The sequence below is a fragment of the Triticum aestivum genome, chromosome 2B, assembly GCF_018294505.1.
Source record: "Triticum aestivum cultivar Chinese Spring chromosome 2B, IWGSC CS RefSeq v2.1, whole genome shotgun sequence".
Lineage (NCBI taxonomy): Eukaryota > Viridiplantae > Streptophyta > Magnoliopsida > Poales > Poaceae > Triticum > Triticum aestivum.
In genome coordinates this window covers 458,884,647-458,956,735 of record NC_057798.1, presented here as the reverse complement: position 1 = coordinate 458,956,735, position 72,089 = coordinate 458,884,647, and positions in this window count along the sequence as shown.

The following is a 72,089-nucleotide window of genomic DNA, read 5'->3' as shown; positions in this document are numbered from 1 at the left end:
GACAAGCCATGCGAGAGGAGCTAGCAAAACTACTGGAAGTCGGATTCATCAGAGATATAAAGCATCCGGACTGGCTAGCAAACCTGGTGATGGTACCAAAGAAGGACAAATCCTGGCGCCTATGCGTCGATTTTAAAGACCTAAATAAGGCCTGCCCAAAGGATCCCTCCCTCCTCCCCTGTATTGATCAAATCATCGATGCCACTGCAGGACACAATTCATTGTGTTTCCTCGATGCATACTCTGGCTACCACCAAATCAAGATGGCGGAGTCAGACCAAGCCGCGACGGCATTCATCACCCCATACGGCCCATTCTGCTTCAACATGATGCCCTTCGGGCTCAAAAACGCCGGCGCAACATATCAGCGCATGATTCAGACATGTCTGGCCAACCAGATCGGCAAAACAGTTGAAGCGTATGTAGATGACGTGGTCGTCAAAACCAAACACGTCGAAACTCTAGTAGACGACTTGAGGCTCACATTCAACAATCTCCGAGCATATGACATTAAGCTCAACCCGGAAAAATGCGTTTTCGGCGTACCAGCCGGAAAGCTCTTGGGCTTCGTTGTATCCGGTAGAGGAATTGAAGCAAACCCAGCCAAGATCCGAGCTCTGTCGCAATTGGATATCCCAAAAGACCTCAAGCAAATACAAAAATTGACTGGATGTGTGGCGGCTCTAAGCCGCTTTATCTCCCGCTTAGGAGAAAAGGCATTACCCCTTTATCGCCTCCTGCGGCGCACCGAACACTTTGAGTGGACGGATGTCGCCACGGCCGGACTCGAAGAAATCAAAGCCATATTGGCAACAAATCTGGTCCTGGCCGCGCCCAACACGGGCAAACCAATGTTATTATACATCGCGGCAACCCATCAAGTTGTAAGTGTGGTGCTCGTTGTCGAACAAGAAACCGACGGACACAAGTTCCCTCTCCAAAAACCAGTTTACTACGCGTCCACTGTCCTAACTCCATGCAAGTCACGGTACCCGCATTATCAAAAGATAGCATACGCGATGTTCATGGCATCCCGGAAGCTGCGACACTATTTCCAAGAGTGTTCGATAATAGTAGCCTCCGAAGTACCTCTTAATGACATTATAAACAACCGCGACGCAATGGGCCGGATTGCCAAATGGGCCATTGAGCTCCTCCCGTTCGACATAACTTACAAGCCACGGCGAGCTATTAAGTCACAGGTTTTGGCTGACTTCATCGCCGAATGGACTGAAGCCGAGCTCCCTAAAGAGTATGGCGCACATTCCAACTGGATCAGGCACTTCGACGGCTCTAAAATGTTGGCCGGCCTAGGGGCTGGCGTCATTCTAACGTCCCCAACCGGAGATATAGTCCAATACGTATTTCAGATAATGTACACGGACTCCAACAACGCAGCCAAATACGATGCCCTTCTACATGGTCTCCGGATGGCAGTCTCTAGGGGCATTCAGCGCCTAGAGGTCCGCGGGGATTCAAACCTCGCGATATCCCAAATAAATGGAGACTTTGATGCCAAGGATCCGAAAATGGCAGCTTATCGCAACGCCATATTAAAGATGTCAGCTCGGTTTGAGGGGCTCAAAATTCACCATATAGCCCGGGAGAACAACCAGGCAGCAGACGTGTTGGCACGCATTGGCGAAAAGCGCGATGCCGTCCCTCCCAACATCTTCCTAGAGAGGCTTTTCAAGCCATTCGTATCATGGGAGGGAGAGTTCGGAAACAACAGTCCGGACACAACCACACTACCCCTCACCGAACATTCTCACACAGTTGGTGGCCCCTCCAACGAAACAACACCGTCAGCCCACACAATAATGGCAGTCATTGCCCCGTGGACAGAACCATTCCTAGCCTACCTAACTAGGCAGGAACTTCCCGAGGACCAAAACGAGGCCCGCTACATAGTGCGGCGATCTAAAGCCTATAAAGTCCACGAGGGAGAGCTTTATAAGAAAAGCACAACTGGAGTCCTTCAAAGGTGTATATCCGAAGAAGAAGGGCGAAATCTTCTGGCTGAAATTCATGCCGGACTCGGCGGGCACCACGCCGCAGCCCGGGCCCTCGTAAGCAAGGCCTTCCGTACCGGATTTTATTGGCCGACGGCCCGGGCAGACGCCCAGGACTTAGTGTAGCGATGCGTCGGTTGCCAATTATTCGCTAATCAAAGACACATGCCGCCTACCGCCCTACAAACCATACTCATTACCTGGCCTTTTGCGGTCTGGGGGCTTGACATGGTTGGACCCCTTAAAGGAGGAACCCACAAGAAAAAATATCTCCTGGTCATGGTGGACAAATGCACCAAATGGATAGAGGCCAAGCTTGTAAAGACGGCCAAATCCGGACCGGTGATAGACTTCATATCCGGGGTTGTACACCGTTACGGCGTCCCCCACAGCATCATAACTGACAACAGCACAAACTTTACGGTCGACGAAGTTAAAATCTGGTGCAAAACATGGGCATTAAGCTCGACTACGCTTCAGTCTATCACCCACAAACCAATGGTCAAGTCGAACGAGCCAACGGTCTCATCATGAGTGGCATCAAACCCAGACTAGTGCAATCCTTCAAGGAATCTAACACGCACTGGGTAGAGGAGCTCGACTCCGTACTCTGGGGGCTGCGGACCACGCCGAATTGCACTACCGGATTCACACCATTTTCTATGGTACACGGCACAGAGGCAGTCCTGCCCTACGACATAATTCATGACTGACCTCGCGTGCGCATGTACGAAGAAAGAGAAGCCGACCTCGATCAGCAGGATAGCTTGGACGCATTGGAGGAGGAGCGCGACGCAGCAAAAGCCCGTTCCACATTCTATCAACAGCAGGCTCGAAGATATCAAAGCAGAGAAGTATGGGCCAAAACTTACAACGTTGGTGAACTAGTTCTGCGCCTGCCGGACAAGAAAAAGGACAAACTAAAGCCCAAATTGGAGGGTCCCTTCATAATTGACCAAGTCCTGACTGGTGGAGTGTACTGTCTGCGAAGCGCATCGGACAACCGACTCGAGCCGAACCCATGGAACGCAGCACGCCTACGAAGATTCTACGCCTAGCGCCGGACTCCGTGTTCGTCTCCTTCCTCTGTCCCTTTTTTATTTTATCTTTTTTCAAATTAGTTGCCTGGCATTTCTTTCCTTCTCCCTACCTCTTTCTCCCAAGCCCTTAGGGGCTTGCCTACGCGTTGTTCGCACATACTTGACGCGCCACCCGCGCTCATTATACCTGGGGGCTTCTTTATCAGAAGTTTATATAAACGGGCCTCATGCCCAAAACATGTGTGACACTTCCGCATGAACCTTTTATACACCATTATATGCATCGATATGACTTAAGTTTTGGCCAAGCTGGGTTGCCTGGCTCCTGTGCTTACCCCTACGTTCCCGTTTGTTCGGCTAGGTGGTAAAGGGAGCACCTCTGCGATTGTTACTGCCGGGTCAGCCGGACGTGTACCTCAGACTGGGTGAAGCCGAAAGCTAGCATTCTTAAGGGAATATTCGGTCGGTGAACTAAAAGATGATTTTTCTTGTTTATTATTTATCTGCCCCCAGATGCTTTTTCTGCCTTTTCTCGCAGTTCGGACATGCACTTTAGGGCATGCCTCCCAGGGAAAGGAACCCCTAACGGAACTATTCTCCCTGGAAGATGTTTCTTACTAACCATGTAATATAACATAACTAGTTGGGCACTTGTCTGCAAAAGCAATTATGACCCCTACACCTTGTCTCCATGCATGCCCCGGTTCTTACATAACCAAGAGGGTATTCGGACACACTCCGGACTATAGGGTCCAGAGGTCGAAGCGAAAAGGTCCGCAATGACAAACGATCTACAATCCGGCTAGAAGGCATTTTTCATGTCATTTTAAATTACAGAGTCAATTCGACTAGGTATATTCTTCTTCAATACCATCCAACAAGCGGTCTAATTTACAGTCCTGTTGAGAATACTTGGCAGCCAGCTCTACCTGGCCATATACTAAACTGACAGGGATCTCCTTTCCATCAGGCCCCATAGGGCCGACCTCGGCCATGTGGTTCGGGTCAGCCTTCGTGTACCGAGTCTTCACCATGGCCCAGGCCTCCCTGGCACCTTGACGGCAGGCTGATATCTTCCACAACCAGAAGCGCTGCCGCACTCCCTCCAGCTTCTTTGCAAGCTCCCCAAGGCCTTCGGGCATGGAGAGGGATGGCCACATAGCCTGGACGACGCCTTGCATCGCCTGCCGAACTCATTCGTGCAGTTGCAACAGCTCGGGAAGAAGGTCCCCCGCTGAACCGGGCATTTCCTCCGTAGGACGACCTGTCAGCATACCTACAGACATAGCTCTGTCAATCGACTTCCTCGCTGAACTCTTTTTTCGAAGATTCATTCAAGCACTTACTAAAAATGCCGCGTCGAAGTCGCCAATTCTCCTTTACGAAATCAGACAGCTGAGCGCGAACATCCTTTAGTTCCTCGCCCAGCCAGGTATTGGCATCTTGAAGCTTGTTCTTCTCTTGCCTCACCCTCGTCAGCATGCTCTCACCAGCCTTTAACTGGCGTAGGAGTTGTTGCTTGTCCGGATTTACTCCGGCCCCATCTGCACTGTTATTGTCAGAATTGCACACATGGCGCACTTCCCAGCAGAATTATCTTTCGAAGCATACATTACCTGAGGGGGTACCCTTGGCATTCTCTGAAGCGGCCAGTGCGGACTCGAGTTGGGCCTTGCACTCTTCCAGCTCCTGGGACAGTTGCGTGTTCTTCTTTGAAAGATCCTGTATAACATATGATCCTTAAATGAGTTATCTTAACTGTTTCAAGTCTCGGGGGCTACTGACATACATAACCATCAGATTTACTCGCACGTATGTCTTTCACATACTGCTCTGTGGCTTTGGATAGACCATTTTGAGCGGCACGGAGGTACGCATCCCTCGTATTAAAGCCGTTCAATGCCTCTGGGGAAAAACATGCGTCTCAAAGAACAGTCCGGCGACGCTGTGGTCCATGTCACTCTCCACCTCTGAATTGGTGGCAGAAAGCCCGTCCGCGTCCTCTGTCGGAGGAACGTCCGATGCGCGCCCCGTGTTCGCCTCCGCTTCCGGATCCGGCCTTAAAGCCTGGCCGGTGGATATAGTCCGGCGGGCTCTCTTCTTCCTAAGGAGAGCATGAGCGTTAGTATGACTTGAGGGCATAAACACTAGGCGTTAAATTCGCACACCGTACCGTTGCGCCGGAATCTCGATCTAGTCCGCACTTCTTTTTGGCCCGCCTAGCTTTAGCAGCCCTTGTTGGCTGCCCACCACGGGCTCGGCCCTCCGCCTCAAGGATTTCCCCTGCAAAATGAAACACTATTGGTTTACGGCATTCAAAATAAGGCATGGATGGATCTTCTTGAAAGTACTGGGACTTCGGTCTCGGTTACCTTTGAGGCTGGAAGTAGTCCGGGATAGTCGGCCGTAATGGCCACTAAGGTGTTGTCCTTACTCAATTGATGTAACACCCCATCAATCAACTCCACACATAAGTCTGGGTCCTCTTGGGAGTCTGGATCGAGGGACCGTTCTGGGTCCTCGGGTTGCGGAGGGGGGCTGTTTATCTCCTTCACAGTATGGCGCATCTCCTGCGTTAACATCGCCAGACTAAGTACTAAAATATGGGAATTTCGAAAGAGGGTAGGAAAGTGATAGTGTTCGCTCACCCAGCTTGGAGGACTATACATAGAGAATCTGCCCCGTGGGTTGACACGGAGGAATTCCTCTTCTTCTCCCTTGTACAAAGCGGATAAGATCTCTGTTAGAGTGGCAGCCGAATCCGGCCCCTTGCGACCGCACCGGGTGGCGTCGTCCTCCCTGTTGAAATCCCACATGGGGTGGCCTCTGTACTGAAGCGGCTGCACCCCCGTGTAATGCATGTGGCGATGACCTCGATCATGGTCAATCCGGAATGAGCCAACAATCTTATCCGGCTCATTAGGTAAAGAACGTCCCTGTCAGTTTCCCTTTGAGGGTTCCGTGGGCGCCAGCTCATGCGTTTCTTTAACGGAGCGTTATTAAACTCAGGGAGGCCGATCCGTCTAGGGTCCGGCAGGGGGACGTCATCTATATAAAACCATTCCGAAGGCCAGTCCTCGGACACCTTCTTTGGGGTACCGGATAGATATCCGGTCCCGGTGATGCGCCATAGTTCGGCTCCGCCCACTTGATAAATTGACCCGTCCTGGGAGCGGGGCACAAGGCAGAACAACCTCTTCCACAGCGCGAAATGGGCCTCGACACCCAAGAATAGCTCACAGAGGGCCACAAAGCCCGCAACATGCAGTATGGAGGCAGGCGTGAGGTTGTGTAGCTGGAGGCCGTAGAACTCCAGTAGACCTCGGAGAAACGGATGAATTGGAAATCCGAGTCCCCTTATTAAATAAGGAACTAGGCACACCCGCTCTCCTTGAGGGATTGGGGACGCTCTCCGCCTACTCTCCGCCGCTATAGGTGGCAATCCTGGATTGAAATGGGACCATATATGCAGGGGGAGTAGCCCCTTGGATTGAAGCGCTACTATCTTGCTATACGGGACAGAGCATCTCTCCCAATCCCCAGGCTTGGGGCTGGGAGCGTGAGAGAAGGAGCCGCATCGACTGTCCATGATGGAATGGATTTTTTGTCAGAGGCGCTCCGGTGAAAGCTTGCGAAGGGGAGATGGTGTGATTTGGATCCAGATCCTCGTCTCTTTTTATATAGGCAGCTTATTTGAGCGGCTAGGGGGGAAATGTAAAAATACCCTGGCTTTTCACATTCGTTCGACACATGGAAGATGGCCTTTATTGGGCGTGGAAGCCAAGGAGCGCAGCATTTATCAGAAGTCGGACACTATTCAACAAGTATATGGAGTTTGGAGAAGAACCCGCCTCGCAATGCCGAAGACAATCTACGCATCGGACTCGTCGTCATTGAAGCCTGGTTCGGGGGCTATTGAGGGAGTCCTGGATTAGGGGGTGTCCGGATGGCCGGACTATGACCTTTGGCCGGACTCCCGGACTATGAAGATACAAGATTGAAGACTTCGTCCCGTGTCCGGATGGGACTTTCCTTGGCGTGGAAGGCAAGCTTGGCGATACGATATGAAGATCTCCTCCCATTGTAACCGACTCTGTGTAACCCTAGCCCTCTCCGGTGTCTATATAAACTGGAGAGTTTCAGTCCGTAGGACGAACAACAATCAAACCATAGGCTAGCTTCTAGGGTTTAGCCTCTCTGATCTCGTGGTAGATCAACTCTTGTACTACACATATCATCACTATTAATCAAGCAGGAGTAGGGTTTTACCTCCATCGAGAGGGCTCGAACCTGGGTAAAAACATCATGTCCTTGTCTCCTGTTACCATCCGCCTAGACGCACAGTTCGGGACCCCCTACCCGAGATCCCCCGGTTTTGACACCGACAAAGTGCCTCTTTGGTGTGACAAAGAAAGTGCCATCAAGATCTCTCTCAACCCAGTGCTACACTTCAAGACGAAGCATATTGAGATTCGGTATCACTTCATCCGGGATCACATTAGGCGAGGGGAGATCTAGCTCAAGTATGTCAACACCCATGATAACCTTGCAGATATTTTCATGAAGCCCTTGGATGAAGCAAGATTTTGCGAGTTAAGGCATGAGCTAAATATCATTGATTCGAGCAATGTGGTTTGAACCCTTGCACACCCCACCATACTCAACATGCTATCTTGTCTAGGTGTAAGCATGGATATAGGGGGAGTGTTGTTCTCTCAATGAACTTTCCCTCCCCCATTATGCATAAATTGATCAAACTCTTTCACATTAACCATTTTTTATGGTACTTGTGCTTCAAAGACGAGTTATGGTCATGGGCCCAAGGATAATTCTTCACGGCGCCATACCATTTTCTCAAACATAGGTGGCCTCGGCCACCTCCCTCTCTTCTCGAGAGTGTGTTTATGCTTGTTTCTTGTTGCTTGCGCTTCTCTCTTTTGAGTAGTTGTGTTTTGGTGTGGTCGTGTTCGGTTCTTGGCGTGTCTTGTATCGTGTGGTCTTTCAGTTTTTCTCTAGTCGAGCGTAAGCCATCCTTTTCCCTTTGTCTCTGATTTGGGGCACCTGAGCGGTACTACCGCTTATAAGTGGTACTACCGCCCGGCCGACACGGTACAACTGTGGAGTGGTTCACTGGGCGCTTTGTGCGTCAGATCTGCACCATAGCGGTACTACCGTGCCCTGCACGGTACTACCGCTTAGGGCTGGGCGTGTGTGGTATGTATCGGGCAGGGGGAGTTTCTACTCCCCCATACCCGTTCAGTTTGCCCCTCCCCTCATCCTCTCCTCTCTCAGGCGACTCCCCAAGCACCGGAGGTTCACCACCGGGCCGCCGGATTCAGGCCGGCTCCCTCAATTTCGTCCGGTGGGATCTTTCCCCACCCTCTCCTTGTGACATGGATGCCGGTATTGCCCCTGTTCTTCTCTCCGTTGGTTCTCTTTTATGAATCTAGGTCTTGGGGCTATACTCGTTGCATCCCTCGATTTAGTTGTTGAATCGAGGCTTAGGAAGGACTTGGGAGACTACTAGACTAGGTTGCTTGATGATTAGGTGTAGAAATATGTGCTTTTGCATCTCCGGTGGTACCGGATCTTGCTGCGGTAGGTATCATCCCGCTGATAGCCGCTCCAGCGGTACTACCATTGTACCCTAGCACTACTACCGCTCTAGTGCGTGGTACTACCGCCCTGAGATGCCAACGCCCCTGTTTCTCTACCTAATTCTCATATTTGGTGTTTGTCTTTCCTTGGCTTATGCTCTCTTGCTTTTGTGGTCTTTGTGTGCGTGTGTTTTCAGGTGGTATTAGCTCTGGGCATCAGGCTCACCGCAAGAATCCAGACCGTGCAACAAGTTCCAAGTGCTATCGCTCGTCGGATGTTCCAGAGTCTGCTGCTGCTGGTGGTGAGGGTGGATCTTCTGAGACGCCAAAGTGCAAGGCCAAGGTACCAACGTCGAAGACCTCCGCTGGGCACAAGCCTGCTAATCAGATGTCTGCCATGGAGTTTTGCACCACGAGGAAGCACAATCCCTATCATGTGGATCAAGAGCCTACTCTTTAGAGGCGTCCATTCTGGAACAGGTTTCAACAATCCATCTACCATGATGTCTTGAAGCAAAAGAAGAACTTGTTTGTGAAGTTCAAGTCTATCGATCTCACACACATGGAGAAGGACCTGCCATACTTTGGGAATGCTCTGCAGAGGTGTGAGGAGTTGGACATCAAGAGGATCATTACCTTCAACAAAGACTTTGATGCCGAGCTCGTGGCCCAGTTCTTTGCCACCGTTCACTTTGGGCATGATCAGGCCCGTACTTTGTCTTGGATGACCAATGGTCATCCTTTGTCCGCACCATGGAAGGACTTCATGGTCAGCTTGTCGTACGATGATGAGGGTGCCCAGACAACACTTGAGTTTCGCCCTCATAAGGAGATTGCCGCTACTCACAAGGAAAAGCTTTGGCCCTATTCTACCATGAAGGTGTGTGAGACTGGAAAGGTTACTTATGAGCTATGGCCCTTTCTAGACATCATGCATCGGATCTTCCGAAACTCCCTGTTCCCTCGGATTGGCAACTTGGATTAGTTACACTCTTACCTTGTTGACATGCTTCTGTTCTGTCAAAAACATCAGGGCTCTCAGCAGGTGCTGGATGTGTCACATGTGATGTGGTTTGAGCTTCACTCTGCTGTCATGGAGTGCAAGAGCATCATCTATGGGCCCTATCTTATGCAACTTATCGAGGACACTTGGGCAGCCAAGTTTCCAGATGAGGAGCTCCTCACAGACAACATGGTGTCTCATGACACTATCGACCTGCGTTAGAAGGAGAAGTGGAGTACGTCTACTCCGGCTCCTCCAGTGCAGGAGACTGTCCTATCTGATAATGAGGAGGAGGAGGATGATGGGCCAGAGTATGTGCCCCCATCGGAGGATCCCTCTTCGGCAAAGAAACTCAAGGAGAAGATGAAGCATCTGTTTTGCTTTCAGGCCAAGGGCCAGTACAAGGCTCACAAGGAGGCCAAGATGGCTCGTCTTCGTGACAAGGCCATTATGAGACACGTTGGCCTTGAGGTTGCAGATGGCTCTGAGGAACGGATCACTGATGAGGAGACGTGGATCGGCCTGCACTGCCCGTGGTCTAACACTGGGGAGGACACCGGAGTTCACGCTTCTCCCCGTGCTGCAGAGGTCTCTGAGGAGGAGGAGGAGCATGTCGCGTGATGCCATGGAGATCTACTACCATCTTGTCGCCCCTTTCCCTTTGGTGTCTTGCTGCCAAAGGGGGAGAGTTAGGGATTTGCTTTGGGTCTTGTCTTTGCGTGTGCGTGTTCGTGTTCGTTTGTGTCTCGTGTCTGTTGTGTTCGTTCGGTTGCGTTCGCTTTTTTCGGTGCCAGACCATATGGTGTAAGACATATGTGAACTACCCTATCCTATCTACTTTAGTGTCAAGTACTTTGTTATCTTGTGACATGCTTCATTTCCAGCACTTATATTATTGCTCTAATGCTTGTCCTTGCTTAGATGTACTTGTAGTTTTTCTTATATGCAAGGATATTGCCTGTATACAAAATATAGGGGGAGTTTGATCCTAAAGATGTGCACATATCCTTTCATGCTAATTTCCTTGGTGCACACATCTATGGGGAGGCCGTCTATATTTTATTGGGAGGGGGTTTGCTTACTTTCCAGTTAATATGATTGGCAAATCCCGTGTTGTCATTAATCCTGTGACATAATTCATGACTGACCTCGCATGCGCATGTACGAAGAAAGAGAAGCCGAGCTCGATCGGCAGGACAGCTTGGACGCATTGGAGGAGGAGCGCGACATAGCAAAAGCCCGTTCCGCATTCTATCAACAGCAGGCTCGAAGATATCAAAGCAGAGAAGTATGGGCCAAAACTTACAATGTTGGCGAACTAGTTTTGCGCCTGCTGGACAAGAAAAAGGACAAACTAAAGCCCAAATGGGAGGGTCCCTTCTTAATTGACCAAGTCCTGACTGGTGGAGCGTACCGTCTGCGAAGCGCATCGGACAACCGACTCAAGCCGAACCCATGGAACGCAGCACGCCTACGAAGATTCTACGCCTAGCGCCGGACTCCGTGTTCGTCTCCTTCCTCTGTCCCTTTTTTATTTTATCTTTTTTTCAAATTAGTTGCCTGGTATTTCTTTCCTTATCCCTACCTCTTTCTCCCAAGCCCTTAGGGGCTTGCCTACGCGTTGTTCGCACATACTTGACGCGCCACCCGCGCTCATTATACCTGGGGGCTTATTTATTAGAAGTTTATATAAGCGGGCCTCATGCCCAAAACATGTGTGACACTTCCGCATGAACCTTTTATACACCATTATATGCATCGATATGACTTAAGTTTTGGCCAAGCTGGGTTGCCTGGCTCCTATGCTTACCCCTACGTTCCCGTTTGTTCGGCTAGGTAGTAAAGGGAGCACCTCTGCGATTGTTACTGCCGGGTCAGCCGGACGTGTACCTCAGACAGGGTGAAGCCGAAAGCTAGCGTTCTTAAGGGAATATTCGGTCGGTGAACTAAAAGATGATTTTTCTTGTTTATTATTTATCTGCCCCCAGATGCTTTTTCTGCCTTTTCTCGCAGTTCGGACATGCACTTTAGGGCATGCCTCCCAGGGAAAGGAACCCCTAACGGAACTATTATCCCTGGAAGATGTTTCTTACTAACCATGTAATATAACATAACTAGTTGGGCACTTGTCTGCTAAAGCAATTATGACCCCTACGCCTTGTCTACATGCATGCCCCGGTTCTTACATAACCAAGAGGGTATTCGGACACACTCTGGACTATAGGGTCCAGAGGTCGAAGCGAAAAGGTCCGCAATGACAAACGATCTACAATCCGGCTAGAAGGCATTTTTCATGTCATTTTAAATTACAGAGTCAATTCGACTCGGTATATTCTTCTTCAATACCATCCAACAGGCGGTCTAATTTACAGTCCTATTGAGAATACTTGGCAGCCAGCTCTACATGGCCATATACTAAACTGACAGGGATCTCCTTTCCGTCAGGCCCTATAGGGCCGACCTCAGCCATGTGGTTCGGGTCAGCCTTCGTGTACCGAGTCTTCACCATGGCCTGGGCCTCCCTGGCACCTTGACGGCAGGCTGATATCTTCCACAACCAGAAGCGCTGCCGCACTCCCTCCAGCTTCTTTGCAAGCTCCCCAAGGCCTTCGGGCATGGAGAGGGATGGCCACATAGCCTGGACGACGCCTTGCATCGCCTGCCGAACTCATTCGTGCAGTTGCAACAGCTCGGGAAGAAGGTCCCCCGCTGAACTGGGCATTTCCTCCGCAGGACGACCTGTCAGCATACCTAAAGATATAGCTCTGTCAATCGACTTCCTCGCCGAACTCTTTTTTCGAAGATTCGTTCAAGCACTTACTAAAAATGCCGCGTCGAAGTCGTCAATTGTCCTTTACGGAATCAGACAACTGAGCACGAACATCCTTTAGTTCCTTGCCCAGCCGGGTATTGGCGTCTTGAAGCTTGTTCTTCTCTTGCCTCACCCTCGTCAGCACGCTCTCACCAGCCTTTAACTGGCGTAGGAGTTGTTGCTTGTCTGGATTTACTCCGGCCCCATCTGCACTGTTATTGTCAGAATTGCACATATGCCGCACTTCCCAGCAGAATTATTTATCGAAGCATACATTACCTGAGGGGGTACCCTTGGCATTCTCTGAAGCGGCCAGTGCGGCCTCGAGTTGGGCCTAGCACTCTTCCAGCTCCTGGGACAGTTGCGTGTTCTTCTTTGAAAGATCCTGTATAACATATGATCCTTAAATGAGTTATCTTAACTGTTTCAAGTCTCGGGGGCTACTGACATATATAACCATCAGATTTACTCGCCCGTATGTCTTTCACATACTGCTCTATGGCTCTGGATAGACCATTTTGAGCGGCACGGAGGTACGCATCCCCCGTATTAAAGGCGTCCAATGCCTCTGGGGAAAAACATGTGTCACGAAGAACAGTCCGGCGACGCCTGTGGTTCATGGCACTCTCCACCTCTGAATTGGTGGCTGAAAGCCCGTCTGCGTCCTCTGTCGGAGGAACGTCCGATGCGTGCCCCGTGTCCGCCTCCGCTTCCGGATCCGGCCTTAAAGCCTGGCCGGTGGATATAGTCCAGTGGGCTCTCTTCTTCCTAAGGAGAGCATGAGCGTTAGTATGACTTGAGGGCATAAACCCTAGGCGTTAAATTTGCACGCCGTACCATTGCACCGGAATCTCGATCTGGTCCGCACTTCTTTTTGGCCCGCCTGGCTTCAGCGGCCCTTGTTGGCTGCCCACCGCGGGCTCGGCCCTCCGCCTCAAGGATTTCCCCTGCAAAACGAAACACTATTGGTTTACGGCATTCAAAATAAGGCATGGATGGATCTTCTTGAAAGTACTGGGACTTCGGTCTCGGTTACCTTTGAGGCTGGAAGTAGTCCGGGATAGTCGGTCGTAATGGCCACTAAGGTGTTGTCCTTACTCAATTGATGAAACACCCCATCAATTAACTCCACACATAAGTCCGGGTCCTCTTGGGAGTCTGGATCGAGGGACCGTTCTGGGTCCTCGGGTTGCGGAGGGGGGCTGTTTATCTCCTTCACAGTCTGGCGCAGCTCCTGCGTTAACATTGCCAGACTAAGTACTCAAATATGGGAATTTCGAAAGAGGGTAGGCAAGTGATAGTATTCGCTCACCCAGCTTGGAGGACTGTACATAGAGAGTCCTCCCCGTGGGTTGACATGGAGGAATTCCTCTTCTTCTCCCTTGTACAAAGCGGATAAGATCTTCGTTAGAGTGGCAGCCGAATCCGGTCCCTTGCGACCGCACCGGGTGGCGTCGTCCTCCCCGTTGAAATCCCACATGGGGTGGCCTCTGTACTGAAGCGGCTGCACCCCCCGCGTAATGCATGTGGCCATGACCTCGATCATGGTCAATCCGGAATGAGCCAACAATCTTATCCGGCTCATCAGGTAAAGAACGTCCCTGTCAGTTTCCCTTTGAGGGTTCCGTGGGCGCCAGCTCAGGCGTTTCTTTAATGGAGCGTTATTAAACTCAGGGAGGCCGATCCGTACAGGGTCCGGCAAGGGGACGTCATCCATATAAAACCATTCCGAAGGCCAGTCCTCGGACACCATCTTTGGGGTACCGGATAGATATCCGGTCCCGGTGATGCGCCATAGTTCGGCTCCGCCCACTTGATAAATTGACCCCTCCTAGGAGCGGGGCACAAGGCAGAACAACCTCTTCCACAACGTGAAATGGGCCTCGACGCCCAAGAATAGCTCGCAGAGGGCCACAAAGCCCGCAACATGCAGTATGGAGGCAGGCGTGAGGTTGTGTAGCTGGAGGCCGTAGAACTCCAGTAGACCTCGAAGAAACGGATGAATTGGAAATCCGAGTCCCCTTATTAAATAAGAAACTAGGCACTCCCGCTCTCCTTGAGAGGGATTGGGGACGCTCTCCGCCTGCTCTCCGCCGCTATAGGTGGCAATCCCGGATCGAACTGGGACCATATATGCTGGGGGGAGTAGCCCCTTGGATTGAAGCGCTACTAGCTTGCTATACGGGACGGAGCATCTCTCCCAATCCCCAGGCTTGGGTCTGGGAGCGCGAGAGGAGGAGCCGCGACGACTTTTCATGATGGAATGGATTTTTTGTCAGAGGCTCTCCGGTGAAAGCTTGCGAAGGGGAGATGGTGTGATTCGGATCCAGATCCTCGTCTCTTTTTATATAGGCAGCTTATTTGAGCGGCTAGGGGGGAAATGTAAAAATACCCTGGCTTTTCGCATTCGTTCGACACGTGGAAGATGGCCTTCATTGGGCGTGGAAGCCAAGGAGCGCAACATTTATCAGAAGCCGGGCACTATTCGACAAGTATATGGAGTTTGGAGAAGAACCCGCCTCGCAATGCCGAAGACAATCTACTACGCCGGACTCGTCGTCATTGAAGCCTGGTTCGGGGGCTACTGAGGTAGTCCTGGATTAGGGGGTGTCCGGATGGCCGGACTATGACCTTTGGCCGAACTCCCGGACTATGAACATACAAGATTGAAGACTTCGTCCCGTGTCCGGATGGGACTTTCCTTGGCGTGGAAGGCAAGCTTGGCGATACGATATGAAGATCTCCTCCCATTGTAACCAACTCTGTGTAACCCTAGCCCTCTCCGGTGTCTATATAAACCGGAGAGTTTTAGTCCGTAGGACGAACAACAATCATACCATAGGCTAGCTTCTAGGGTTTAGCCTCTCTGATCTCATGGTAGATCAACTCTTGTACTACACATATCATCAATATTAATCAAGCAGGAGTAGGGTTTTACCTCCATCGAGAGGGCCCAAACCTAGGTAAAAACATTGTGTCCCTTGTCTCCTGTTACCATCCGCCTAGACGCACAGTTCGGGACCCCCTACCCGAGATCCGCCAGTTTTGACACCGACAAAGTGCCTCTTTGGAGTGACAATGAAAGTGCCATCAAGATATCTCTCAACCCGGTGCTACACTTCAAGACGAAACATATTGAGATTTGGTATCACTTCATCCGAGATCACATTAGGCGAGGGGAGATCAAGCTCAAGTATGTCAACACCCATGATAACCTTGTAGATATTTTCATGAAGCCCTTGGATGAAGCAAGATTTCGCGAGTTAAGGCATGAGCTAAATATCATTGATTCGAGCAATGTGGTTTGAACCCTTGCACACCCCACCATACTCATCATGCTATCTTGTCTAGGTGTAGGCATGGATATAGGGGGAGTGTTGTTCTCTCAATGAACTTTCCCTCCCCCATTATGCATAAATTGATCAAACTCTGTCACATTAACCATTTTTTATGGTACTTGTGCTTCAAAGACGAGTTATGGTCATGGGCCCAAGGATAATTCTTCACAGCGCCATACCATTTTCTCAAACATAGGTGGCCTCGGCAGCTCCCTCTCTTCTCGAGAGTGTGTCTATGTGTTGTTTCTTGTTGCTTGCGCTTCTCTCTTTTGAGTAGTTGTGTTTTGGTGTGGTCGTGTTCGGCTCTTGGCGTGTCTTGTATCGTGTGGTCTTTCTATTTTTCTCTAGTCGAGCGTAAGCCATCTTTTTCCCTTTGTCTCTGCTTTGGGGCACCTGAGCGGTACTACCGCTTATAAGCGGTACTACCACCCGGCCGATACGGTACAACTGTGGAGTGGTTCACTGGGCGCTTTGTGCATCAGATCTGCACCAGAGCGGTACTACCGTGCCCTGCACGGTACTACCGCTTAGGGCTGGGCGTGTGGGGTATGTATCGGGCAGGGGGGGTTTCTACTCCCCCATACCCGTTCAGTTTGCCCCTCCCCTCATCCTCTCCTCTCTTAGGCGACTCCCCAAGCACCGGAGGTTCACCGCCGGGCCGCCGGATTCAGGCCGGCTCCCTCGATTTCATCCGGTGGGATCTTTCCCCACCCTCTCCTCGTGACATGGATGTCGGTATTGCCCCCGTTCTTCTCTCCTTTGGTTCTCTTTCTTGAATCTAGGTCTTGGGGCTATACTCGTTGCATCCCTCGATTTAGTTGTTGAATCGAGGCTTAGGAAGGACTTGGGAGACTGCTAGACTAGGTTGCTTGATGATTAGGTGTAGAAATATGTGCTTTTGCATCTCCGGTAGTACAGGATCTTGCTGCGGTAGGTATCATCCCGCTGATAGCCGCTCCAGCGGTACTACCGTTGTACCCTAGCAGTACTACCGCTCTAGTGCACGGTACTACCGCCCTGAGATGCCAACGCCCCTGTTTCTCTACCTAATTCTCATATTTGGTGTTTGTCTTTCCTTGGCTTATGCTCTCTTGCTTTTGTGGTCTTTGTGTGCGTGTGTTTTTAGGTGGTAGTAGCTCTGGGCATTAGGCTCACCGCAAGAATCCAGACCGTGCAACAAGTTCCAAACGCTATCGCTCATCGGATGTTCCAGCGTCTGCTGCTACTAGTGGTGAGGGTGGCTCTTCTGAGCCGCCAAAGCGCAAGGCCAAGGTACCAACGTCGAAGACCTCCGCTGGGCACAAGCCTGCTAATCAGATGTCTGTCATGGAGTTTTGCACCACAAGGAAGCACAATCCCTATCATGTGGATCAAGAGTTTGCTCTTCAGAGGCGTCCATTCTGGAACAGGTTTCAACAGTCCATCTACCATGATGTCTTGAAGCAAAAGAAGAACTTGTTTGTGAAGTTAAAGTCTATCGATCTCAAACACATGGAGAAGGATCTGCCATACTTTGGGAATGCTCTGCAGAGGTGTGAGGAGTTGGACATCAAGAGGATCATTACCTTCAACAAAGACTTTGATGCCGAGCTCGTGGACCAGTTCTTTGCCACCGTTCACTTTGGGCATGATCAGGCCCGTACTTTGTCTTGGATGACCAATGGTCGTCATTTGTCCGCACCATGGAAGGACTTCATGGTCAGCTTGTCGTACAATGATGAGGGTGCCCAGACCCCACTTGGGTTTCGCCCTCATAAGGAGATTGCCGCTACTCACAAGGAAAAGCTTTGGCCCTATTCTACCATGAAGGTGTCTGAGACTGGAAAAGTTACTTACGAGCTATGGCCCTTTCTAGACATCATGCATTGGATCTTCCGGAACTCCCTGTTCCCTCGGATTGGCAACTTGGATTAGTTGCACTCTTACCTTGTTGACATGCTTCTGTTCTGTCAAGAACATCAGGGCTCTCAGCAGGTGATGGATGTGTCACATGTGATGTGGTCTGAGCTTCACTCTGCTGTCATGGAGTGCAAGTGCATCATCTATGGGCCCTATCTTATGCAGCTTATCGAGGACACTTGGGCAGCCAAGTTTCCACATGAGGAGCTCGTCACAGTCAACATGGTGTCTCATGACACTATCGACCTGCGTTAGAAGGAGAAGTGGAGTACGTCTACTCCGGCTCCTCCAGTGCAGGAGACTGTCCTATCTGATGAGGAGGAGGAGGAGGATGATGGGCCAGAGTATGTGCCCCCATCGGAGGATCCCTCTTCGGCAAAGAAACTCAAGGAGAAGATGGAGCGTCTGTTTTGCTTTCAGGCCAAGGGCCAGTACAAGGCTCACAAGGAGGCCAAGATGGCTCGTCTTTGTGACAAGGCCATTATGGTACATGTTGGCCTTGAGGTTGCAGATGGCTCTGAGGAACAGATCACTGATGAGGAGACTTGGATCGGCCTGCACTGCCCGTGGTCTGACACTGAGGAGGACACCAGAATTCACGCTTCTCCCCGTGCTGCAGAGGTCTCTGAGGAGGAGGAGGAGGAGGAGCATGTCGCGTGATGCCATGGAGATCTACTAACATCTTGTCGCCCCTTTCCCTTTGGTGTCTTGCTGCCAAAGGGGGAGAGTGAGGGATTTGCTTTGGGTCTTGTCTTTGCGTGTGCGTGTTCGTGTTCGTTCGTGTCTCGTGTCCGTTGTGTTCGTTCGGTTGCATTCGCTTTTTTTCGGTGCCAGACCATATGGTGTAAGACATATGTGAACTACCCTATCCTATCTACTTTAGTATCAAGTACTTTGTTATCTTGTGATATGCTTCATTTCCAGCACTTATATTATTGCTCTAATGCTTGTCCTTGCTTAGATGTACTTGTAGTTTTTCTTATATGCAAGGATGTTGCCTGTCTACAAAATATAGGGGGAGTTTGATCCTAAATATGTGCACATATCCTTTCATGCTAATTTCCTTGGTGCACACCTCTAGGGGGAGCCCGTCTATATTTTGTTGGGAGGGGGTTTGCTTACTTTCCAGTTAATTTTTTGTGCAAATCCCGTGTTGTCATTAATCCACCAAAAAGGGGGAGATTGTAAGGGCATATTTATCCCTTAGTAGTTTTGGTGATTGATGACAATATGTTTGCGGACTAATCATGTGCATTAAGCTTTTCAGGTTATCTAATATAAGAGCACTACGTGATTGTTACCCCTCGAGGACTTCACTTTAGACGGATTATTCTCTTTCGTTTCTTTTCGGTGGAATTGAGTCGTAGGGATAACTGTACTATCAAGAGGGGATCCGTTTCGGAAGAGTATGGGTGGAATCATCACGTTCACATTCTCCTTGCACCCACGCTTTCTTCCCGCTTCGTTGGAGTTTCCACGTTGTGCAAAACAAGGGGTGCCTTGTGCTAAGCGGTAGTACTGCAGACATGGCAGTAGTACCGCCTACCGGCGGTAGTACCACTTGTTAGTGCGGCTGGTACTACCGCCCCTGCTATGGTCTCGACTTTTCGTGTTGGGTTTTCATATAGGACCAAGCAGGGGGCGTTAGTAGGGACGGCAGTAGGGTGCGCTAGTACCGCTTCTCGGCGGTAGTACCACTCCTACTTCCGCTCCACTGCCGCTCAGCTTGCTGCCTTCCCCTATTTTCCAGCGGCTGTAGAAAGCGGCAGTACCACCCTAGTGCGTGTACTTCCTCTCCCTCAGTCCTGGTTGCCCTCTTGCTTGCTTGCCACAGCGGTAGTACCGCTGTGGCAGTGGTACTACCGCTCCAGCAATGGTAGTACCGCCCAGATGCGGGTTGTGGGCTGCATAACGGTTGGATGTGTCCCCCCACTATAAAACGGGGTCTTCTTCTCCAAGAAGACCCATCTCTTCCATCCCCAAACTCCATTGTTGCTCCAAGCTCCATTTTCGCCTGATCTCTCTCCCTAGCCAATCATACTTGTTGATTTTCTAAGGATTGGTTGAGAAGGCCCAAATTTACACTTCCACCAAGAGAAATTTGATTCCCCCCACTAATCCCTTGCGGATCTTGTTACTCTTGGGTGTTTGAGCACCCTAGACGGTTGAGGTCACCGCGGATCCATAGTCCATTGTGGTGAAGCTTCATGGTGTCGTTGGTGTTGGAAATATGCCCTAGAGGCAATAATAAAATGATTATTATTATATTATCTTATTCATGATAATTGTCTATTATTCATGCAATAATTGTATTAACCGGAAACAGTGATACATGTGTGAATATATAGACCACAACATGTCCCTAGTGAGCCTCTAGTTGACTAGCTCGTTGATCAACAAATGGTCATGGTTTCCTGACTAACGACATTGGATGTCATTGATAACTAGGTCACATCATTAGGAGAATGATGTGGTGGACAAGACCCAATCCTAAGCATAGCACAAGATCGTGTAGTTCATTTGCTAAAGCTTTTCTAATGTCAAGTATCAGTTCCTTAGACCATGAGATTGTGTAACTCCCGGATACCATAGGAGTGCTTTGGGTGTGCCAAACGTCACAACGTAACTGGGTGACTATAAAGGTGCACTACAAGTATCTCCGAAAGTGTTTGTTGGGTTGGCACGAATCGAGACTGGGATTTGTCACTCCGTATGACGTAGAGGTATCTCTGGGCCCACTCGGTAATGCATCATCATAATGAGCTCAATGTGACTAAGTGGTTAGTCATGGGATCATGCGTTATATAACAAGTAAAGTGACTTGCCGGTAACGAGATTGAACGAGGTATTGGGATACCGAGGATCGGATCTCGGGCAAGTAACGTACCGATTGACAAAGGGAATTGTATACGAGATTACTTGAATCCTCGACATCGTGGTTCATCTGATGAGATCATCATGGAACATGTGGGAGCCAACATGAGTATCCAGATCATGTTGTTGGTTATTGGCCGGAGAGCTGTCTCGGTCATGTCTGCGTGATTCCCGAACCCATAGGGTCTACACACTTAAGGTTCGATGATGCTAGGGTTATTAGGAAGACTTGTATGTGATTACCGAATGTTTTTCAGAGTCCCGGATGAGATCCCGGACGTCACGAGGAGTTCCGGAATGGTCCGGAGGTGAAGATTTATATATGGGAAGTTTTTATACGGTCACCGGAAAAGTTCGAGGGCATACCGTTATTGTACCGGGGCCACCGGAGGGGTTCCGGGGGTCCACCGGGAGGGGCCACCTCTCTCGGAGGGCCTCATGGGCCGTAGTGGGAAGGGAACCAGCCCTGGGAGGGCTGGGTGCATCCCCCCTTGGGCCCATGCGCCTAGGGTTGGGGGGACCTAAAGGGGGCGCCCCCCTTGCTTGGGGTGCAAGCCCCCTCCCCTTGGCCGCCCCCCCTCTAGATCTCATCTAGAGGGGGCCGGCCCCCTTCCCCCTCCTCCTATAAATAGAGGGGCGAGGGGAGGGCTGTAGCACCACACCTAAGGCGCACCCCCTCTCCACCCCAACACCTCTCCTCCCCCGTAAGAGCTTGGCGAAGCCCTGCCGGAGTACTGCCTCTCCAGCACCACCACGCCGTCGTGCTGCTGTTGGAGCCCTCTTCCTCAACCTCTCCCTCCTCCTTGCTGGATCAAGGTGTGGGAGACGTCACCGGGCTCACGTGTGTTGAACGCGGAGGTGCCGTTGTTCGGCGCTAAGATCGGAATTGTAGGACCTTGAGAAGATGTGTCTAGAGGGGGGGTGATTAGACACTAAGTACCAAAGTTGCAGTTTTTAAGTTTCTTTAAAGTTTGAGTGGAGTTTAGGCACAAGTTTAACATTCACAGCATATAGCAAGCAAGCATGAAAAGAGTATATGAGCAGCGGAAAGTAAAGCATGCAACTTGCAAGAATGTAAAGGGAAGGGTTTTGGAGGATTCAAACGCAATTGGAGAAACGGATGTTTTTGGCGTGGTTCCGATAGGTGGTGCTATCGTACATCCACGTTGATGGAGACTTCAACCCACGAAGGGTACCGGTTGCGCGAGTCCATGGAGGGCTCCACCCACGAAGGGTCCATGAAGAAGCAACCTTGTCTATCCCACCATGGCCGTCGCCCACGAAGGACTTGCCTCACTAGCGGTAGATCTTCACGAAGTAGGCGATCTCCTTGCCCTTACAAACTCCTTGGTTCAACTCCACAATCTTGTTGGAGGCTCCCAAGTGACACCTAGCCAATCTAGGAGACACCACTCTCCAAGAAGTAACAAATGGTGCGTTGATGATGAACTCCTTGCTCTTGTGCTTCAAATGATAGTCTCCCCAACACTCAACTCTCTCTCATAGGATTTGGATCTGGTGGAAAGAGGGTTTGAGTGGAAAGCAACTTGGGGAAGGCTAGAGATCAAGATTCATATGGTAGGAATGGAATATCTTGGCCTCAACACATGAGTAGGTAGTTCTCTCTCAGAAATAGGATGCTGGAAGTGTAGGTTCAGTCTGATGGCTCTCTCCACGAATGAAGAGGAGGTGGAGGGGTATATATAGCCTCCACACAAAATCTAACCGTTACACACAATCTACCAAACTCGGTGGGACCGAATCGTTAAACTCGGTCAGACCGATTTTGCAAATAATGTGACCGTTAGGGTTTTCGGTGGGACCGAAATGCAACTCGGTAGGACCGATTCGGTTAGGGTTAGGGCATAACGTAATCTCGGTAAGACCAATTACACAAACTCGGTGGGACCGATTTTGGTAATAAGCTTTCCAGAGAGTTGGTCAGGCAAACTCGGTTTGACCGATTATCAAACTCGGTGGGACCGATTTTGATAATAAGTTAACCAGGAAGTTTGCATTGTAATCTCGGTAGTACCGATTGCTCAAACTCGGTGAGACCGATTTTGATAATGGACATACACAGAGAGATTACAATCCCATCTCGGTGAGACCGAGATCCCTATCGGTGAGACCGATTTGCCTAGGGTTTGTGGCAGTGGCTAAGACATCAAATGTAACACCCCGGATACAACTTTCCATATTCGTAACTCGACTCTTGCCTTTTCCGGAGATGCTATATGATATTTCCTCCGTGGTTGGGTTTTGTTTGCTGTTTTGCATTTTGTTCTTGTTATGCATCTCATCTCATAGCATCATGCGCATTGCATCGGCATCGTTTTCATAAAACTTGCATCCACTCGTAGTTGCCGCGTCCCCCTTGCTTTTGTTGACCGTGCCGAGACCAGCCTCGTTCTTCGTTTTCCCTCTTGCCTAAACCGGAGTCTCTCTGTACAGTGCTCAAACCTCTCGTGTGTGCGTCCGAAAATTGTCCCGTACCCGACCCGAGCTGTCGTGACCGTTGGATCCGGATCATCTCCAAACGTCTATAAAACATCTCCGTTTCTTATTTAGACTTTCCTAACCTATCTTTTCTCGACCGCCCGATTATAATCGGAGGGACCGAGATAGCCCCTAACCTAATCTGTGAGGTATATATAGTCCACCCTTAGTCATTTTGGACAAACCCTAAAATCTAGGGACTTTGTCACGTCGAACCGCCGCCGCCTACCGTATCTTCCTCGGGATCCAGATACATCCTTCCTCGTGTTCACCACCACACCAACCCAAGCCACCTTCTCCTTCCTTGTTTTCCCCATCGGGTAAACCATCTCCTCTCCCTCGATCCACTCATTCCTGGCCTCATCCTCCCGCAGCACGCCCGTCCTCAAGCCTCGACGGCTCGTCCCCGCACAGCCCGCGAGGCATCAGCCTCCTCAGCACCACCAGGCCGCTGCTTCCCTACCCAAGGGCCCCCGGTCCGCCTCCTCCGGCCACCTCCCCGTCGTGTCGCCCACCAGATCCGCGCGGCCAGCCCCTCGCCGGAGTCGCGCCGCTGTTGTCCCTTGCTTCACCCGCTACGTCCTCTGCTCCCAGCAACCCGTGCCCGCTCGTTCCCCCTCGTTGACCCGATCTGGGGCTAGCATGGACGAGCGCCAGCCCAACTCGACCCGTCGCCGCTCCCGCAAGGCCCCGCCATGGACAACGTGGCCGGCGACCACCTAGGTCATGTCGCGGTGCCCTGCCTCCTCTTCTCCGTGTTCTGCTTCTTCCCCTCTAATCTCTCTCTCTCTGTCCTGGCCTCGAACAGGAGCTCCAGCCGGCGCCACCATCATCGGAGAAGGGCCCTCGCCGCCCAGATCCACGCCTGCCGGCCTCCGCGACCTCACTGGAGTGCTCATCCCAGTCCCGCGCCGCCAGAGCCTTGCATCGCGCCAAGTCCGCCGCTGCATCCTTCTTCCCCTGTGTTGCTGTTCGAGAGGAGCAGAGCGCAGCGCTTCAGATGCGTTGACCGCGCCTGCCCGAGCCGGCCGGTTGCAGTCTTTGACCCAGGCGCTAAGGCCCAATGTGAGCAGTTCTCCCAGCCCAGTTTGCCTGTGATTCAGCCCACCATGTGTTTTTTTTCCTGCCTACGATTTTATCATTTATCCTGTGATTTACCAGATTTGCAGAAAAAACCCCTCATGTTCATGCATGTAATATCTCATTAACCGTGCATCGGATTAAAATAATTTATATATGTAAAATGCTCAGAAAATTGTGTAGATTAATAATATGCAACTTTCATGCATGTTTAAAATGTTTAAATTGTTGTTTGCATTATTTTTGCATAAATGCCACGTTAAAATGATTTATTTCATAACTAAATAACCGTAGCTCTGTTTTAAATAAACTTTATATGTAATTGGGGTGGAAAAATGCCTAGATTAACATGGTGCACTTCATTTTCCTGTTTAACAACAATAAAATTGTGTTTAGGGCAGAACAGTACCGAATCTAAAATATGCATATGGGGATTTTCCGGAATTGTTGTTTGTTATTTCCGGCCTCATTTAAACTTGCCTATATAGTTAGTTTTCTTATGCTTCACCTCTTGCCATGTTTAAAAACATTTAATATTGCTTGGTAGCCTAAACGAGATCAACTAAATAATTGCTTGTGGTGTTTCATCAATATGCAACGAGTTGCATATTGATCTCCACTTAACTTGTAGTATTGTTTGTTGCACTTGCTATGCCATGCCTCTTTAAACCGGACATGCATCATACTTGTTTGTGCATCATGCCATGTTTATGCTTGTGCATTTACCATGTTGTTTGTTTCTTTCCGGTGTTGCTTCTTAGTTCCGGTAATGTTGCGATTGTGAGGATTCGTTCGACTACGTCCGCTTGTCTTCTTCATGGACTCGTTCTTCTTCCGTGCGGGATCTCAGGCAAGATGACCGCTACCCTGGATCTCACTACTATCATTGCTATGTTAGTTGCTTCGTTCTATCGCTATGCTACGTTACCTATCTTTTGCTCATCAAGCCATCCCAAATTGCCATGAACCTCTAACCTTTGACACCATTCCTAGCAAACCGTTGCTTGGCTATGTTACCGCTTTGCTCAGCCCTCTTATAGCGTGCTAGTTGCAGGTGAAGTTGAAGATTGCTCCATGGTGGACAGGATTTTGGTTGGGATATCACAATATCTCTTATATTATTAATGCATCTATACACTTGGTAAAGGGTGGAAGACTCGGCCTTTTGCCTGGTGTTTTGTTCCACTCTTGCCGCCCTAGTTTCCGTCATACGGGTGTTATGTTCCCGGATTTTGCGTTCCTTACGCGGTCGGGTGATTTATGGGACCCCCTTGACAGTTTGCTTTGAATAAAACTCCTCCAGCAAGGCCCAACATTGGTTTTACCATTTTCCTCACCTAGCCCTTTTTCCCTTGGGAGTCGTGCATCCCAAGGGTCATCTTTATTTTACCCCCCCCCCCCGGGCCAGTGCTTGTCTAAGTGTTGGTCCAAACCGAGCGATGTCTGGCGCCCCCTGGGCAACCAGGGTCTATGCCAACCCGACGTCCGGCTCATCCGGTGTGCCCTGAGAACGAGATATGTGCACCTCCTATCGGGATTTGTCGGCACAGCGGGAGGCTTTGCTGGTCTTGTTTTACCATTGTCGAAATGTCTTGTAAACCGGGATTCTGAGCCTGATCGGGTCTTCCTGGGAGAAGGTCTATTCCTTCGTTGATCGCGAGAGCTTGTCATGGGCTAAGTTGGGACACCCCTGCAGGGTATAATCTTTCGAAAGCCGTGCCTGCGGTTATAGGCAGATGGGAATTTGTTAATGTCCGGTTGTAGATAACTTGACACCAAATCCGAATTAAAACGCATCAACCGCGTGTGTAGCCGTGATGGTCTCTTCTCGATGGAGTCCGGGAAGTGAACACGGTTTCTGGGTTATGTTTGACGTAAGTAGGAGTTCAGGATCACTTATTGATCATTGCTAGCTTCACGACCGTTCTGCTTGCTCTCTTCTCGCTCTTATTTGCGTATGTTAGCCACCATATATGCTTAGTCGCTGCTGCAGCCTCACCACTTTACCCCTTCCCTTCCTATTAAGCTTTGCTAGTCTTGATACCCATGGTAATGGGATTGCTGAGTCCTCGTGGCTCACAGATTACTACAACAACAGTTGCAGGTACAGGTTTATGCAATGATCATGATGCGAGAGCGATGCTTGCTTGCGTTGAGTTCTTCTTCTGCTTCTTCTTCGATCAGGGGATAAGTTCCAGGTCGGCAGCCTGGGCTAGCAGGGTGGATGTCGTTTGAGTTTCTATTTGTGATTATCCGTAGTCGGATGATGCTATTATGTATTGTGATGTTGTATTCGTGTGGCATTGTATGCCTCTTGTATGTATCCCCATCTATTATGTAATGTTGATGTAATGATATCTACCTTGCAAAAGCGTTTCAATATGCGGGTCTATCCTTGGTGGGACCTTCGAGTTCCTTTTGGATAGGGTCGCATATTGGGCGTGACAAGTTGGTAATCAGAGCCTCGACCGACCATAGGAGCCCCCTTGATTGTTGGTCGTTGTTGAGTCTAGAAGAAAACTATTTTGTGTCTTAGGATTATATATATCGGAGAGTAGGATTCTTTTTACTCCTCAGTCCCTTCGTCGCTCTAGTGAGGACTCTTGACGTAGATGTTTTGTCTTTCCTCTCCTCAAATGTCACTCAATTTTTTTAGGATCACGCGGGTATTTTGGAATCGTTCCGATGGTTTTGTGACGAGAACATTGTTCTTGGTGCCTCCTGTCTATTTATGTGGCTTTGACCTGGGGAGTCGAGCTCTGAGGTGTTGTCGTCACAATTTTATCGTTGCAGTTCTGGAATACCTGAGATTTGCCGACATCGAAAATCTCTTTTATGCAGTTGTTGGTGAGATAACCCCGATAACCCAGTACTGGGGCGAGCTCGGGAGTATTGCCATAACTCGTATAACGGATGCTTTTCGAAGGTTGAGGTACACGATTTCCGAAGGTTTCTTGGTTATGTGTTGACAGATGGATACAGCTGGATGTAGGGATTGTTAGTTTGGGTGAGATATATTGCTTCCCCTGTATCCCCAACACCAGATTGCATAACCAGAAAGTTTCGGGAGTTTTATAGGTGGGAATTCAAGTAGCTCCTAGAATATCTTTTCGACAGATGCATGATATGAGATTGGGGTTTGACGTCTAGTGGTCCGCCTTTCCACGGTCGTTTTTAAAGTGGTCTCGTTGTGTCTTAAAGAACCCTTGGCTATGCTGGTTCGGGGACACTTCGTATGTCATGTGCACTGCCTTGTACATGATGGTGATGTACACTCGAGCCCGTGTGGGCCCCACCACGAAAACTTCAGACGAAATCTCTATCATATGTTTGTTCCGGCTTATTTCTGCAAGCCAATCCTTTGTTTTGTTTTATTTGTGGTATTCGAGTTGCTTCAAAGTCAAATGTTGAATCCATACCTTCCCTAAACGGTGTTCTCATATTGCTATGTGAATACTAATCCTTCTTGATCATCGAGGTCGTCATGTTAATTCTTTTCCAACCGGCGTGCTTCTCTTCAAGTGGATCCAATCATTTCAATATTTGCGAGATCAATTATAAGTTTTCTCAACGGTGTTTGTTTCATCCGTCCCAAGTTGTCTTTGTTTTCCCGCCCTCCCACCCCTTTTTCTTCAAGGACCCAGATTTCTTAATCAAGTATCCACTTATTCATGTGAAGTCTCTTCACTCTTTTCAATCAATGTTTTGATCCAGTGATCCCTCGTGAAGATACTAACGGAGCTTCAAGTTCATTATTCTTCGTCTCTTTTTCTTCTCCGGTGGATTAACTCAAGCTTTTGGTGTCGATCATATCCCTTTCCTCATTTCAAATGTTTTTCCATGTCGATGCACCTCTTAATCACTCACCTCTCTCTATTCTTATCCGGAGTGCTGAAGATATCTCACAAGACTTATGTTTCCATTCTCAATCCGTTCAAGATATTTCGAGGTTGTTATCTCATTCAAGCCATTTATTTCAACCGGTGCAACCTCTCTTTAAAATTATTTCAACGGTGTTCCTTTTCAGTGGGCCCTAACCCACAGGTCTTTTCCCAGGATCTTACTGACTCTTCTAATTCTCCCGGAGTTATTCTCAAATTCTTTTCAAAGTGTGACGTAAGAATGGATTTCATCAGTCAGATGCTTTTCCAAGATCGATTTCAAATTCTTGTTCATTGTTGGCTCAACCTCTTTGTTTTTCATTGTCCCGGAGTATCTCAACAATTCATCGTGGTGTTTCTCGTCGTCATTCTCAGCATTTGAAGACCGAAGAAGAGTTTCTCGTAAATCTTGCTCCATTCTCTTGAAGATTCATGGTTCTAGCTTGATGCCATCCTCTCATAATTGTTTTCAATTGTGAGAATTTTTTTTCATCCATCCGAAGCAATTCAAGAGACTTCTCAGATTGATTCTCCGTAGCCCATCATCTCAGATTTATTCATTCAAGCTTTCAGCTCTCGTTCTCCAAATCTTACCGGTGCATCGTTCAAATACCTTCTAATCAGTTCATGATTTCTTTGTTCTCATGTATCTAAATCCCCTCAAGTATCTTCATTCGTTTTCCAATTCTTCCCGGTGTTTCTTTATCTTTTCTTCGTTCATTTTCAATTCTTACGGTGGTTCGTTCAGGATTTCTGTTCCTCCGTTATGATATCAAATATTCATTGTTTCCAAATCTCACCGGTGGTTCCATCAATACCTTCTCAAGTTTGCGCTATATCTCTCTTAATCCATCCTTTCTACAAGAATAAGTAGTATGCCAAATCCGTTGCTTGTCATCAATTTAAATTGGTGAAGGATAGGCATGACATAATTCTTATTCTTGTTTCATCCAAGTGATTAATTCCTTCTTCCAGAGATTGTTCATGATGAAGTAATTCTCGGTTCTAATATTCATCTTTTCTTTCCGGAGTTCCAAGTTTTCTCGGTTATATCGTCGTAAAGCTCCATCTAAATCATCGCAAGGCTTCACCTTGTGTTTTCAACTTCTCTTTCTTTCTATCATCCTTTATTACCGGAGTTCTTCATGGAAGCTCTACATGGTGGTTCGTCAAGGATTCTTTCATTCTTCAATTGTTCCTCAAGTTTTCTCTCAAAGCTATGATCCGTCAAGCTATACTAAAAATTAAACATGGTGCTAAACACATGTTTTGTTTTGGGGAGTTCAAGTATTCTTCATCTTGCATTCCAAAGGGCAATTCTTTCTACCTTATCTTTTGAGGTGGTGTTATGTCATTCTTGATAATTTCGAGTTCGTGTTTCTTGATTCACATGTTGTCAAGAATGAGGTATTTTAAATCCATCAATCCCTCCATTGGAGTTATCTTGGTATAGATTTCACCTAAAGCCTTCCCTAAGGAATGTTGCTATTGCGGTGCTTATCAATGATCCAAGTTTTCTCCTATCCTCTCGGCGAAAGCACTTTTTCATCTCTTCTTTGATCTCAAACAAGCAATTGTCTTTCGTTAGTGGCAGAATTTCACCTCAATTTTTGAGATGTTGCCATAAGCCCACAACAAACTTGTGCTTTTCGTTGTTGATTTTGCAACAACTCCGTTCAATTCTTCTTTGCAAGGATGCTTTCCAAGCTCATTTCTGACAGAAGTTGGCATTTTCTTCTCCATTCTTTTTTTCAATGATCTATCTTCTATTCTTTCTTCCGGAGGCATGGTGATATTGCTCTCTTCACTCATCATTTCGAATTGTGAGGATCATGTTCTTTTCGTGCTTATCCATTTAACCAGAGTGCTATGTCATATCTTCAAGTTCTTCCATCTTATCAAGTTTTGCCTCTCTTTTCAACCTAAGTGCTGTCTGAAATCTTTCTTACCCCTTGTGCCATTTTCTTCAATAGTTCCCGAGGCAGTGTGTTGTTGATTTCTTCAAGTATCATCCCTTCTTCTCAAGTTCATGTTCTATTCCTTCCATGTTCAACCGGAGTGCTGCCCAAATTATTCCTCTCTCATCTTGTTTTAACCGGAGTGGTTTCGAATTCTATCTTGTCCATTAAACTCTTGATTCATGTCTTTGCAACCTTCAAGTTCCCGTAATGTTCCTCGTTCCTCTTTTCTAACGGATTGTTTGCAATCCCGTTCATCTCTAATTGCTCAACCTCTCAAGGTTCGTGGTTTCACTCATTCGTCAAAGAAGAAACTTAGCTTTACCTCTTCTCTTCCTCTTCCGTTTTCCCTCCGGTGCCATCCTAGATCTCGGGACGAGATCCTCTCGTAGTGGTGGAGTGTTGTAATGCCCCGGATACAACTTTCCATATTCGTAACTCCGACTCTTGCCTTTTCCGGAGATGCTATATGATATTTCCTCCGTGGTTGGGTTTTGTCTGCTGTTTTGCATTTTGTTCTTGTTATGCATCTCGTCTCATAGCATCATGCGCATTGCATCGGCATCGTTTTCATAAAACTTGCATCCTCTCGTAGTTGCCGCATCCCCCTTGCTTTTGTTGACCGTGCCGAGACCAGCCTCGTTCTTCGTTTTCCCTCTTGCCTAAACCGGAGTCTCTCTGTACAGTGCTCAAACCTCTCGTGTGTGCGTCCGAAAATTGTCCCGTACCCGACCCGAGCTGTCGTGACCGTTGGATCTGGATCATATCCAAACGTCTATAAAACATCTTCGTTTCTTATTTAGACTTTCCTAACCTATCTTTTCTCAACCGCCCGATTATAATCGGAGGGACCGAGATAGCCCCTAACCTAATCTGTGAGGTATATATAGTCCACCCTTAGTCATTTTGGACAAACCCTAAAATCTAGGGACTTTGTCCCGTCGAACCGCCGCCGCCTACCGTATCTTCCTCGGGATCCAGATCCATCCCTTCCTCGTGTTCACCACCACACCAACCCAAGCCACCTTCTCCTTCCTCGTTTTCCCCATTGGGTCAACCATCTCCTCTCCCTCGATCCACTCATTCCCGGCCTCATCCTCCCGCAGCACGCCCGTCCTCAAGCCTCGACGGCTCGTCCCCGCACAGCCCGCGAGGCATCGGCCTCCTAAGCACCACCAGGCCACTGCTTCCCTACCCAAGGGCCCCCGGTCCGCCTCCTCCGGCCACCTCCCCGTCATGTCGCCCGCCGGATCCACGCGGCCAGCCCCTCGCCGGAGTCGCGCCGCTGTTGTCCCTTGCTTCACCCGCTACGTCCTCTGCTCCCAGCAAGCCGTGCCCGCTCGTTCCCCCTCGTTGACCCGATCTGGGGCTAGCATGGACGAGCGCCAGGGCCAACTCGACCCGTCGCCGCTCCCGCAAGGCCCCGCCATGGACAACGTGGCCGGCGACCACCCAGGTCATGTCGCGGTGCCCTGCCTCCTCTTCTCCGTGTTCTGCTTCTTCCCCTCTAATCTCTCTCTCTCTGTCCTGGCCTCGAACAGGAGCTCCAGCCGGCGCCACCATCATCGGAGAAGGGCCCCCGCCGCCCGGATCCGCGCCTGCCAGCCTCCGCGACCTCACCGGAGTGCGCATCCCAGTCCCGCGCCGCCAGAGCCCTGCATCGCGCCAAGTCCGCCGCTGCATCCTTCTTCCCCTGCGCTGCTGTTCGAGAGGAGCAGAGCGCAACGCTTCAGATGCGTTGACCGCGCCTGCCCGAGCCGGCCGGTTGCAGTCTTTGACCCAGGCGCTAAGGCCCAATGTGAGCAGTTCTCCCAGCCCAGTTTGCCTGTGATTCAGCCCACCATGTGTTTTTTTTCCTGCCTACGATTTTATCATTTATCCTGTGATTTACCAGATTTGCAGAAAAACCCCTCATGTTCATGCATGTAATATCTCATTAACCATGCATCGGATTAAAATAATTTATATATGTAAAATGCTCAGAAAATTGTGTAGATTAATAATATGCAACTTTGATGCATGTTTAAAATGTTTAAATTGCTGTTTGCATTATTTTTGCATAAATGCCACGTTAAAATGATTTATTTCATAACTAAATAACCGTAGCTCTGTTTTAAATAAACTTTATATGTAAATGGGGTGGAAAAATGCCTAGATTAACATGGTGCACTTTATTTTCCTGTTTAACAACAATAAAATTGTGTTTAGGGCAGAACAGTACCGAATCTAAAATATGCATATGGGGATTTTCCGGAATTGTTGTTTGTTATTTCCGGCCTCATTTAAACTTGCCTATATAGTTAGTTTTCTTATGCTTCACCTCTTGCCATGTTTAAAAACATTTAATATTGCTTGGTAGCCTAAACGAGATCAACTAAATAATTGCTTGTGGTGTTTCGTCAATATGCAACGAGTTGCATATTGATCTCCACTTAACTTGTAGTATTGTTTGTTGCACTTGCTATGCCATGCCTCTTTAAACCGGACATGCATCATACTTGTTTGTGCATCATGCCATGTTTATGCTTGTGCATTTACCATGTTGTTTGTTTCTTTCCGGTGTTGCTTCTTAGTTCCGGTAATGTTGCGATTGTGAGGATTCGTTCGACTACGTACGCTTGTCTTCTTCATGGACTCGTTCTTCTTCCGTGCGGGATCTCAGGCAAGATGACCGCTACCCTGGATCTCACTGCTATCATTGCTATGCTAGTTGCTTCGTTCTACCGCTATGCTGCGTTACCTATCTTTTGCTCATCAAGCCATCCCAAATTGCCATGAACCTCTAACCTTTGACACCATTCCTAGCAAACCGTTGCTTGGCTATGTTACCGCTTTGCTCAGCCCTCTTATAGCATGCTAGTTGCAGGTGAAGTTGAAGATTGCTCCATGGTGGACAGGATTTTGGTTGGGATATCACAATATCTCTTATATTATTAATGCATCTATACACTTGGTAAAGGGTGGAAGACTCGGCCTTTTGCCTGGTGTTTTGTTCCACTCTTGCCGCCCTAGTTTCCGTCATACCGGTGTTATGTTCCCGGATTTTGCGTTCCCTACGCGGTCGGGTGATTTATGGGACCCCCTTGACAGTTCGCTTTGAATAAAACTCCTCCAGCAAGGCCCAACATTGGTTTTACCATTTGCCTCACCTAGCCCTTTTTCCCTTGGGAGTCGCGCATCCCGAGGGTCATCTTTATTTTACCCCCCCCCCCCGGGCCAGTGCTTGTCTAAGTGTTGGTCCAAACCGAGCGATGTCCGGCGCCCCCTGGGCAACCAGGGTCTATGCCAACCCGACGTCTGGCTCATCCGGTGTGCCCTGAGAACGAGATATGTGCAGCTCCTATCGGGATTTGTCGGCACAGCGGGAGGCTTTGCTGGTCTTGTTTTACCATTGTCGAAATGTCTTATAAACCGGGATTCCGAGTCTGGTCGGGTCTTCCTGGGAGAAGGTCTATTCCTTCGTTGATCGCGAGAGCTTGTCATGGGCTAAGTTGGGACACCCCTGCAGGGTATAATCTTTCGAAAGTCGTGCCTGTGGTTATAGGCAGATGGGAATTTGTTAATGTCCGGTTGTAGATAACTTGACACCAGATCCGAATTAAAATGCATCAACCGCGTGTGTAGCTATGATGGTCTCTTCTCGGCGGAGTCCGGGAAGTGAACACGGTTTCTGGGTTATGTTTGACGTAAGTAGGAGTTCAGGATCACTTCTTGATCATTGCTAGCTTCACGACCGTTCTGCTTGCTCTCTTCTCGCTCTTATTTGCGTATGTTAGCCACCATATATGCTTAGTCGCTGCTGCAGCCTCACCACTTTACCCCTTCCCTTCCTATTAAGCTTTGCTAGTCTTGATACCCATGGTAATGGGATTGCTGAGTCCTCGTGGCTCACAGATTACTACAACAACAGTTGCAGGTACAGGTTTATGCAATGATCATGACGCGAGAGCGATGCTTGCTTGTGTTGAGTTCTTCTTCTGCTTCTTCTTCGATCAGGGGATAGGTTCCAGGTCGGCAGCCTGGGCTAGCAGGATGGATGTCGTTTGAGTTTCTGTTTGTGATTCATCCGTAGACGGATGATGCTATTATGTATTGTGATGCTGTATTCGTGTGGCATTGTATGCCTCTTGTATGTATCCCCATCTATTATGTAATGTTGATGTAATGATATCCACCTTTCAAAAGCGTTTCAATATGCGGGTCTATCCTTGGTAGGACCTTCGAGTTCCTTTTGGATAGGGTCGCATATTGGGCATGACATCAAAACTCGGTGGCACCGGATAGAAAGAATTAGTGGGGCCGAGTTTGACTTTAGGTTTAGGACATATGTGTGGAAGTGGGAAAGTAGTTGAGGGTATTTGGAGAATATCACTAAGCACATGAAGCAAGAGGCTCATTAAGCAACACCTCATCCCTCCTTGATAGTATTGGCTTTTCCTATAGACTCAATGTGATCTTGGATCACTAAAATGTAAAATGAAGAGTCTTGAGCTTGAAGCTTGAGCCAATCCTTTGTCCTTAGCATCTTGAAGGAGTTCCCACATCCTTTAGTCCATGCCACTCCATTGTTGAACTTATCTGAAACATACTAGATAAAAGTGTTAGTCCAACAAGAGATATGTTGACATTAATTACCAAAACCACCTAGGGAGCACTTGTGCTTTCAATCTCCCCCTTTTTGGTAATTGATGACAACATACATCAAAGCTTTAGATAAAGATTTAAGAAATAGCAAGTAAAGCTTTGGGAAGACATGTAACAAGCATAGGCTCCCCCTACATGTATGCAATCATGTGAATATTGAAAATGTAAGCATGTGATAGCATAACCATGATAGAGCAGGCAATGTGTTACATGTATCTTGGCCATATACATCAGAACAAAAAAATATTAAAGAGAATACCTTCATGCCCATGAGTCCTTCTTGCAAACAGTATGTACATCAGCAAGAATTCCTCATACACATGATTGTGATGCATATACTTACCTTTTAGTCTTGAGTTGGCTTAGGATGGAATGAACCTGCGTAAACAGGGTTAGATAACACAGATGCACCTACTAGCCAGAGCAAACAAAAGACACCACAAGAATACCAAGACCGGGATGACATGTAGAGAGTGAGTACTAAGTACCACATTTGATTAGACATGTCCCCAAGAGTAAAGATATGCAATGAATTTAAATGATTTCTTTCCCTTAGATGTCTTGCTCCCCCTGAATCTAACATGGGATACTAGGAGTAGATAGGGAACAGAAAATCAGAGCTGAAGGAAATAAATAAACAGAGCTAATGCAAACTAATGCAAATAAGCACATATGAACATGTCTTTCCCCTCAAGAAGACATGTGGCATCTCTCCTCTTGAACACCAAGCATCTGGGATCCTTGAGAAATACTTTCTACTAGTATTCTCTCCCCCTGGAGATCTCTCTCTCTCTCTCTCCCTGAAGGATCTCTCTCCCCCTATGAGATGTGATCTCTCTCTCTAAATGATAAGCTTTGATGTGATCTCTCTCCCCCCTTTGACATCAATTTCCAAGAAGGGCTTGATAAAGATGTAATCTCTCTCTCTCCCTCTGGAATTTGTCGTGAATGGGTTTGATCCTTGAGTCACAACATAAAGCAATGATTAAAAATGTGATGCTTGTAGAGGACAAGATTCATTGAGTGGAGCTGGATCAGAAGAAACACAGAATATGTGGCAAAGAGTTTTTCCTATTATGAAATCGGTGGCACCGAGTGGTATGCTTCGGTCATACCGAAAAGATTCGGTTGGACCGAAAATAAAAAATCGATGTAACCAAGTTCATCACAGAGAAAACACTTGTCACCTCAGCTCACTAGACTAGTAAGATCTCACAAAGATTTGCAAGGAATTTACTAAAAGGTATGCAATGAATTGATGCAGAAAATGCAGAACAAAAAGAAAGAAATCTAGATGAAGTTTTTTTTTGAAAAAAGCATGAGACAAATGCAAAAACACAAAGACGAACACAAGAGAACTTCATCTAGAGATGGTCGGCGACAAAGTCACCTATGTTAGAGTATATTGACTTAGGAGTCAAGTGAGATCACTTGATCATAGGTCATACTCATCGTTTAAGCTCAAAATGGGGTTGCCATTTTTCGTTTAAGCATCTTGATGTATTCACATCTTGTCGAGTTGCTTTAGCTCATGTCTCGGAGTAAAGCTTCTCTAAGATGGAATAACATACCTTGGTTGGTGGTGTTGTCCATGTAGTTGAACTTGCGTGGGTTGCTCAAGTTTGATGTAGCTCATCAAGAATTTGGAGCACCACTTGGAATTTGAGTCCATTTACCTACATGGGTTAGTTCTTGCAAGGAAGAGCACTTGTATATCCAAAAATGACAATCATGAAACTCAACATAGAATTTGTCAAAGGATATGTTTGAATGGTTTCGTGCTTCCTTGTCTTCAACCACCTTCCTGTAGAGACTTGGTGATGTAGAGATTGCTCAAGATATGAGTTGATTACAACCTCATGGAATTTGATTCAACCAAGTACCTACATGGGTTAGATAACATGCAAGATACAAATATATCCAAGACATAAGATTTCCATCATAAGAGAAATATCAAGGATTAGTCATAAGCTCATGTCTTGCATGTATCCAATGGAGTTTCTACTCCAAGTTTGAAGCATCAATGATGTTCAATTCTCCTCTTAACCTGCAAAACACTTTCTCATCAAGAGGTTTAGTGAATATATCCGCTAATTGTTTTTCGGTGCGAACATGCTTAAGATCAATGTCACCCTTAGCAACATGATCTCGAATGAAATGATGACGAACTTCAATATGCTTAGTTCGAGAATGTTGCACAGGATTATGACCAATTTTGATAGCACTTTCATTGTCACAAAGTAATGGAACATGTCTCACATATATCCCATAATCTTTAAGAGTTTGGGTCATCCAAAGTAATTGAGCACAACATGAACCAGCGGCAATATATTCAGCTTCGGCGTTGGATAAGGATACCGAGTTTTGTTTCTTGGAGGACCAAGACACAAGAGATCTACAAAGAAATTGACAAGTACTCGAAGTGGACTTTCTATCAACCTTGTCTCCGGCATAGTCCGAGTCGGAGTAGCCAACAAGATCGAAAGAGGCCCTCTTAGGATACCAAATGCCAAAATTTGGTGTATGGATTAAGTATCTCACTATCCTTTTCACAACCTTAAGATGACATTCTTTAGGAGCAGCTTGATATCGTGCACACATGCACACACTTAGCATAATATCAGGACTGAAGCACATAGATATAACAATGAACCAATCATAGAGCGATAAACCTTTTGATCAACCGGTTCACCATCTTTGGTCAAGTCAAGATGTCCACTAGTAGGCATGGGTGTAGTCATACCTTTGCATTCTTGCATATTGAACTTCTTGAATAAGTCCTTGGTGTACTTCATTTGAGATACAAAAGTACCTTCCTTAGTTTGCTTGATTTGCAAACCAAGAAAGAATTTGAGTTCACTCATCATAGACATCTCAAACTTCTCCGACATTAGCTTCCCAAACTTTTCACTAAAATGAGGGTTAGTTGAACCAAATATAATATCATCAACATAAATTTGGCACACAAAGAGTTCACCATTAACCCTTTTAGTAAAAAGAGTAGAATCAATTTTCCCAATTTCAAAACCTTTTTCAATAAGGAACTTGGTCAAGCATTTATACCATGCTCTAGGAGCTTGTTTAAGACCATAAAGAGCTTTGTGAAGTTTGTAAACATGATTGGGTTTCTTAGGATTGACAAAGCCGGGAGGTTGTTTAACATAAACTTCCTCCTCTATTTCACCATTTAGAAAAGCACTTTTAATGTCCATTTGGTACAATGTGATATCATGGTGATTAGCATAGGCAAGTAAGATGCGAATAGAGTCAAGTCTAGCAACAGGAGCATAAGTCTCACCATAGTCCATACCTTCGACTTGTGTGTATCCTTGGGCGACGAGACGTGCTTTGTTGCGAACTACTTGTCCATCTTCATCTTGCTTGTTGCGAAACACCCATTTGGTACCGATGATGTTGTGGTTGTTGTCGGGCTTCTCAACCAATGTCCAAACTTGGTTCCTCTCAAAGTTGTGTAGCTCTTCATGCATAGAATTTATCCAATCCGGATCTTCCAATGCTTCTTCGACCTTCATAGGTTCAATGCTAGAGATGAAAGAATAGTTTTCACAAAAGTTAGCTAAACGAGTTTTAGAGCGAGTGATTCTCCCGGTTTGAATATCATTGTAGATTTGCTCGACGGGATGGTCTTTAGCAATTCTTGCTCGAACTCGTGAAAGCTTTTGCTTGGATCTTTGTTGAACATCTTTTTCATCATGTTCTTCTTCTTGGCCTTCTTCATTGTTGGCGTTGTCATTCTCTTGTCGTGGTGGAGAAGGAGGTTGTTGACGTTCATCTTGATGCACTTCCTCGTTTCCTTCATCTTGGTGTGTCCCACTTGTGGATGCTTCCGTATCAACTCTTGGTTCACCTTGCCGTGAAATAGAAGCTTCCACTTGGACGGACGAGGTACTCTCCTTCACCTCCGTTGGACGGACCTTGCCAATAGACAAGTCTTGGATTGCTTCCGAAGGATCTTTGTCTCCTACATCAATTGGCAATTGCTCTACTTGCGAGCCGTTAGATTCATCAAACTTCACATCTACCGTCTCTTCAACCTTTCGGGTGAAATTGTTGTAGACACGGTATGTGTGAGAGTTTGAGCCATAACCTAGTAGGAAACCTTCATGAGACTTAGGAGCAAATTTAGAACGACGATGCTTATCAAGAATGTAGCACTTTGAGCCGAATACTCGAAAGTATCCAACTTGGGGTTTGTTACCGGTGAGTAGCTCGTATGCCATCTTGCCGAGTAGCTTGTGAAGATACAAGCGATTTGTTGCATGACAAGCTGTCTCAACCGCTTCTGCCCAAAAGTGCTTCGGCGTCTTGTATTCATCAAGCATCGTTCTCGCCATTTCGATGAGCGTCCGGTTCTTCCTCTCAACAACTCCATTTTTTTGAGGTGTGTACGTAGCCGAGAACTCGTGTGAAATCCCTTCTTCATCAAGAAAGGTGTCCACATTTGCGTTCTTGAACTCCGTTCTATTGTCGCTGCAAACCTTCTTGATCTTCACTTCAAATTGGTTTTGGGCCTTCCTAGCGAAGTTTTTGAAGATCTTCTGGACCTGCGATTTATCATCGAGAAAGAACACCCACGTAAATCTGGAAAAATCATCAACTATAACTAGACCAAAAGAATTTCCACCGAGACTCTTGTAAGAGTTGGGACCAAAGAGATCCATGTGAAGTAGCTCGAGTGGCCTCTTTGTGGTCATGATGTTCTTCACGGGATGCCTTCCTCCAACCTGTTTACCTGCTTGACAAGCACTACAAAGTCTATCCTTATCAAATATGACATCATTAACTCCAAGGATATGATTCACCTTAATAAGCTTGTCAAGGTTTCGCATACCAACATGACCTAATCGTCTATGCCATAACCAGCCTTTTGAGGATTTAGCAATGAAGCAAGTTTTAGGTTGAGCCTTTTTAGTGAAATCAACAATATATAGATCACCTCTACATATGCCGGTAAAGACCATTTTATGATTGTCTCGACGAAACACTTGGCAATCAATTTCAGTAAATAAGACATTGAAACCAAAGTCAGCAAGTCTAGATACTGAAAGTAAGTTGTATCCAAGAGATTCAACGAGCATGACATTTGGTATGGAGCTATCATGTGAGATGGCCACCTTACTGAGGCCAACCACCTTACCCTTTGAGTTGTCACCAAAAGTGACATACTTTTGAGGACAATCATTATCAGCAAGCTCACGAAACATGTCTTTATCTCCGGTCATGTGATCGGTACATCCACTATCAAGAACCCATTCCTTTCCTCCTGACATGTATCCCCGAAGATTTGCCATAAGACCAAAATGTCTCATTGCATCATCAAGATCGAAGTCACTATCATCATCCTCATCATAGTATCCATGTTCAACATCGTCATGTGGTGGATCAAATCCTAGAGAGGGTGATTCATTAGAATGATTTTGACAATAATCTTGTCTATGAATTCTTATAGCTTCGGAAATAATGTCACTAATAATACCAACATTTCCTTTGGCACGCATAAGGTTTGTAAGCTCAAATAGACGATCACCAAACATAGGATCACTAGTATTCATTTTACTCAAAGCAATAGACTTATGGAGAATTTCATCAAGATTTTTCAAAGAATAATCAGGAAATCGTTCCTCAAGAAATTTCCATATAGTGTAGGCACACTCAAGAGTAGGCAGTTTTATAATCAAGTTTCTAGGCAATCCTCTAGTGATAAGATTAACAGTTCTAACATTCCTAATCATGTCAATAGACTCATCAAGGGTAGGATTCATAGGATCAACACAAAGTGCACAAGGGCTAGCAATGTACTTGTTCAAATGATATTGATTGAAAATAACAAGCATCTCATTTTTTCACTCATGAAAATACTCTCCATCAAGAATAGGCACTCTATGTCTAAGACTCCCCAAAGTAGACTCATCCATCTTCCTCCAATGGTGATTAAACCAAGGCAATGGAGACCAATGCTCTGATACCACTTGTAGGACCTTGAGAAGATGTGTCTAGCGGGGGGGGGGGTGATTAGACACTAAGTACCAAAATTGCAGTTTTTAAGTTTCTTTAAAGTTTGAGTGGAGTTTAGGCACAAGTTTAACATTCACAACATATAGCAAGCAAGCATGAAAAGAGTATATGAGCAGCGGAAAGTAAAGCATGCAACTTGCAAGAATGTAAAGGGAAGGGTTTTGGAGGATTCAAACACAATTGGAGACACGGATGTTTTTGGCGTGGTTCCGATAGGTGCTGCTATCATACATCCACGTTGATGGAGACTTCAACCCACGAAGGGTAACGGTTGCGCGAGTCCACGGAGGGCTCCACCCACGAAGGGTCCACGAAGAAGCAACCTTGTCTATCCCACCATGGCCGTCGCCCACGAAGGACTTGCCTCACTAGCGGTAGATCTTCACGAAGTAGGCGATCTCCTTGCCCTTACAAACTCCTTGGTTCAACTCCATAATCTTGACGGAGGCTCCCAAGTGACACCTAGCCAATCAAGGAGACACCACTCTCCAAGAAGTAACAAATGGTGCATTGATGATGAACTCCTTGCTCTTGTGCTTCAAATGATAGTCTCCCCAACACCTCAACTCTCTCTCATAGGATTTGGATCTGGTGGAAAGAGGGTTTGAGTGGAAAGCAACTTGGGGAAGGCTAGAGATCAAGATTCATATGGTAGGAATGGAATATCTTGGCCTCAACACATGAGTAGGTAGTTCTCTCTCAGAAATAGGATGCTGGAAGTGTAGGTTCAGTCTGATGGCTCTCTCCATGAATGAAGAGGAGGTGGAGGGGTATATATAGCCTCCACACAAAATCTAACCGTTACACACAATCTACCAAACTCGGTGGGACCGAATCATTAAACTCGGTCAGACCGATTTAGCAAATAATGTGACCGTTAGGGTTTTCGGTGGGACCGAAATGCAACTCGGTAGGACCAATTCGGTTAGGGTTAGGGCATAACATAATCTCGGTAAGACCGGTTACACAAACTCGGTGGGACCGATTTTGGTAATAAGCTTTCCAGAGAGTTGGTCAGGCAAACTCGGTTTGACCGATTATCAAACTCGGTGGGACCAATTATGATAATAAGTTAACCAGGAAGTTTGCATTGTAATCTCGGTAGTACCGATTGCTCAAACTCGGTGAGACCGATTTTGATAATGGACATACACAGAGAGATTATAATCCCATCTCGGTGAGACCGAGATCCCTATCGGTGAGACTGATTTGCCTAGGGTTTGTGGCAGTGGCTAAGACATCAAAACTCGGTGGCGCCGGATAGAAAGAATCAGTGGGGCCGAGTTTGACTTTAGGTTTAGGACATATGTGTGGAAGTGGGAAAGTAGTTGAGGGTATTTGGAGCATATCACTAAGCACATGAAGCAAGAGGCTCATTAAGCAACACCTCATCCCTCCTTGATAGTATTGGCTTTTCCTATAGACTCAATGTGATCTTGGATCACTAAAATGTAAAATGAAGAGTCTTGAGCTTGAAGCTTGAGCCAATCCTTTGTCCTTAGCATCTTGAAGGAGTTCCTACATCCTTTAGTCCATGCCACTCCATTGTTGAACTTATCTGAAACATACTAGATAAAAGTGTTAGTCCAACAAGAGATATGTTGACATTAATTACCAAAACCACCTAGGGAGCACTTGTGCTTTCAGGAATCCACCACGATCTGAATCGCTTCGAGTACGACTCCCTCATCCGCGTTCTTGTAACGCTTCCGTCTCGCGGTCTTCAAGGGTATGAAGATGCACTCCTCTCTCTCTCGTTGCTAGTTGCTCCATAGATTGATCTTGGTGATGCATAGAAATTTTTTATTTTCTGCAACGATCCCCAACAGTTGGGAGCCTCCAATTAAGTTGTGGAGATTGCCCCAACCTTGTTTGTAAAGGTTCGGTCGCCGCCTCCAAGGGCACCAATAGTGGAATCACGGCATCTCGCATTGTGTGAGGGCGTGAGGAGAATACGATGGCCCTAGTGGCTTCTTGGGGAGCATTGTGCCTCCACACCGCTCTAACGAAGACGTACTTCCCCTCAACAGGAAGGAACTTCGGTAACACATCCTCGTCTCCATCGGTTCCCTTTTGGTTATCTCTCACCTTTACTTGTGCAAGCTTATATTGTGTTGCATCTCTTGCTTGCTTGTGTGCTTGTTGTTATCGCATCATATAGGTTGCTCACCTAGTTGCACTTCTTGACAACCTACTTTGATGCAAAGTTGAAATTGGTAAAGAAAAGCTAAAAATTGTTAGTTGCCTATTCACCCCTCCCCCTCTAGTCAACTATACCAATCCTTTCAATGTCTTCACGCTCCATTGTCTTCAAGCGAAAGTCTTGACATACCACCATTGTCTTCAATGTCTTCATACATTTTTAGGGCTCATCTTTGATGGTAAACCCAATATCTAGGGACTTCTATTTGTGTTCACCTGTGAATCTCATAAACACATTAGTCCATTAACCTAATTTGTCATCAATACTCCAAAACAAACAAGGGGTGGCACTAGATGCACTTACTTATGGACACTGATATGGGAGTCGCCATCCAAAGCTCTCCCTAAATGTCCGCCCAAGTTTGGTAAAATTTTCATTCAAATGCACCCGCCCAACTCGTGTGCCCTATCACATAGCACTCAGTCGCACCCAAAAGGAGGCAATTATTCATAGTTTAACATGCCCGATCACAAAAAAATATCAGTCTCGTAGTCCATGCAAAAATGGGCCTTGTCGGACAGGCAATACAATCCTTGACCGCTAACTCTGCATTGTCGGTGCCTCAGTCGTCTCCTTCTCCAACTCCGCATCTAGCTGATGGTTCTGCTCCTTCAACATCCCGAAATGAATGGATTGCACGAGCATCATTGCATCGTCATCCAACTCAACCACCTGCAAGGTCAACATCTTCGCCTCCACCAAAGTGGCTGCGATATGAACCTTGTTCTCTTCTAGCATGGCCTTCTTCTCTTCAAGCTTGAGCTTTTTCTTGGTCACCGCCATCAACATGTTAAACCACTCGGCCTTAGGTGCCTCCTTCATGTGGGAGTACTTGACATATGCCTCCTCCTTCTTCACCAAGATGTCCTCGAACCTCTCCGTCATCTTGGCCAACCTGATCGCTCCACCTTCTCCTCCTCCCACTTATTTCCCTGGAACCCTATCCCAACCCTCTTCAGCGGTTCTTTTGTTGGGTTGGTTGGATCTCTCATTTCTTCCTCACTATCGAAGTCAACGATCTTGGCGGAGTTGGCAATGAATACACTCCACTTGTGTTTGTGTTGTCCATTCAACTTCAACCAACAATGCATGAGGACGAAGTTCTTCTTGTCCAACTTCAAGAACAAATTGCACGCACGGGAAGGCTACCAAATATAAAACATTGTCAACAATTTGCAGATCCGATCTGGCCAAATTAGTAAAACATAGAGCATATCTGGCCATCAAGTTGCATATCAGGCCCAATGACCAACACACTTACTTGCTTGGATATTTGGGCACCACTTGGCCACCATGTGATGAGTTGCTTCAAGTGGCCGCAATACTTGGACACAAACTCTTGAATGATGTACCATCGATGATTGAGAGACTTCATCAAACAATTGCGGATAAGTTCGTCAGTGTCGGGCTCGAAATGCTTGTGCTCATGGAACCAAACGTGAATGTTGGCCCAAAATGTTTAGCATTTTTGCTTCATGCCATGGACCGGACTGATGCCAGTGGCCAACCACACGTCGCACAACAACTCGTCCTCCCTCATGTTGAAGCTTTATCCTCTACCCCTTTTCATTGGATTGGTTGTAAATTCATCCTGATCAGGTTGGTCGTCATCGTCCACCTCCTAGTCCTATTGACTAGTGGCCCAATCCGGTTGCGTGCCCGGTTATGCACCCGGTGCGTGCCTTGCTGGGTGTATGCGTCTGGTTGTGCACCCGGTTGCGCTCCCTTCTGGGTGTACGTGTCCGGCTAGGTGTACGTGTCGGACTGGTTGTACATGCCTGGCTGTGGGGACTCCGAGTCATCCACTTGCCCATCCTCGTAGCAGCCTCTGCCTCTGTCTCTGTCGTGGATCATCTCAAACAATTGCATGCCTGCATCGTCGTATGCCGGCTCGCCCGCTTGAGTCATACCGGCGAACAGCGTGCGAGCACCGAGTTGCTCCACGCCCGGCGTCCACGTTCGGACAAGCTGCGGCGATGTAGACTACAAGAAAGCGGCGTCGCGTTGATGTCGATGCAAAAAGGCATGTGCTGCTAGGCGGCGTAGAAGGAGTGAGCCTTATATTTCTCTGGCCAGGGCGGTGTCTGCACGGACAGCTACGGCGGTGGCTCCCTGTGTCCCTGGCCCCACCATGCACCCCAACTGCCATCGGTACCACGACCGCTCCTGCACTACCAACACCTTCGCCGGCCTTCTACTTCTCGAATGGCACTGCCTTTGCCTTCTGCCTAAGCCAACGATCTTGTCATGTCGTCAAGCTGATCTTGCGGGCGACCGCCTTCGCCGGATCCTCCACCACCGACCCCGGCAACTTTTCGTAAGGGTCCTCCATGCGGCGGTTGCGGCGGCGAAAAAAGGCGGGCATTGGGGTGGAGAGCGGCGGATGGAAGAGAAGAGGGTTGAGAAAGAGTGGTTTTCCCGCGGAAACGATGCGACTAGCTCCAAATGCACGGGCTCCGCCTCAGTTTTGAATGGGTTGGGTGTGTCAGAGTCCTACATGGCTGGCACCTGGACTTACACAAAGTCCCCTTGTTTGGTTCTGGTTTGTGAGAAAACGGAAGTCTAAATGGGTCCACGGAAGGATGGGGGAGGTTTCACCCTCATCTCCACATTTTGCATGGAATATGAAACACATGGACACGGTTCCGAAGAACGGAACACGGACGATGGTGCCCACGAATGACAGGCGCACCTGAGTATGAACATGCGCACCTGAAAGGCTGAGACGGTTGTCTTGTTGCTTCCACTATGCTCGCAGAAAAACAGGGAGCAATTGCTCTAACCTAGAAATCGAGATGCCAACTGTTCTCGTCTTTAACGATGGGGCCACCGGAAACACTGGACAGTTGAACCGGTGTCGCTATTGGTCGGCATACAAAATATTAATAATGTCAAAAACGTCACCTGCCTGTCTGTAAATGCCATTAGACGCACGCAAAATACGTAACAAAAACTCTCCATGTTTTTAGATAGATGCGAGGTGATTAACTAAGTTATCTCGGAACAAAGCAACAATTAGCTAATCCTAGCAGTCTAGGAAAATCTTGCTAGGGATGAACTAATAAGGTTGCTTTTGAGCAAACGCTTTGACCAGTTATGGAATGGAGAGATGCTGAGCTGAACCGTAGGGCTGGGCTTAGCTAGAGACAGATGATGCTGAGCTACAGGTAGTGTCACCAAGATACGGACACCGTCGCCAGAACCCAATAATTGATGCGCTATTTACTTACCGTGCTTACTCTCTTGCAGTTCATGCAAATTCACCATCGAACTAGCTTGCTACCGCTGGAATACGCTGCTACCAACTCGGCGCATTGGGTCTAAAAATATGCTTTGGGTCATGTAAAAACAGTGTGCTGATTTGGCAAGGGTTGGTGGAACCGATAGGAGCGATGCTCTGGCTGCGCCCAATCATGGGATTTTTCTTTCCTTCTTTGCAATAGTGTTACACTTTACCTGGTAGTAACAGGACCACGCTCTATTCTACATTTCTACTGTATGCATATGCAGGCCTGACATATCTCGCGGCCGCACCAGCCGACATTAAAGGTACTGTACATATTTTAGATCGATTGAGGGAATACAAGGCTGCAGCACGTTATAAGATTTCCAACTTTTAGCCGCAAATCTAGTGGTCGCGTGCTCACTGATAAGTGTGCGCTACGGAGTCTCGTGTGCAATGCAGTGCAGACATGGTTGGAAACGTTTTGACCCATCCCGGGTGTTGCACGCCCCATGTTTCTTAAATACACTAGAGGTGCCTCAACTTGTCCTTTGTGGACAGTTTAGTGCCTAAAGTTGCAAAATATGTGAAACTGGTGCTCGAACTTGTTCGGTCGTGTAAATACGGTGCCTCCATTCATATCCGGATGTACGTCCAGCCCGTGTTGGCGTACAAATGTGACGTGGCCCACCTGACAGTGGCTAAGAGGCGCTGGGTGGCCCACGCGTGAGGATGTTTTTACAAAGAAAAACTCATATTTTATTTAATCAATAGAAAAGCCATCAAATACACTGTGTGATAGCGAGAAATAACATGAAAAAGAAAACTCCATGGAGGGGTATCCAACCTAGCACATCATGTTTAACAATGGCACGATCTGGCCAACCGGCCGGACCATGCTTCGAATTGAACTCCTACCTAGAAAGCTATGTAATTTTTTCCTTTTTATTTTTTCCAAGTTCCTTTTAGTTTCATAACACATAAATTTTTCCATATGAAAAATACAATTATCAATATGCTATTATTTTATATTTTACATATTTTTTCCATTTTCATTCTTGTGTACTTCGAAGAGGTAGACATTAATTTATTTATGTGGATTTAAATATTTCAACCTATATTAGAAATTATTGTCTAAATTTAAGAATAAAAAATGTCAACCATGTTTGTATAGGTGTAAGGTTAATTTAACAATAACTTTTCACACACGTTGAATTCTTTTTAAACTACATGTTGTAAACTTTTTTAAGGCATGACAAACATTTTTCAAAAATGTGTTATAATTTTTTAAAACATGTGAAACATTTTCCAAAAACATTTTGAACATTTTTCAAATGCACTAACACTTTCTTAAAGTATATGGCAGTTCTATTTTGTACTTACATTTCTTTTTTGAAATGGTAAAAATAATATGAAAAATAAAAATAAAGAACTTGAAAAGTAATTGTGCGGACCCATAGGAGCACCAGATATATAGCAACTGAGCACCTTTGAGAGGTACATAGCAACCAAAGTGGATATTTGGAGCATGATGGAGCACGTTTTTTCTTGAAAGTTTAGAAACTGGCACTTAAAAGTTTCATACAAGTTTTAAAAATTTCGAACAAAAACATATGCACGTGCTCTAAGTGACTTTCAAGTTTTGTTTGAAATTTTGTTATATTATACCCTGCAAAAAGGAAAATAATCAGGCCAAAATAATAAGCTGATTTTTGCATGTATTTTACTCTTTTTTTTTTGTATCTCTCACAAACAGATACTGATTTGGATAAAAAAATCACACTGATATATTGCACTTCTATGTGTGCATGTACAAAAAATATGAGAAGTTTTTTAGCTGTAAAAATTCATTTATTTGACTTTCAAAAAAAGGCACAATGTGCCGGTGCTTCAAAATTTCATTTTGCATAGCAACATAATATAAAGTTTGACCTAATCTATATCTACTAACCACAATATGACCGGCCTGGTGGACAGCATGTGCGTGCAACACAATCTGTAAATTTGTGGAGCTATCATATGTGATTAAATAAAAATACGAGGGGTTTTCTATAAAAATCACCACATACGGGTAGGCCACCGGCATGTTGGCAATGCCACGCGGGCTGGATGTACGTCTGGATACGAATGGAGGCACCATATTTGCCTAACCGGACAAGTTCAAACACCAATTTCATGTATTTTACAACTTTAGGCACTAAACTGACCTCAACAAGTTGAGGCACTTCCATCGTATTTAACTCTTCCTTTCCTTGGCAGTGGTGTAAGTTTTCCGCCGGGTAGAAGAGAATCTCACGTGCTTCTAGACAATTCCTGAGATGGTGTCCCTCTATAGCTCCAAGAAAAGGTTCTTCAATGTCATTGCTCGCAGCACCCGCCTTCACTTCACAGCATGGTCTCTCTCTCTCTCTCTCTCTCTCTCTCTCTCTCACTGCATGCATGCAGCATGGTTGATGGGAGCTTTGATGTATGGCCGCTACTGCCTACCGTAGGTGCGTGGCGTGGATGAGATGGTAGGCGAGAATCTCTTCCTGTGCAGAGGCCGTACGAGCGAGCGCCATGATTTCCTGAATGCTTTTCAGAACCGCGCGTGGGGGGAGCGGGATGATAGTACGTGTTTCACCCGGTTTAAGTAGTGGCAATGATTCCAGCCTCGTGTTTTAGTCTCGAGATCGAGGCCGCAGGCCGGGGACGAGCTCTTTTCCTGCTGCATGAACGAGGAAAAGACAGGGCTTGTTCTTGGATTCAGTTATTAACATGCCTGCGTGTAGTTAAAATGCACTCCAAGGCTCTATGCTGCAAGTAAGCCGAGGGAAAATCAGCAAGATCAAGCATGCAAGGGTGCAGAGTTGTGTATAGTACAGTACTACACAGGATTGATGTGCACAGGCACACGGCCGAGTCAGACTGCATATAGGAGTATGACCTTGCAAAACCGGAGATGAGGACAAAACAACCAGGAGCATCGTCTTTTGGTGCGACTCATCTTGTTTGGCCGAACAACCAAAATGGAGACTGCTATTGATGTGGGTCTCGTCTCCGTGCGTCAACATGTTCTTCAGTTTTTCGCTTTTGTTTTCAGAAGAACAGGTGCAGCAATGTGTCATATTCCTTAATGGGCCCTGGTAGCTGTAAAGGACAAAAATAACATGACGCGAACAATAAGTGCACTAGCTACATCTCGCCTAACAAGTGATTAGCTTCCGTCTCGCCTGAAGGGTTACTGCACATGGGCCAGCCCACCGAGCGGTGACTTGCTTGCTCATTCTACGTGCTGCCTTCGACCGGTTTCCTAATATATATTTTCCTTTTCGTTTTATTTTATTTCTCTTTTGGTTTTCTTTTATTTCTTGATCGGCTTTCTTCTGTTTTCTGTTTTTTTCATTTTTTCCTTTGTTTCTTTCACAGTTTTTGTCGGGTTTTTTTCTTTCCTTTTGTCGAGTTTTTGCCTGGAGGGAGTATTGTCTACTTTTTTCCACATATATTGTACATTTTTGCATACATCAGACATATTTTTTCTATACACATTTAACATTTTTCAAATGCATGAATAAAATTATTGAAAATTATATTTTTTATTTATACCTTTTTCCACACACTTTTACCTTTTTGTATACATGGATTTTCAACACACATTTATCATTTTTTAAATTCATGACTAAAAAATTTCAAATTTTCTATAGAAAGTGCTTTTTATAGTAGTATATTCTAATATCTCGAAATACAAGCAAAGGTAGAAAAAAATAAAGCAAAAAAGATGCAAAAGTATGAAAAAGGAGAAGAAAAAAGGCGCTGAAAGCCTGTGTCCGCCTTGGGCCGACCCAATCGGGCGACTGCTTGTAACGAGTCATCCTACGGTCTCTTCACAATATGGCCGGATTCTAAAAAAAGCAATATGGCCGTGGCGGACTAATACATTGTTGGGTCGTATATACAACCATTCTATCTGAGGGCTATTTCACGAGAGCTCCTCTTCGGCGCCGGCGAGAGTTATGTCTCACCCGTACCGATTCCTATTAAGAATCGCCTACAAGCGAGCTAATAGGGCGGGCACATTAGCGTTGCTGTTGTTCGGGTCGCTGTGTGGTCCACTCTGCTCCGTTTTTTGGGTGGGGAGGTTTTTTTTTTCATTTCTTGTGTTTTTTCTTTGTTCTTTTGTTTTTTCACCGTTTTCCTTCGGGTGTTTTCCTCCTTATTACTTTGATTTCATGGTTTCTTTGTTTTTTCACGTGTTTCCTTTGGTTTTCATTTCTTCGTTATACTTTGATTTACTTAGTTTCTATCTTGGTTTTCTTTGCTTTTCTTTTTGCTTCTTTGTTGGTTTTTATCGGCTTTTTTAACACACATGTACTTTTTCTCAGTACACAAATGTATGTTCGTACTGGACATGTAAAACATATTACTGATTAACGTTCATCATTTTTCAAATACATAACATACATTTTTTAAACACAAACTTTGTACATTTTTTTTAATACACGATAACATTTTAGAAATACACGTTGTACATTTTTTAATGCCAATAAACATTTTTTGAAAGTATACAAACATTTTGTTACATCGTATAAACATTTTTTAAATTTCCATGGACATTTTTGGGAAACATATGGATATTTCTTTAAAATGCCACGTATATGCTTTTAATGGAAATAGACATTTTTTAACATATGGGAGCCTCTTTTTACATTGTATACATATTTTTCTTCAATGTGACGGTCATTTCTTTAATCACTGGAATTTTTAATTAAAATCTCACGTACATTTTTTTAATGGTATGAAATATATTTTATATTTTATATACTTTTTTAAATGCCATGAGCACAATTTTTAAACTCCTTATTTTTTTTAAACCTGTGACATTTTTTAAATGTCACAAACTTTCTTCGTGCACATGATTAACATTTTCTTCACACATGATTAATATTTTCTAATTTTCCATTGTACATTTTTCATATATTTTAGTAACATTTTGCTATACACGTTTCACATTATCAAATATATGATTAACATTTTTCAAAATTTTATGTACAATTTTTTAGTAATATACATTTAGAATATTTTGATATATATAAGCAGCAGTGAAAAATAATGACGTCAAGGTGACGAGTCCACATAGTTACAGGGCTGACCCAGTAACGGCTCCCTGCAGGCGACCCTGTGCTAGGTGCTGCTTTGGGCGAACACTATGGATTGTTTTTGGCCTTAGCTCATTTACTGCTCTCTTCGCTCGTTCGCCTTTTCTCTTACTTGTACATCAAAATCATTAGTTAAGGAGTATTCCTTGCACAGGCCATTCCCACCTTCCCACGGATTGTTCTGGCCCTCAGTTTTCCCTTTTTTTCATGGATTTATTTTTTCGAAATGTTTTATCTCTTGAACCGTGCATCCAAATCATGTATCGTTCATCTTTGGATTCCTTGCGTCAAAATCTTCGAACTAGATCGCTTATTGATAGGTTTCAATTAACTTTATTTTTCATGAAAACCCGGTAGGAAAACCGCAGCTCGAAACTTTTTGTTCAATATACGCTGAACAAGTTTTCTAAATACACACTGAACCTCTTTGTGTATACGGCTAATATTTAACAAGTACACAGTGAACGTTTTTTATTGTATGATGAACATTATTTTAGTAACATTGGATTTCTTAATATACTATGAACTTTTCAATTACGATGAACATTTTACTACACACTGAAGATTTTTTAATATATGATGAACTGTTTTATTATACACTAAACTTTTTATAATACACATACTGAACAATTTATTTTAAGAATATATTTCTATTTTTAATAAGTTTATAAAATACCTAGGTCCTAAAAACAAAAGCCAATATTTTTGGTTTAAAAAATAGACTAAAAGACAAAAGAGAAACTAAATAAATAACCGCCCGCGAGCAAAGCGCACCAACCCATTCGGCCTGGCTTCGATGAAGCCTCTTATATTTATTTGCCTCATGCGGGCGTCAAATAGGTGGTCTCTACACTTTTTTTTTATACTTGGAAAACTAGACATGAAACTACTCATTGCTGCAGAAAGTTCTCCGGTTTCTAGAAGGAATAGTTTAAAAAATCTTGCAGTAATATATTGCACGTTCATGTGGCAATTGTTGGAGATATACATGAGTGGTGTTTTTTTTTTGAATTGTTTGGATTGTTTACCACATGTGTCACAAGATTTACATGAGTAGTGTTGAATTGTTGATGTTGGAGAGGAATAAATTTGGAATTCCTACAGCTACATCTAACAAAAAAAAATCATTGTATTTGATTTAGTCATTTGAACTATACTAGTAAGGGTGCACGTGCACACACGTGTCAGTAAACATGTGTATTTTCAAACAACCAACATGTATGAATTTAAATGGAATGCACACGAGTATTAAGTTGAGTCTGTGTGCGCCAAAAATATAACAATGCGCTTAACATGAGTAAAATATATATAGTTGCACTCAAATTCTGAAAACTTGGCATTTTAGAAATAACATGGTATAGTTCTCAGTTCTCACACAGAAAAAATATATAAAAGAACTTCAACCTTTCCATATTCTGTCTCAATATCTTTTTCGTTCAAATACTGCTCTAATAAACTACACTTCAATCTAAGATTAATTACTTAAGAAAGATAAATAGAAGATCATTACATGTATTATGTATGAATATTCCTAGCATGACAACCCAGTAATATTGCTCTCGGATTTTTCCGTATTCATGTGCTTATTTAATCCAAGTCATGACGGGATGTGCATATGCTTCAAGCAAGCTATGGTTGAAGAAAACCACCATGTTCCTCTCTTGTTTCTATCAATTGTGGTCCTCCCGTCATGCTTCGCAGGCCCTGAAGCCCTCTTCTTCATCCAAACAGTCTACCTAGAAGAGTTCACCGATTAGTGTCATAATAAAAAAAATGATGCAAACAGATGAATGTTTTTAGACAAAACAGAATGGCCATTCAATCTCTAGCGAATAAACAATATGATGAGGATTAGTGCTAGAGAATTAATTAAATTATAGCATTGGACATCAAATAAATTTGAATGAAGTGAGGAAAGAGGTACAACAAAAAGCAGGCCGGTTGAGTAATGATTAACCTATAAATATCATACATGAATGAGGGAGGAGGAATTTGAAATTTCAGTGCCAATCAGAATGATATGGTTTCGATTCTGAATTTCTACCGGGATGAAAGTGCAAACATGGTGGGGACATAGCTGTGACGCCCCCGATTCAATCGTACACTAATCATACACGCAAACGTGTACGATCAAGATCAGGGACTCACGGGAAGATATCACAACACAACTCTAAAACATAAATAAGTCATACAAGCATCATAATACAAGCCAGGGGCCTCAAGGGCTCGAATACAAGTGCTCGATCATAGACGAGTCAGCGGAAGCAACAATATCTGAGTACAGACATAAGTTAAACAAGTATGCCTTAAGAAGGCTAGCACAAACTGGGATACAGATCAAAAGAGGCGCAGGCCTCCTGCCTGGGATCCTCCTAACTACTCCTGGTCGTCGTCAACGGGCTGCACGTAGTAGTAGGCACCTCCGGTGTAGTAGGAGTCGTCGTCGACGGTGGCGTCTGGCTCCTGGACTCCAACATCTGGTTGCGACAACCAGAAAGAAAGGAAAGGGGGAAAAAGGGAGGAGAAAGCAACCGTGAGTACTCATCCAAAGTACTCGCAAGCAAGGAAGTACACTACATATGCATGGGTATATGTGTAAGGAGGCCATATCAGTGGACTGAACTGCAGAATGCCAGAATAAGAGGGGGATAGCTAGCCCTATCGAAGACTACGCTTCTGGCAGCCTCCGTCTTGCAACATGTAGAAGAGAGTAGATTGAAGTCCTCCAAGTAGCATCTCCAAGTAGCATCGCATAGCATAATCCTACCCGGCGATCCTCCCCTCGTCGCCCTGTGGAAAAGCGATCACCGGGTTGTCTGTGGAACTTGGAAGGGTGTGTTTTATTAAGTATCCGGTTCTAGTTGTCATAAGGTCAAGGTACAACTCCAAGTCGTCCTGTTACCGAAGATCACGGCTATTCGAATAGATTAACTTCCCTGCAGGGGTGCACCACATAACCCAACATGCTTGATCCCATTTGGCCGGACACACTTTTCTGGGTCATGCCCGGCCGCGGAAGATCAACATGTCGCAGCCCCACCTAGGAACAACAGAGAGGCCAGCACGCCGGTCTAAACCTAAGCGCACAGGGGTCTGGGCCCATCGCCCTTAGCACACCTGCACGTTGCATGGGCGGCCGGAAGCAGAGCTAGCCCCCTTAATACAAGAGCAGGCCTACGTTCCAATCCGGCGCGCGCCGCTCAGTCGCTGGCGTCACGAAGGCTTCGGCTGATACCACGACGCCGGGATACCCATAACTACTCCCGCGTAGATGGTTAGTGCGTATAGACAAAATGGCCAGATTCAGATCAAATACCAAGATCTCGTTAAGCGTGCTAAGTATCCGCGAACGCCGAACAGGGCCAGGCCCACCTGTCTCCTAGGTGGTCTCAACCTGCCCTGTCGCTCCGCCACAAAGTAACAGTCGGGGGCCGTCGGGAACCCAGGCCCACCTCTACCGGGATGGAGCCACCTGTCCTTTCAGCCCCCTCATCAGAATCACTTGCGGGTACTCATCGAGCTGACCCGACTTTAGTCACCATCTGTATAGTATGTATGTATAGTATAGTATATACCCGTGATCACCTCCCAAGTGATCACGGCCCAATAGTATAGCAAGGCAGACTGACAAGAATGTAGGGCCAATGATGATAAACTAGCATCCTATACTAAGTATTTAGGATTGCAGGTAAGGTATCAACAGATGTAGTAACAATGTCAGGCTATGCATCAGAATAGGATTAACGAAAAGCAGTAACATGTTACACTACTCTAATGCAAGCAGTATAGAAGAGAATAGGCAATGTCTGGTGATCAAGGGGGGGCTTGCCTGGTTGCTCAGACAAGAAGGAGGGTCGTCGGTGACGTAGTTGATCACAGCGGCATCAGCGGCAGTCTCGGAGTCTACCGGAGAGAAGGGGGGAAGAAACAGTAAATACATAGCAAGCAAGAGCATAACAGGACAACAAACAGAGCTAGACGTGTTCTAACACGGTGCTACACGTTACCGGCGAAGGGGGATAACATCCGGGAATGTTTCCCCAGGTTTAGCATTTTCGGACAGACGAATCGGAGGGGAAAAGTTCCATGTTCGCTATGCTAGGAGTGTGTGGCGGACAAACGGAGGGTGTAGCCGGATTCGTCTCGTCGTTCTGAGCAACTTTCATGTACAAAGTTTTTCCATCCGAGCTACGGTTTATTTTATATTAATTTTAAAAGATTTAATCATTTTTAGAATTTATTTAATTACTCTAAATCAACATTATCCAGAATAGTGTATGATGACGTCAGCATGACGTCAGCAGTCAACAGGGCGTTGACTGGGTCAAACTGACGTGTGGGGGCCGCATGTCATTGACTGAACAGGCTAATCAGAGTTTAATTAAGTTAACTAGTGATTAGATTAATTTAATCAGGATTAATTAAGTTAATAATTCTTTAATTAATTAATTAATATTATTTATTTATTATTTTCTTTAATTCCTCTTTTTTTAACGTTCTGGTACTGGGGTGGGGCCCGACTGTCATTGGGCCAGGGGCCTTAACGGGTTCGGGCGCTCGGGTGCAGGTGTCACCCGAGCGGGCGCTGTGCAGCGAGCGCAGTTGCAGGCGAGGCGTCCATCGGGCGGACCCGAGGCGACGAGGCGGGCGAACCCGGCTGGCGGCTACGAGCACGGTGGCGCGAGACGGGCACGCACGGCTGGGCTTAGGTGGGTGCGAGGGTAGGGTGCGAGGCACACGGCCAGGGGACAGCCAGCGCGCGAGGCTGGAGTTCTGGGGCGCTGGCGGCGTACGCGGACGCAGCCAAGGGCGGCTCGGTGAACGCGAGGTCGTCGCGAGCTTCGGGCGCGAGCGGGGCAGCGCCAATCAACGACGAGATCGACGGGGAAGAGGGGAACGGACATGGCTCACTGGGAGGAGGTCGATGGAGAGCTCGGGACAGTCGGAGTGGCGTCGGAGAGGTGGGCCGACGCGGTGGCGGTGGTGGTGGCCGAGGCGGACAGGGACGACCGGTGAAGGAGAGGCGAGGAAGCGGCGAGCGACGGCGTCGGGGACGGCTCCGGGGCGACGTGGCGACGACGGCGACGCAGGGGAGGACGACGACGCTGGCGGACCAGCGAGGTGGCCTCAGGTGACGGGGTCGGGGCGGCCACGGATGGGGCGCGCGCGGAGCTCGGGGGAGGGACGACGCGGTGCACGAAGGAGAGGGAGGAGGCCGGGAAGTGCGGCGCCGGTGAGGTGGCGTCGCGGAGGAGGATGGAGGCGCGATGGGGCGGCAACGGACGCGACGGTCGGGGCGCCGTTGGCGTCGGGGACGCGGTCGTGGCCCGATTCAGATCTGGATCGGGGAAGAGGGGATTGTGGGGGTGGGGGCGAGAGGTGGGGTAGTGGGCTAGGGTTACCGTGGTGTGGGGGGGGGTATAGGCAGGGGGTGGCCTGGGTCGGCCTAGTCGGTTGTGGCCAACTGGGCCACTTGGCCCATGGGAGAGAGGAGGGTGTTTTCTTATTTCATTTATTTTTGTTTTATTTTCCTTTTATTTTGCTGTTTTATTTTAGTTCCTATTTTATTTTGGTTTTATAAACTATAAAAGTAGTCCCTAATTTAGTGCTAATAAATAGGTTACTGCCACATAAGTTTGGGCAACTAAATAAAATAGTTAATATTTTATTTATTGTAAAAGGCATTCAACTAATTGTTTTGCTACTGTTTATCTATTATTGTGCATTTAAGCACATTATAAAAATTGTGGATTCTTCTACATAATTACCTATGCATTGTTTGGCTCACTCCGAACATTTTAGTTTTAATATTTGAAAACATTTATTGTTTACTTGATTTTGAATTTGAATTCGAACCGGTTTCGAACTAACGCGAGATTAGCAATAGTAATCGAGGTGACGTGGCATAATTAGTAGAGGTTTACTGTAGCTTAAATATTCGGGCGTCACAATTCTCCTCCTCTACAAGAAATCTCGTCCCGAGATTTAAGAGGTAGTGAAAGGGGGAAGGTTTGGAAACGAATCTAGCGGGTCTTCTCATTCTGGTTCGCTCTTCTCGAAGAGACCAGTCCAATACATTGATGTCTTCATTTTTCTGCTTCAGGTCATCATGATGAAGTCGACATCCTTTCTTCGGGATCTTCATCGTACTTACGAATAGGTAATGGGGCAGATCGGCAACGACAGGATGCTATAAGGGTAATAATCTAGGATTAAGCCATGAATGAGCATATGAGTACCTCTCGAGTTGAACAAATAGAACACATTGAGAGTAAAGTTCGAAGGTACAATAAGAAGTTTCAAGCAGTCAGGCAATCGTTCAATGCCTAGTCAGAAGGTGAAAGGGGTTTCAAAGCAACGAGATAATTATTGTGTCCGATGCCAGAATTAATGATCTCATCGGAAGGTGGCTCATTAATTACATACGAGTCCACGCGGGAGGAATATCCTTAGGAACAGGGGGTGCAGGAGAGTCAGGTATCGATCCTGTGGAACTGTGGGTTATGGGCCCACCATGTGGTTCAAAAGTAGGAAGGACGTTGACATCTTGCACGGTCATGATAGCAAGACATGTCAGAGGGTAGCCTATCAGTTATGTCGACAACAATGTCGGTACCAAGGGTGAGGGACGAAGAGAACCATTTTCCTGCTCGTTGAACGAGGCGGACCAATAGGCAAAGTTCTCGTCCATCGGTGGTTACCATAATGTCATCAACAATAGTAACAGGGTCTTGCTGACAGAAATGTACACCGAGGTGTTTACATAAGCAGGAGAATATTACTGCTTAGGTCATATAGATCACAAGAAAGATTAAATCAAACAATGGAAAGGAAAGTATGATTATCAGATTAAACAGAACAATGGAAAGGAAAATGTGTTAAGACACATATTTCGGGGTATTTCCTTCCCAAGGACAAACAGAGCAAGATATCCATGATAGGATATAATGTAGAAAACTCTTTAGATACGGGAGAGAATTTTCATGACATTACCCATACAACGGTGTTTGGATAATTGAGCAGGAAACGTTTATCATTGGGCTTCAATGTTCCTGTTAAAAATTGGAGTACCATAGACATGCTTCGAGATAGCATTGACATGGTCAATAGGTGAAGGTCAGACTTTGGAAACAAAAAGGATCCATCAGGAACAACTTATAGAATAAGTCTTACAATTTCCTCACGGAAGAATGACTAACCTTGCCAAAAGGAAACTATAACAATAGGTCCTCCGGCCAGGTGTGCGAGGCATGACATCATCTTACCGGGTCATATAAAGACCAATGTTATAACTCTTGGAAATATGTTCCATCCATCATATCTGTCCGAGATTCAGATCTGATTGGTGTCAGGATACCTTAAACTCAGGATGCCTGAGAAGAAGAGGTGCAACACAATTGACGAGACGACATTATATGATCCTCAGGAAATGAACTATGGAAGCGAGTTTCGAACAGGGGTTCACCATTAAATCAAGGAGAGGTGAGGAGGAGACTGATTGACTCAGCGACAATCCATTGAGATTTCCAAAAAGATGAATTTCCGCAACTATGTGAACAAGGAGATAACATTAGCTAGATCAAATGACTTAATGATGTATGCCCGAGGAAAACATACACAGTTAAACATTGGTTGAAATGTGCACCCGAAATATGGGTTGGGTTTCCTGACCAATGTTAGAATGGTGATTCAATAATCAATAGTCTAAGGGTGAACGGTCGACCATTAACTTCAAGGCAATATGGTTGCTGGAAGGGCAGAATCCAAACAGCACCGATCGAATCAACACGAGGACCAAGAAAGAATGGTGATGGTGAGAAGTATCACTATACCAAGGAATTCTTAAGAGGTGGAGCAATCCTCATAATACCCTTGACATAAAAGACGGTAATACTTCAAGGTAGAACATAGTACAAGCTGGATAGCAAGTTGTGTCCATAACATGAACAAGTTTGTGATGAAAAGGAAAAGGATGTTGTTGATGGTAATTCAAATTATCAAGGGACAATGATGGCACTTATGATCATGAATTTGACTAATAACCTGGAAGGGGGCAAAGATGTTGATGATGATCACGACAATTCTTGTCGAGAGACTCCACAAAGAAGCAATTGAACAGCGACTGTATCAAGCAAAATGATTGATGCAACGAAAGATTACTGGAACCACAGATACGACACAAACTCAGAATCAAGTTTGATGTTCAAGGCGGAATGATATGTCGAGGAAAAGCAACGTAAGCTTAGCTCATCGTCGAAAGTGGTGCTCCGGGTACAAGGACCAGGTAGCACAGTTAAAATCACCACGATAATGATATAGCCAAAGAGGCTAGGAATGACATGATCGGGTACAGACTTATAGGTAAAGAAGATTACTAAGAGTTGTTGAACCGTAATGCGGATTCGGTTCAGTTATCGGTGTCCTTGAGTGTTTAAAAACTGACAGCCCATGAAAAATTGGAATCAGTGAGGATGTAGCACTTGATGAAGAACTCATAAGAAGTTATGAAGTTCCGTGATAATCTCGAGATACCAGGGCATAATACTCGACGACGGATCAAAGTAGAGGTTGGACTGGGGTATTGCTCTGCAAAAGACAGGTGCTTAAACTTGCACGAGAAATGGTATTTAAAGGAGAACATGGTCGGGACCACGATTGCAAAAGGCCAGATCCTAGATATAAGATGAACTTATATCAAGGGAATAATTAATTTAAGAGAAGCTTTAATGATAAGATCTACATCTTGTCCATGGGCATGAACACAAGTTCAAGGTCAACTCCCACTTCGTCCTGTTACCGAAGATCACGGCTATTCGAATAGATTAACTTCCCTGCAGGGGTGCACCACATAACCCAACACGCTTGATCCCATTTGGCCGGACACACTTTTCTGGGTCATGCCCGGCTGCGGAAGATCAACACGTCGCAGCCCCACCTAGGCACAACAGAGAGGCCAGCACGCCGGTCTAAACCTAAGCGCACAGGGGTCTGGGCCCATCGCCCTTAGCACACCTGCACGTTGCGTGGGCGGCCGGATGCAGAACTAGCCCCCTTAATACAAGAGCAGGCCTACGTTCCAATCCGGCGCGCGCCGCTCAGTCGCTGGCGTCACGAAGGCTTCGGCTGATACCACGACGCCGGGATACCCATAACCACTCCCGCGTAGATGGTTAGTGCGTATAGACCAAATGGCCAGATTCAGATCAAATACCAAGATCTCGTTAAGCGTGTTAAGTATCCGCGAACGCCGAACAGGGCCAGGCCCACCTGTCTCCTAGGTGGTCTCAACCTGCCCTGTCGCTCCGCCACAAAGTAACAGTCGGGGGCCGTCGGGAACCCATGCCCACCTCTACCGGGATGGAGCCACCTGTCCTTTCAGCCCCCTCATCAGAATCACTTGCGGGTACTCATCGAGCTGACCCGACTTTAGTCACCATCTGTATAGTATGTATGTATGTATGTATAGTATATACCCGTGATCACCTCCCGAGTGATCACGGCCCAATAGTATAGCAAGGCAGACTGACAAGAATGTAGGGCCAATGATGATAAACTAGCATCCTATACTAAGTATTTAGGATTGCAGGTAAGGTATCAACAGATGTAGTAACAATGTCAGGCTATGCATCAGAATAGGATTAACGGAAAGTAGTAACATGCTACACTACTCTAATGCAAGCAGTATAGAGGAGAATAGGCGATATCTGGTGATCAAGGGGGGGCTTGCCTGGTTGCTCAGACAAGAAGGAGGGTCGTCGGTGACGTAGTTGATCACAACGGCATCAGCGGCAGTCTCGGAGTCTACCGGAGAGAAGAGGGGGGAAGAAACAGTAAATACATAGCAAGCAAGAGCATAACAGGACAACAAACAGAGGTAGACGTGTTCTAACGCGGTGCTACACGTTACCGGCGAAGGGGAATAACATCCGGGAATGTTTCCCCAGGTTTAGCATTTTCGGACAGACGAATCGGAGGGCAAAAGTTCCATGTTCGCTATGCTAGGAGTGTGTGGCGGACGAACGGAGGGTGTAGCCGGATTCGTCTCGTCTTTCTGAGCAACTTTCATGTACAAAGTTTTTCCATCCGAGCTACGGTTTATTTTATATTAATTTTAAAAGATTTAATCATTTTTAGAATTTATTTAATTACTCTAAATCAACATTATCCAGAATAGTGTATGATGACGTCAGCATGACGTCAGCAGTCAACAGGGCGTTGACTGGGTCAAACTGATGTGTGGGGGGTCGCATGTCATTGACTGAACAGGCTAATCAGAGTTTAATTAAGTTAACTAGTGATTAGATTAATTTAATCAGGATTAATTAAGTTAATTAATTCTTTAATTAATTAATTAATATTATTTATTTATTATTTTCTTTAACTCCTCTTTTTTTAACGTTCTGGTACTGGGGTGGGGCCCGACTGTCATTGGGCCAGGGGCCTTAACGGGTTCGGGCGCTCGGGTGCAGGTGTCACCCGAGCGGGCGCTGTGCAGCGAGCGCAGTTGCAGGCGAGGCGTCCATCGGGCGGACCCGAGGCGACGAGGCGGGCGAACCCGGCTGGCGGCTACGAGCACAGTGGCGCGAGACGGGCACGCACGGCTGGGCTTAGGTGGGTGCGAGGGTAGGGCGCGAGGCGCATGGCCAGGGGATAGCTAGCGCGAGGCTGGAGTTCTGGGGCACCGCCGGCGTACGCGGACGTAGCCAGGGGCGGTTCGGTGAACGCGAGGTCGTCGCGAGCTTCGGGCGCGAGCGGGGCAGCGCCAATCAATGACGAGATCGACGGGGAAGAGGGGAACGGACATGGCTCACTGGGAGGAGGTCGATGGAGAGCTCGGGACGGTCGGAGTGGCGTCGGAGAGGTGGGTCGACGCGGTGGCGGTGGTGGTGGCCGAGGCGGACGGGGACGACCGGTGAAGGAGAGGCGAGGAAGCGGCGAGCGACGGCGTCGGGGGCGGCTCCGGGGCGACGTGGCGACGACGGCGACGCAGGGGAGGACGACCACGCTGGCGGACCAGCGAGGTGGCCTCTGGTGATGGGGTCGGGGCGGCCATGGATGGGGCGCGCGCGGAGCTCGGGGGGGACGACGCGGTGCACGAAGAAGAGGGAGGAGGCCGGGAGGTGCGGCGCCGGTGAGGTGGCGTCGCGGAGGAGGATGGAGGCGCGATGGGGCGGCGACGGACGCGACGGTCGGGGCGCCGTTGGCGTCGGGGACGCGGTCGTGGCCCGATCCAGATCTGGATCGGGGAAGAGGGGATCGTGGGGGTGGGGGGCGAGAGGTGGGGTAGTGGGCTAGGGTTACCGTGGTGTGGGGGGGTATAGGCAGGGGGTGGCCTGGGTCGGCCTAGTCGGTTGTGGCCAACTGGGCCACTTGGCCCATGGGAGAGAGGGGGGTGTTTTCTTATTTCATTTATTTTTGATTTATTTTTCTTTTCTTTTGTTGTTTTATTTTAGTTCCTCTTTTAATTTGGTTTTATAAACTATAAAAGTAGTCCTTAATTTATTGTTAATAAATAGGTTACTGCCACATAAGTTTGGGCAACTAAATAAAATAGTTAATATTTTATTTATTGTACAAGGCATTCAACTAATTGTTTTGCTATTGTTTATCTATTATTGTGCATTTAAGCACATTATAAAAGTGTGGATTCTTCTACATAATTACCTATGCATTGTTTGGCTCACTCCGAACATTTTAGTTTTAATATTTGAAAACATTTATTGTTTACTTGATTTTGAATTTGAATTCGAACCGGTTTCAAACTAACGCGAGATTGGCAATAGTAATCGAGGTGACGTGACATCATTAGTAAAGGTTTACTGTAGTTTAAATATTCGGGCGTCACAATAGCATCACAAACCAGCGATTGCATTGCCTACTACTCTGCACATGGCTGCAATAAGCGTACCTACACGAATGCTCTAGAATTCTGGCAGGATGTCAAATACACACTAAATCTGCAGCTCGTCTGCTCCTCCGCTTGTGTGATTTTTTTGGTTGCTTATCTACACACATGAATCATGTAAAAGTGTCACAACAACCCGTCGGGGCACCCATCAGATCTAATAAGAGACGACTTGATCAACAACAATGGATGAAGGAACAAACCTTCGTCAGGGAGTGCATTCATAACGAAACAACGATCAATCTGATGGAGGTATTAGTCACCATCGTGCTAGCCGGGAAGATGCGGTCCTGGAGAAATCGTTATCTAAATACAGGCTATAGTTTGTGTGCAAGTCTGCACAATTTAGAAATCTAATATTCTGTTAGTATCTAAGGAACATGTTAACAACATATATTCACAGAAGTAGCAAGAATGCCTGCCTTCGTTAAAGGCTATGAATAAACTAAAAGTTTCCATAAAACAGACAAATGCTAGAATCATCTCGCTCTGACACTTTACTCTGAATCATCTACGAATCACTGGGCAAGAGAAGAGGATACAAAGAGATCAAGCAGTTGAAATTAAATTTGGTTGCCTAGATCTAGAAAAATTGTATACATTACAGGGACCACCATTTATGATTTCTATATCACTAGCGATAGGAAGGTTCTACATATTTTGTTGAGCACCTCCAGTGCACAACAAGCAAGCAAATCAACGGTCTACCCGCAGACCTGTACATCTTATGCTTCATGCTCAAATCACTGGGGGTCGCAAGAGAAGCAATCAGAGCTCAGTCAGATATCCTATTCCTCAAGAAGAATACTGATGATAAATTGAGATGGAAAAGTGTATGTGCACCTTATAGCACTATATGCAAATCACTTAAGGTAAATGACAGTGACAACAATAATTTATAATTTGGTTAAACTGAATGGGATCTTATATTTTTACAACTTCTCTGTGTAGGCACACAGGCAAAATCTATGTTCGCCATCTCAATCTAGGAAAATTGTGAAGCCTGCTACGTCTTAAGCTTGCGTTGGTTTTTTTTGAAGAGGAAAGGGTGATGCAGCAAAGTAGCGTAAGTATTTCCCTCAGTTTTTGAGAAGCAAGGTATCAATCTAGTAGGAGGCTTCTCAAAAGTCCCACGCACCTACACAAACACACAAGAACCTCGCAACCAACGCAATAAAGGGGTTGTCAATCCCTTGACGGCCACTTGCAAAAGTGAGATATGATAATATGATAACATAAATATTTTTGGTATTTTTATGATATAGATTGGAAAAGTAAAGATGCAAATAAAAGTAGATTGAAAGCTTATATGATAAAAGATAGACCCGGGGGCCATAGGTTTCACTGGTGCCTTCTCTCAAGATAGCATAAGTATTACGGTGGGTGAACAAATTACTGTCAAGCACTTGATAGAAAATCGATAATTATGAGATTATCTAGGCATGATCATGTATATAGGCATCACGTCCGTGACAAGTAGACCGACTCCTGCCTGCATCTACTACTATTATTCCACACATCGACCGACTCCTGCCTGCATCTAGAGTATTAAGTTCATAAAGAACAGAGTAACGCATTAAGAAAGATGACATGATGTAGAGGGATAAACTCATGCAATATGATATAAACCCCATCTTTTTATCCTCGATGGCAACAATACAATACGTGCCTTGCTGCCCCTGCTGTTACTGGGAAAGGACACCGCAAGATTGAACCCAAAGCTAAGCACTTCTCCCATTGCAAGAAAGATCAATCTAGTAGGCCAAACCAAACTGATAGTTCGAAGAGACTTGCAAAGATAACTTAATCACACATAAAAGAATTCAGAGGAGATTCAAATATTTCTCATAGATAAACTTGATCATAAACCCACAATTCATCGGATCTCGACAAACACACCGCAAAAAGAGTTACATCGAATAGATCTCCAAGAATATCAAGGAGAACTTTGTATTGAGAATCAAAGAGAGAGAAGAAGCCATCTAGCTAATAACTATGGACCCGAAGGTCTGTGGTAAACTACTCACAACTCATCGGAAGGGCCTTGGAGATGATGTAGAGGCCCTCTGTGGTCGATTCCCCCTCCGGCGGAGTGCCGGCGAAGGCTCCAAGATGGGATCTCGCGGATACAGAAGGTTGCGACGGTGGAAATAGGTTTTCGTGGTCGCTTCTGATGGTTTGAGGGTACGGGTGTATATATAGGAGGAAGAAGTAGGTCAGTGGACGTTTGAGGGGTCCATGAGTGTGGGGGGCGCGCCCACCCCTAGGGGGCACGCCGGGCACCCTTATGGCGGCCTCCTCTGTTGCTTGACGTCCACTCCAAGTCTCATGGTTGGCATTTGTTCCAAAAAGATCGCTCCCGAAGGTTTCATCTCGTTTGGACTCCGTTTTATATTCCTTTTCTTTGAAAAACTGAAATAGGCAAAAAAAAGCAATTCGGGTTGGGCCTCCGGTTAGTAGGTTAGTCCCAAAATTGATATAAAAGTGTAAAATAAAGCCCATAAACATTCAAAACGGGTAATATAATAGCATGGAACAATAAAAAATTATAGATACGTTGGAGACGTATCAAACATCCCCAAGCTTAATTCCTGCTCGTCCTCGAGTAGGTAAATGATAAAAACAGAATTTTTGACGTGGAATGCTACCTAGCATAATTCTCAATGTAATTTTCTTTATTGTGGCATGAATGTTCAGATCCAAATGATTCAAAATAAAAGTTCATATTGACATAAGAAATAGTAATACTTCAAGCATACTAATCAAAGCAATCATGTCTTCTCAAAATAACATGGCTAAAAAAAGTTATCCCTACAAAATCATATAGTCTGGCTGTTGCTCTATCTTCATCACACAAAGTATTTAATCATGCACAACCCCGGTGACAAGCCAAGCAATTGTTTCATACTTTAGTAATCTCAAACTTTTTCAACTTTCACGCAATACATGAGCGTGAGCCATGGACATAACACTATATGTGGAATAGAATGGTGGTTGTCGAGAAGACAAAAAGGAGAAGATAGTCTCACATCAACTAGGCATATCAACGGGCTATGGAGATGCCCATTAATAGATATCAATGTGAGTGAGTAGGGATTGCCATGCAACGAATGCACTAGAACTATAAATGTATGAAAGCTCAAGAAAAGAAACTAAGTGGGTGTGCATCCAACTCGCTTGCTCATGAAGACCTAGGGCATTTTGAGGAAGTCCATCATTGGAATATACAAGTCAAGTTCTATAATGAAAAATTCTCACTAGTATATGGAAGTGACAACATAGGAGACTCTCTATCATGAAGATCATGGTGCTACTTTGAAGCACAAGTGTGGTAAAAAAGGATAGTACCATTGTCCCTTCTCTCTTTTTCTCTTATTTTTTTATTTGGCCATTTTTATTTTATTTGGCCTTTTTTATATATAAAGTCCGAAGTATCATCCCGACTTGTGGGGGAATCATATTCTCCATCATCCTTTCCTCACTGGGACAATGCTCTAATAATGAAGATCATCACACTTTTATTTACTTACAACTCAAGATTACAACTCGATACTTAGAACAAGATATGACTCTATATGAATGCCTCCGGCGATGTACCGGGATATGCAACGAATCAAGAGTGACATGTATGAAAATTATGAACGTGTCCTTGCCACAAATACGATGTCAACTACATGATCATGCAAAGAGCAATATGACAATGATGATGCGTGTCATAATAAATGGAACAGTGGAAAGTTGCATGGCAATATATCTCAGAATGGCTATGGAAATTCCATAATAGGTAGGTATGGTGGCTGTTTTGAGGAAGGTATATGGTGGGCGTATGGTACCGGCGAAAGTTGCGCGACACAAGAGAGGCTAGCAATGGTCGAAGGTGAGAGTGTGCATAATCCATGGACTCAACATTAGTCATAAAGAACTCATATACTTATTGCAAAAATCTACAAGACATTGAAAACAAAGTACTACGCGCATGCTCCTAGGGGAATAGATTGGTAGGAAAAGACCATTGCTCGTCCCCGACCGCCACTCATAAGGAAGACAATCAATAAATAAAATTGTGCTCCAACTTCATCACAAAGCGGTTCGCCATACCTGCATGTTACGGGAATCACAAACTTCAACACAAGTATTATTTAAATTCATCATCACCCAACTAGCATGACTCTAATATCACCACCTCTATATCTCAGAACAATTATCAAGCATCAAATTGATCATAGCATCCAATTCACTTTCTATGATAGTTTTTATTATACCCAAACTTGGATGCCCATCATTCTAGGACCAATTTTATAACCATAGAAAATACCATGCTGTTCTAAGAGACTCTCAAAATAATATAAGTGAAGCATGAGAGATCAACAATTTCTACAAAATTAAGCCACCGCTGTGCTCTAAAAGATATAAGTGAAGCACTAGAGCAAAAATTATCTAGCTCAAAAGATATAAGTGAAGCACATAGAGTATTCTAATAAATTCTAATCAAGTGGGCTTCTCCCAAAAGGTGTATACAGCAAGGATGATTGTGGTAATCTAAAAATCAAAGACTAATATCATACAAGACGCTCCAAGTAAAACACATATCATGTGGCGAATAAAGATATAGCTCCAAGTAAAGTTACCGATAGACGAACACGAAAGAGGGGATGCCTTTCGGGGCATCCCCAAGCTTAGGCTTTTGGTTATCCTTGAATATCTTAGGGTGCCATGGGCATCCCCAATATTATGCTCTTGCCACTCCTTATTCCATAGTCCTTCAAATCTTTACCCAAGACTTGAAAACTTCACAACACAAAACTCAACAGGAAATCTCATAAGCTCCGTTAGTGCAAGAAAGAAAAAACACCACATAAGGTACTGTAATGAACTCATTATTTATTTATATTGGTGTTAAATCTACTGTATTCCAACTTATCTATGGTTCATACCCCTTGATACTAGCCATAGATGCATCAAAATAAGCAAACAACACACGAAAAACAGAATCTGTCACAAACAGAACAGTCTGTAGCAATATGTAACTCTCGAATACTTATGGAACTCTAAAACTCCTACAAAAATAGGACGTCCTGGGAAATTTGTATATTGATTTACAGCAAAAAGAATCAACGCAAACACATGTTTCTGTGAATTACTAAAATTATTTTCGTGTGCGCAAAGTTTCTGTTTTTCAGCAGAATCAAATTAACTATCACCATAGGTTATCCTATAGGTTCTACTTGGCACAAAGACTAATTAAAACATGAAAACACATCTAAATAGAAGCTAGATGAAATATTTATTACTAAACAGAAGCAAAAAGCAAGAAACTCAAATAAAATTGGGTTGTCTCCCAACAAGCGCTATTGTTTAACGCCCCAAGCTAGGCATAAAAACGAAGATAGATCTAAGTAGTGCCATAATAATAAGATAGATCACGAAAACTCATCTCATATTCTCTATGTTCAGCAGCAAGTTTTCTTTGAGGCAAGCAATAATAATCAAAAGGGCTAAATTTAATGGGACAAAAGTCCCCAAGATCAATCTCAGAAGGTGTGGGTTCCTCCTTTGGCCCTTCATATTGCACAACCAATTCATCATTATAAATATTCTTTTGACAGAACCTCTTGAGTCTACATCAATAGAATATCCTAGCTCATTATTTCGAATAGCAAAATCATTATTGAGTTCAGAAATTTTATCAACTAGAACAGTGGCAGGAACCTTTTTCTAAGGTTTTCATTAAAAGCAATATAGTCCAAAGATTGGAAGCGCATAATTTCCTCTTGATCGAAGAGGATCGCCTCTATGGGAGGATGGCTGGCGTCCACCCTATAGTGCGCAAAAATTTCTTTAGCTTCTTTTATTATAAATCTAAACTCATGTGCCAAAAAGATAGTAGCTGCGCGCTTAACAGAAGAATGCTCAATATTAGAAAATTCTAGGAAAATTATTTGTATGCAAGGATGCATGTGCATAAACTGTCTTTCAAGTTCAATTATAAGCATGGCGATAGCATCCGCAAGACTACTAGTTCTATGCAAGATAGAACTACCCATAGAAGGTAAATCACCGGCACAAGTAAATAAATCTTGAATAACTCCTTTTCCAATAATATTACCACTATCAATTCGAAACTTTTTAGTATGCAAGATAGGGGGTTCTTCAGTAGGAGCATCAGAATTTTCCATGTTATCATTATTGTCCATATCGACGATAATCTCCCCAATTTCAGACATAACGGCAGACAAAAGCGAGGAGGAAGAAGAGGGCAAATGGAAAAAGAGACGAGATTGGGAAACAGAGGGCGAATAAAACGGCAAGGGTGAAGTGGGGGAGAGGAAAACGAGAGGCAAATGGCAAATAATGTAATGCGAGGGAGATGAGTTTGTGATGGGTACTTGGTATGTCTTGACTTGAGTGAAGACCTCCCCGGCGACGGCACTAGAAATCCTTCTTGCTACGTCTTGAGCTTGCGTTGGTTTTCCTTGAAGAGGAAAGGGTGATGCAGCAAAGTAGCGTAAGTATTTCCCTGAGTTTTTGAGAATCAATGTATCAATCCAGTAGGAGGCTCCTCAAAAATCCCACGCACCTACACAAACAAACAAGATCCTCGCAACCAACGCAATAAAGGGGTTGTCAATCCCTTGACGGCCACTTGCGAAAGTGAGATCTGATAATATGATAAGATAAATATTTTTGGTATTTTTATGATATAGATTGGAAAAGTAAAGATGCAAATAAAAGTAGATTGAAAGCTTATATGATAAAATATAGATCCGGGGGCCATAGGTTTCACTAGTGCCTTCTCTCAAGATAGCATAAGTATTACGGTGGGTGAACAAATTACTGTCAAGCAATTGATAGAAAAGCGAATAATTATGAGATTATCTAGGCATGATCATGTATATAGGCATCACGTCCGTGACAAGTAGACCGACTCCTGCCTACATCTACTACTATTACTCCACACATCGACCGACTCCTGCCTGCATCTAGAGTATTAAGTTCATAAAGAACAGAGTAACGCATTAAGAAAGATGACATGATGTAGAGGGATAAACTCATGCAATATGATATAAACCCCATCTTTTTATCCTTAATGGCAACAATACAATACGTGCCTTGCTGCCCCTGCTGTCACTGGGAAAGGACACCGCAAGATTGAACCCAAAGCTAAGCACTTCTCCCATTGCAAGAAAGATCAATCTAGTAGGCCAAACCAAACTGATAGTTCAAAGAGACTTGCAAAGATAACTTAATCACACATAAAAGAATTCAGAGGAGATTCAAATATTTCTCATAGATAAACTTGATCATAAACCCACAATTCATCGGATCTCGACAAACACACCACAAAAAGAGTTACATCGAATAGATCTCCAAGAAGATCAAGGAGAACTTTGTATTGAGAATCAAAGAGAGAGAAGAAGCCATCTAGCTAATAACTATGGACCCGAAGGTCTGTGGTAAACTACTCACAACTCATTGGAAGGGCCTTGCAGATGATGTAGAGGCCCTCTGTGGTCGATTCCCCCTCCGACGGAGCACCGGCGAAGGCTCCAAGATGGGATCTCGCGGATACAGAAGGTTGCGGCGGTGGAATTAGGTTTTCGTGGTCGCTTCTGATGGTTCGAGGGTACGGGTGTATATATAGGAGGAAGAAGTAGGTCGGTGGATGCTTGAGGGGCCCACGAGGGTGGGGGGCACGCCGGACACCCTTGTGGCTGCCTCCTCTGTTGCTTGACGTCCACTCCAAGTCTCCTGGTTGGCATTTGTTCCAAAAAGATCACTCCCGAAGGTTTCATCCCGTTTGGACTCCGTTTTATATTCCTTTTCTTTGAAAAACTAAAATAGGCAAAAAAAGCAATTCGGGTTGGGCCTCCGGTTAGTAGGTTAGTCCCAAAAATGATTTAAAAGTGTAAATTAAAGCCCATAAACATCCAAAACGAGTAATATAATAGCATGGAACAATCAAAAATTATAGATACATTGGAGACGTATCAACGCCCCCGATTCGACTATACACTAATCATACACGCAAACGTGTATGATCAAGATCAAGGACTCACGGGAAGATATCACAACACAACTCTAAACACAAATAGAAGTCATACAAGCGTCATATTACGAGCCAGGGGCCTCGAGGGTCGAATACATAAGCTCGAGTACAAACGAGTCAGCGGAAGCAACAATATCTGAGTACAGACATGCGTTAAACAAGTTTGCCTTAAGGAGGCGAGCACAAAAGTAGCATCGGTCGAAAAGGCAAGGCCTCCTTCCTGGGACCTCCTAACTACCCCTGGTCGTCGGCGGTTTCCACGTAGTAGTAGGCACCCTCGGGGTGGTAGTAGTAGTCGACGGGGGTAGCATCTGGCTCCTGGGATCTACCATCTGATCGTAGCAAACGAGTATAGGGGAAAAAGAGGTAACAAACTAATCGTGAGTACTCATCCAAAGTACTCTCAAGACTTACATCAGAACTATACTAATTATGCATCGGTATCAAAAGAATGGGATGTATCTGTGGACTGAACTACAGAATGCCAGAAGAGAGGGGAAAGTCTAGCTATCTAGGACTAGCATCTTCATGAAGGAAATATGACCTAGGGGAATAATAAAGATGTTGTTTTATATTTCCTTATATCATGATAAATGTCTATTATTCATGCTTCAATTGTATTAACCGGAAACTTGATACATGTGTGAATACATAGACAAAACACCGTGTCCCTAGTGTGCCTCTACTTGACTAGCTCGTTGATCAAAGATGGTTAAGTTTCCTAGCCATAGACATATGTTGTCATTTGATGAACGAGATCACATCATTAGGAGAATTATGTGATGGACAAGAACCATCCGTTAGCTTAGCTTAATGATCGTTCAGTTTTATTGCTACTTCTTTCTTGATCGTACAGTTTTATTGCTACTTTTATTTGTGTTAATGATCGTTTAGTTTTATTGC